Below are 72,089 nucleotides of genomic sequence, written 5' to 3'. Positions count from 1 at the left end.
AGTGGGTGGGGTTATATCCTTCCTGTTTGGCCCGGTCCGGGGGTATCATCGGATGGGGCCACAGTGTCTCCTGACCCCTCCTGTCTCAGCCTCCAGTATTTATGCTGCAGTAGTTTATGTGTCAGGGGGCTAGGGTCAGTTTGTTATATCTGGAGTACTTCTCCAGTCTTATCCGGTGTCCTGTGTGAATTTAAGTATGCTCTCTCCAATTCTCTCTTTCTTTCTCTCTCTCGTAGGACCTGAGCCCTAGGACCATGCCTCAGGACTACCTGGCATGATGACTCCTTTCTATGTTCAGTCCACCTGGCCGTGCTGCTGCTCCAGTTTCAACTATTCTGCCTGCGGCTATGGAATCCTGACCTGTTCGCCGGACGTGCTACCTGTCCCAGACCTATTATTTGACCATGCTGGTCATTTATGAACATTTGAACATCTTGGCCATGTTCTGTTATAATCTCCACCCGGCACAGCCAGAAGAGGACTGGCCACCCCTCATAGCCTGGTTCCTCTCTAGGTTTCTTCCTAGGTTTTGGCCTTTCTAGGGAGTTTTTCCTAGCCAACGTGCTTCAACACCTCCATTGCTTGCTGCCCTCCACTTTAGACTGGGTTTCTGTACAGCACTTTGAGATATCAGCTGATGTACGACGGGCTATATAAATACATTTGATTTGAATCGGACAGCCTTTTTCGGAGAAGAGTAAAACAAAAAGCATCTAAGCGGACCCTTGTGCCTTTAAAGATAATTGGGTCACTGAAACTCTCCCAATCTCACTAGCTGACACTGGAGGAGACGCAGAACCAAGGAGTTATTTATCTGGTACAGTAGAGTCCTTAGAGAGGGCGACTGTCCTCAGTCAAAAATCAAAAGTAGAAGGACAAGGAAGTAGGAGGTACTGATACACAACCTAAACATTTGCTCGAGCAAAATATGCCCGGCCAAATGAGTATGGATCAGAAGCAGAAAGACCATCAGGGTAGCTTGCTCAGGCAGCCCAAAGATCGACCTAGTCTTAAATCAAACACATGCTGAATACATTACTGTAATGTAACCTTTAATTTGGCAGAGATGGTCACGGGAAGACGCAACCTGACAATGTACCCAGCTAGCACATTTGGTTCTCATCCAAGCATATCTTGCACCAGTCCCATAAAGTGGTGGGAAGGTTGTGTGCTAAGTAACCATAGGACAACCAGCCTCTCATCAAGCTATAAGAAACATATGGTTCTAAGTACGGTATGTGATAGCTGGGTAGTGCATTCTAATTGAATGGTATGTGATTGAGTTTCACACGGGCAGGCAGCTACACTATTAATCTGTTACGAACTGCAGAAATAAATGGTGCTATGTTAACATCCTGGTGTTCGGAAAATTGTAGTAGAAAACCAGTGTAAGTCACTGCTGATCTAACTAGCATTTTCACTGCATTATAGCCTGGTGATCCCCACTGTGACTGTCCTTTCCTACACACATAATCAGAACTAATCAATCACTTCCTTTGTCCAGAGATAAAACGTTCCACGCCAACATACCACACGCTGACTAGAGTCTAACACATTAGTCATCATGGCCCACCTCAAGCGTTCTAAACAGATGAAATGGAAAGTATGACACGAAAACAAATGTTAAATACTGCAAACGCCAGCAGTTCTTCACCTTGCTGCATTTCTATAAGATTAACCCCCCGAGATTCAGTTTCACCCGAAACAAATGTCCAGGACTGTAGCATCCAAATTATTTATCTCATTCCATATCTGAGAAATCTTAAAATTGAGATGCATTTCAACTGAGGATTTGGCCCAATATCCTTTGAGTGGTGAGGGTATTCTCAAAAGCAATGAGGGTATTCTCTATAGCAATTAGGGTATTCTCTATAGCAATGAGGGTATTCTCTATAGCAATGAGGGTATTCTTTAGAGCAATGAGGGTATTCTCTATAGCAACAAGGGTATTCTCTATAGCAATGAGGGTATTCTCTATAGCAATGAGGGTATTCTCTATAGCAATGAGGGTATTCTCTATAGCAACGAGGGTATTCTCTATAGCAATGAGGGTATTCTCTATAGCAATGAGGGTATTCTCTATAGCAATGAGGGTATTCTCTATAGCAATGAGGGTATTCTCTATAGCAATGAGGGTATTCTCTATAGCAAACAGGGTATTATTCTGCTCTATACATATGGCAGCTTTCTTATTAATAGCGTGGAATAACATAGCCAAGTGGGAATATGTTAGTTATTTCAGTGCAACCAATTTCCGCAAATGTTTTGCTATTTTTGGCAATGTTTTTCTGTAAACAGTTCAGAGAAGTGTTCATCATTATAATATTCTAACTGGGGAAAAAAGTGACAAGCCCTTCAGAGGGCAACATGCATGTCTGGTCCACAAGTCTATACTGCCATCTGGGGGTTCATTCCATACAGCAAACTATACATTTGAAATGTTTTTGTCAGCTTTGTCATTCCATTGTAATGATGCTGAACCTCTCTGCAGTGACCCATGAACATCTACAAGCAATGTACAGAAGAGAGTTTGAAAACACATGGCAGTTTTGGGACAAGGGCATTCATCTTCCAGTATCAAATGTATTGAATACATGTAGCATAATTATCTCTTATCTGAATTACAAACCCATTACTTTAACCTTTCCTATTAATCATTTACTATAACAGCAAATTACAGAAACAATATTGAAAAAATATATATCCTGACACTGCAAAACAAAGCAATAGAAAATATGTATACCATTTTCAATAATGGTCTCAATCATTTGTACGTTTCAGGATGACATCACATAATCTGAAACTATATGACAGAAGAAAGAACATTGTTTTCTGGGATTTTATCAAATTGGTTGTCAATAGTAACTATTGTGAACAACACCATAAGACTGGAGCTCAGACTCGTTCTGAGACAATAACATTTAGGGAGCATTTTGGGGGAAGACCAAAACTTTGTAAGTGTAATGAGTGTAAGGACAGCAGTCTTTCCATTAGAAGGCCCTTACATCAAGTACAAACATTGCTTTGTGAAACTAGAAGCTCTGACACTTGATGAAATCCTCTCTATTGAGTTGAAATGCATTCATATCAATGTCACCAACTATAGTGAAACCTACGTTTACTCTACAGTACAAAGTAATCTGAAACACATCCAAAACAATAGGATTATGGGACTAAATGCTAAACTTTCGACTACTTTAATACACATAAGTGAATTTGTCCCAATACTTTTGGTCCCCTAAAATGGTGGGACTATGTACAAAAAGAGCTGTGAATTCTAAACCGTTCACCCGATATGGATGAACAAACCTGACAGTCTGCACTTCAAATCCACAGTTCTTGAGTACAGAGCCATAAGAACAAGGCATGTGTCGCTGTCCCAACATGTTTGGAGCTCACTGTACATGCCTAAATAGTATCATTGAGGACGTGTGACTTATAAAATATGGTTTCATTTAATTTGCTCTGCTTAACCTACCCTTTGGAATGCCTTCAAAAGCAACAGTAAATATGTTCAGTTATTAAGAGATATCTCAAAAATCATTCTCACGACAGCACATTGGTAGCAATGAGTGGCAAATATGAAAGCTAAGCAGGGCTGGGCTTCATTAAAACCCTGGATGGGAGACTAAATGGATAGCAGTAGATAGATCCACTCTCCAGATAGTAGATATAACATTGAGGATCTGACATTGTTTCAAAGGCACAAATTCAACATATTTTATACAAGGTTTGTCTATGTGGAAATGTGTGATGTAATTATACCACCAAAACAACAGTTCACCTTTTTTTAAATCCAATGCATTTTCCACGTAGATTCCATGTCACAATACACTGACAAATTTTGTTGAAATAACATTGATTCAACAAATTTCTACCCAGTGGAAAGCACACCGTGATCCAGACTGACTACATTGCAGACTTCTGCCTGCATATTTGAAAGATTACAAGTTGTGGCAGGTTTTAATGAGCGATCATCAACTGCACAGCTCAGGTTTATCTGTAGCAGATTTTTTTTTAAAGACCTGCAGAAGAAAAGAGGGCAGGATAACATATCACCAAGGATAACATACTACAAATGATAACATATCACCAAGGATAACATACTACAAATGATAACATATCACCAAGGATAACATACTACCAAGGATAACATATCACCAAGGATAACATACTACAAATGATAACATATCACCAAGGATAACATACTACCAAGGATAACATATCACCAAGGATAACATACTACAAATGATAACATATCACCAAGGATAACATACTACAAATGATACTATATCACCAAGGATAACATACTACCAAGGATAACATATCACCAAGGATAACATACTACAAATGATACCATATCACCAAGGATAACATACTACGAAGGATAACATTTCACCAAGGATAACATACTACCAAGGATAACATTTCACCAAGGATAACATACTACCAAGAATAACATACTACCAAGGATAACAAATCAAAATCAAATCAAATGTATTTATATAGCCCTTTGTACATCAGCTGATATCTCAAAGTGCTGTACAGAAACCCAGCCTAAAACCCCAAACAGCAAGCAATGCAGGTGTAGAAGCATAACATACTACCAAGGATAACATATAACCAAGAATTACATACTACAAATGATAACATGTCACCAAGGATAACATATGATAACATATCACCAAGGGTAACATATCACCAAGGGTAACATATCACCAAGGGTAACATATCACCAAGGGTAACATATCACCAATGATAACATATCACCAATAACATATCACCAAGGATAACATATCACCCAGGATAACATATCACCAATGATAACATATCACCAATAACATATCACCAATGATAACATATCACCAAGGATAACATATCACCAAGGGTAACATATCACCAAGGGTAACATATCACCAAGGGTAACATATCACCAATGATAACATATCACCAATAACATATCACCAAGGATAACATACTACAAATGATACTATATCACCAAGGATAACATACTACCAAGGATAACATATCACCAAGGATAACATACTACAAATGATACCATATCACCAAGGATAACATACTACGAAGGATAACATTTCACCAAGGATAACATACTACCAAGGATAACATTTCACCAAGGATAACATACTACCAAGAATAACATACTACCAAGGATAACAAATCAAAATCAAATCAAATGTATTTATATAGCCCTTCGTACATCAGCTGATATCTCAAAGTGCTGTACAGAAACCCAGCCTAAAATCCCAAACAGCAAGCAATGCAGGTGTAGAAGCATAACATACTACCAAGGATAACATATAACCAAGAATTACATACTACAAATGATAACATGTCACCAATGATAACATATCACCAAGGATAACATATCACCAAGGATAACATATCACCAAGGGTAACATATCATCAAGGGTAACATATCACCAAGGGTAACATATCACCAATGATAACATATCACCAATAACATATCACCAAGGATAACATATCACCCAGGATAACATATCACCAATGATAACATATCACCAATGATAACATATCACCAATAACATATCACCAATGATAACATATCACCAATAACATATCACCAATGATAACATATCACCATTGATAACGTATCACCCAGGATAACATATCAGCAAGGATAACATATCCCCAAGGATAACATATCCCCAATGATAACGTATCACCAAGGATAACATACCACCAAGGATAACACACTACCAAGGATAACAAATCAGCAAGGATAACATATCATCAAGGATAACATACCACCAAGGCCTATTTTTACATTCCTGCTAGGCTCCACAGTGTTGTCCCACCTACACGTCTTTAATGCACACCATGGTGGCTGGCGCGCATGTGTGTGTGTGGACACAGGGCTGTGGGTTGCAGTAGGCGTAAGGGCCTATTCTATTATCAGTCCAAGCATATGTGAAGTATAGGGAGACAGGCAGATGAGTTTCAGAGAATGTCTTGAAATGATGTAAATGTGACATGTCAATGGACCAGTGGAGAGTCAGATTTGCAAAATGGAGGGCAAGGTTGAGCTTTGTACACGTCTCTATGTGTGGAGTAAAAGTGGTCTAGAGTTGTATTTCCTTTGGTTGCACATGTTACATGCTGGTAGAAATGAGGTAAAATGGATTTAAGTTTTCCTGCATTAAAGTCCCCGGCCACTAGGAGTGCTGCCTCAGGATGAGCATTTTCTTGTATGCTTATGGCCTTATACAGCAAGTTGAGTGCAGACTTAGTGCCAGCATTGGTTTGTGGTAGACAGTCATGAAGAGGACAGGACAGTGCCTATTCCCCCTCAGCAGACTGAAAATATTTGGCATGGGTCCTCAGATCCTCAAAAAACATTTTTTTACAGCTGCACCACCGCCTGGTATGGCAACTGCTCAGCCTCTGACCGCAAGGCACTACAGAGGGTAGTGCGTACAGTCCAGTACATCATTGGGGCCAAGCTTCCTGCCATCCAGGACATCTATACCAGGCGGTGTCAGAGGAATTCCCTAAAAATTGCCAAAGACTCTAGCCATCCTAGTCATAGATTGTTCTCTCTGCTACCACACAGCAAGCGGTACCTGAGCGCCAAGTCTAGGTTCAAGATGTTTCTAAACAGCTTCTACCACCAAGCCATAACACTCCTGAACAGTTAATCAAATGGCTACCGAGAATATTTGCTTTGTTTCCCCCAAAAAAATGTTTACACTGCTGCTACTCTCTGTTTATTATCTATGCATTAGTCACTTTACCTCTACTTACATCTACATATTATCTCAATTACCTCTGTATATAGCCTTGGTACTGTTATTTTATTGTTGCTCTTTAATTTCTTTGGATTTTTAAACTTTTTGTTGTTGTTTATTTAGTAAATACTTTCTTAATAATCATTTTTCTTAAAACTGCATTGTTGGTTAAAGGCTTGTAAGTAAGCATTTCACTGTAAGGTCTACTACACCTGTTGTATTCGGCACATGTGACAAATATAATTTTATTTGAATGAATAGACAGCTACAAAAAATATAGATGAAAACTCTCTTGGTAAATAGTGTGGTCTACAGCTTATCATTTTTAAATGTGTTATTTAACTGTTATTTAACTAGGCAAGTCAGTTAAGAACAAATTCTTATTTACAATGACGGCCTACCCCGGCCAAACCCAGATGACGTTGGGCCAATTGTGTGCTGCCCTATAGTACTCCCAAACACGGGCGGATGTGATACAACCTGGATTCAAACCAGGGACTGTAGTGATGCCTCTTGCACTAGAGATGCAATGTGCCACTCGGGATCCCTTCATGAGACTTGGTGAGGTACTCCACCTCAGGCGAGCATAACCTTGAGACTTCTTTAATATTAGATTTTGTGCACCAGCTTTTAATTTGTATTTAATTGTTATTTCACCTTTATTTAACCAGGTAGGCAAGTTGAGAACACCTTTATTTAACCAGGTAGGCAAGTTGAGAACACCTTTATTTAACCAGGTAGGCAAGTTGAGAACACCTTTATTTAACCAGGTAGGCAAGTTGAGAACAAGTTCTCATTTACAATTGCGACCTGGCCAAGATAAAGCAAAGCAGTTCGACAGATACAACAACACAGAGTTACACATGGAGTAAAACAAACATACAGTCAATAATACAGTAGAAAAATAAGTCTATATACAACATGAGTGAAGGATGCTAAATTTCTTGAAAGGGGCATGCTTATTTAAGATGGTGAGAAAGGCATTTAAAAAAAAAATAACCAGGCGTCCTCTACTGATGGGATGAGGTCAATGTCCTTCCAGGATACCCCCGGCCAGGTCGATTAGAAAGGCCTGCTCGCTGAGTGTTTCAAGGAGCGTTTGACAGTGATGTCTGGAGGTCGTTTGACCGCTGACCCATTACGGATGCAGGCAATGAGGCAGTGATCGCAAAGATCTTGGTTGAATGACAAATAGACACAGACCTCCACCCCTTGTCTTACCGGAGGCAGTTTTTCTGTCTTGCCGATGCACGGAAAACCCAGCCAACTGTATAGTATTCATGTCATCATTCAGTCACAACTTAGTGAAACATAAGATATTACAGTTGTTAATGTCCCGTTGGTAGGATAATCTAGAACGGAGCTCATCCAGTTTATTCTCCAATGATTGCACCTTGGCCAATAGGATGGATAGTAGAGGCGGGTTACCCACTCATTCACCGAGGAATTCTCACAAGGCACCCAGATCAGCGTTCCCTGTATCGGCGGCGTCTCTTCATGCGAATGACGGGGATTTGGGCCTGGTCTTGTAGCAGCAGTAAATCCTTTGCGTCATTAAATAAAAAATTGTCCAGTCGAGGTGAGTAATCTCTGTTCTGATATCCAGAAGTTATTTTAGGTCATAAGAGACGGAGGCAGAAACATTATGTACAAAATAAGTTACAAACACGGAAAAAAAAACACAAAATAGCACAATTGGTTAAAACGGCAGCCATCTCCTCCGGCACCATTGTATTGACAGTGTGATTTGGTGCATGACGCAGCATGACGCAGCTGCGCTTCAGGCTCAGCTCACAGACGGATGGCCTGACATTCTCCTGTAGAATTCTGATACAGAGCAGAGATCATGGTTCCTTCTACCTGGGAAGCACCTGGATGATCTTCAAGACTCTTGGAAGAATGTTCTATGGACAGATAAGTCAAAAGTATAACTTCATAGATGACATGGGTCCCATTATGCCAGGCAAAACCCCAACACTGCATTCTGATAACATTCAGTATCCGAAATATGCAAAAATAGAGAAAATCAGAAAGGGGGCTGATACATTTTCACGGCACTGTATGTGTTGTGCAATACCTTTTGTTTCCCAGAATATAGCAGAGTGTCGTGAAACTTTCCTCTCCTCTCAAGTTTTTCAAAAACATTCAAAGGGTAACTGAGTTGAGATGGATACACATGAATAAGGACACTGAGATGGTTTTGAGAGTCGAAGGTTTGAGGAGTATGAACTGGAATATGCTGTCTGAATTACACGGTTCAGAAGCGCTGCATGGGCAGAACTCTTGATAAAAATGGCATTTTTAGGTAGTTCTTTTTTTGCGAGGAGATGAAAAATAACTGTGTAGAGGCTGAATTGTCTTTTCACTACTACATTTTTACTGTTGTGTTGGAAGAACAAGACTTTGTTCTTTATCAACGACACTAGTTTATCCTCGATCACTCGAACATGCCCATTTTCCTGAGCTCGCATAACGTTTTGTCAAAGTACGGTGACCCTTAAGGATCACAATACGCTGAGTCATAAGACATAAGTCTTTGGAGTTTTCTGAAAGCGAAACTAGAACAGTATTTCTGATGAACACAAAATGTTCACTAGAACTTATCTAGTCAGGTTGTTATCTTGATTCCGAGAGAGCATCTGCAGCCCACAGAGGACATTTACCTTTACCTAAACATACATTCTCAGAAGTTGTTTTGGCTTGTCTAGCTAAAGTTCTTAGAAACTATGTGCTATCCACCATTTTTTTTAAAATTTGAGTTCAACTAAAAAAATATGTAAATAAAAAAGCACAAATTATTTTTGGGGAAACAGGACAGCACCATGAAAGGTAATCCACCATCAGATAAAACTAAAAAAATGAGTTTATTGTTCATGTGCTGTATAACAAATGAAATGTAAGTGTTTACAAAACAATAGGGTGCATGACATAATCTAATGATGTTTTTACCAACAACAACTCTGACAAGAACAAATTCTACTGACAAACAAAAACGGGTTCATCCCAAAGTTAGTAATGTATCATTCTACTGTATAGTTTACAAAGCTGTTACAGGTCACAACACAGGGTCAGGTCAAAGGTCGCTGCTGCAGAGGAAACTTACAAGGAACTAAGGTAGTTCAGACATCATCCTTCTTGTGAAGCTGGTTGTTGGTAGCCTGGGAACCAGTCTGTTTCTTACTGTATTTGGAGGTAGCTTTTTTTTAATACTGAAACAGTCAGGTGGTAGTCAAGCTACATTTTGCTTTTATGTATAGGTAGAATTCAGGTGAAGATTACTGAATCAATCATCCTGCCAACATTTTTCCATGACTTAAGAGGAAACAATTTAGACGTTCTAATAATCTTACAATACAGTTTTTATGATGAGGGTGGATGAAGATGCTCATTAGGCCATTACTTAATGAATCTCACTTATGAAAATGGTCAAAGATTCGCATGCAATAAAGGATGTGTGTTCTTAACAAAAATACCTCCAATAAATTATACAAATGTATATTTTATACTCACATGTTGGTTAGTTCACTAAATATACAAATGCACACTATTTTCTCCTACTAGGGTAAGTCAACGCACAATACTCCAGTTGTTTAGTGCTTATCCTGGCTACTGTGTATGTGTCAATATCCTCTGGCTAGCTTCTCCTGACTAAATCATCATTGAATACTGTGCTTTAACCCTTTACACTTGTGGGTGTTGGGCTAAATTGAAATGTTTCTTAATGAAGAAATCTGAAATACATATGCATGGTACAGTACAATTGTAAGGGAACAGTTGGGAGGTTATGGGGGGAATTATCTGACCAAAAGGTAAGGACACAACAGTTCACAATACGGACACAATACTGAATGCAAACATCACACTGTTGATATTATGTGCATTTGACATTTACTGTACTTTTCACAGCAATCTGATAATATTCTGGATACATTCAGCAATATTATAAGAATATTTGTGGAAAATGTGGGGTAGGTGCAACACAAGACAAAAAATGACAGGGGTTTGAGTGACAGAACTAACTCCAAAGTGTGCCCAGTTCCTAAGTAATTTCAATGAACTTTAAAGAAGAGTCTTTAACTATAAGGTGCTGTTTTTGAGCTCTCCTAATGTAGCTGTGCTGTTGAGGAACTAGAGCAGGAACTAGAGCAAGCACACTTGTCGTTGTTTTGTTTGCCATCACACAATTACCGTTGTTCTTTATGCAATCCAGAAACGGTCCATTATAAATCACAATCTGTGTCAGCTTTTTATATTGCCAAGATGACTAAGTTATACAATAACGACTGTACATCAAACATACTTATTCGGTTCAGAACAACCCAGGGTATGACGGCCATGTCGCCATGTAGCTGAACATCAAACAGACTCATTCTGTTCAGAACAACCCAGGGTATGACGGCCATGTCGCCATGTAGCTGAACATCAAACAGACTCATTCGGTTCAGAACAATCAATCAATCAATCAAATTTATTTTATATAGCCCTTCGTACATCAGCTGATATCTCAAAGTGCTGTACAGAAACCCAGCCTAAAACCCCAAACAGCAAGCAATGCAGGTGAAGAAGCACCAGGGTATGACGGCCATGTCGTCTTGTAGCTGAACATCAAACAGACTCATTCTGTTCAGAACAACCCAGGGTATGACGGCCATGTCGCCTTGTAGCTTAACATCAAACAGACTCATTCTGTTCAGAACAACCCAGGGTATGACGGCCATGTCGCCTTGTAGCTGAACATCAAACATAGAGATCATAAACATTGACACTGTATATGACATGAGTTGTGAAATGGAAATGTGAAGTGCACATTTGAACTCAAAGGTGTTTGACTTGCTTTTCTGACATCAAATAGATATTTATTAGAATCCTCGAAGTCTCATCTTTCATAGTATATCCAGTCATCTTAATTTACAGCATTTCCCTTAGACAACATAACATTTGCAAAAGTTTCCCATTAGCAGGAGGGATGGGGGCAACTTCTTGTTGCATGTGGTGCTCAAGTTCAGATCAGCTGAGCCCATACAGAGCTGTGAAGCGCAGAGCCTGAGCTCTGATGTAATTTATAGCATGTTACTGTACAGGCACTGAGCTCTGATGTCATTTATAGCATGTTACTGTACAGGCACTGAGCTCTGATGTAATTTATAGCATGTTACTGTACAGGCACTGAGCTCTGATGTCATTTATAGCATGTTACTGTACAGGCACTGAGCTCTGATGTAATTTATAGCATGTTACTGTACAGGCACTGAGCTCTGATGTCATTTATAGCATGTTACTGTACAGGCACTGAGCTCTGATGTCATTTATAGCATGTTACTGTACAGGCACTGAGCTCTGATGTCATTTATAGCATGTTACTGTACAGGCACTGAGCTCTGATGTCATTTATAGCATGTTACTGTACAGGCACTGAGCTCTGATGTCATTTATAGCATGTTACTGTACAGGCACTGAGCTCTGATGTCATTTATAGCATGTTACTGTACAGGCACTGAGCTCTGATGTCATTTATAGCATGTTACTGTACAGGCACTGAGCTCTGATGTCATTTATAGCATGTTACTGTACAGGCACTGAGCTCTGATGTCATTTATAGCATGTTACTGTACAGGCACTGAGCTCTGATGTCATTTATAGCATGTTACTGTACAGGCACTGTATTCCAATTTAGGCGAAGTGGAAAATAATTTAAATGTACATTTTTTTGTGAACTGTCACTAACTATTGCATGAAAATGGATAACAGAATGTATGAATGTAACTGAAAGAAGAGGTAGTCATTTTAAACACCAATACAGTTAGTGAGACAGCTTAACTAGGTTCAATACTGAAAGATGAATTTGAGACAGAAACTTTTTTTTGTTAAACTGCTTGATCTAATGTGACATTAAGATAGTATCCCAGGGACTCATGTAATTGAATACATTACTGGAGCGTTTTATAAAGTAACATGTACATCACATCATAGTCATTCATGGGAGAATATGAGAAATTGAAAAAAAAATTGGATGGAGAATCTAAAAACATGACGATGCATTTTTGAATCAAGCAGTACTACATACAGTTGAAGTGGGAAGTTTACATACACCTTAGCCAAATACATTTCAACTCAGTTATTCACAATTCCTGACATTTAATCTGAGTAAAAATTCCCTGTTTTAGGTCAGTTAGGATTACCACTTTCTTTTAAGAATGTGAAATGTCAGAATAGTAGAGAGAATGATTTATTTCAGCTTTTATTTATTTCACCACAGAAGTTTACATACACTGAATTAAGATTTAGTAGCATTGCCTTTAAAATTGTTTAACTTTGGTCAAACGTTTCAGGGTAGCCTTCCACAAGCTTCCCACAATAAGTTGGGTGAATTTTGGCCCGTTCTTCCTGACAGAGCTGGTGGAACTGAGTCAGGTTTGTAGGCCTCCTTGCTCTCACGTGCTTTTGCGACCCAGCTTTAACTGATGTCTTGAGATGTTGCTTCAATATATCTACATCCCTTCCTCATAATGCCATCTATTTTGTGAAGTGCACCAGTCCCTCCTGCAGAAAAGCAACCCCACAACATGATGCTGCCACCCCCGTGCTTCACGGTTGGAATGGTGTTCCTCAGCTTGCAAGCCTCCCCTTTCTCCTCCAAACATAACAATGGTCATTATGGCCAAACAGTTCTATTTTTGTTTCATCAGACCGACCAGAGGACATTTCTCCAAAAAGTACGATCTTTGTCCCCATGTGCAGTTGCAAATCGTAGTCTGGCTTTTTTATGCCAGTTTTGGAGCAGTGGCTTCTTCCTTGCTGAGCGGCCTTTAGGGTTATGTCGATATAGGGCTCGTTTTACTGTGGATATAGATACTTTTGTACCGGCATAATTTTCTGGAAGTTGTTTAAAAGCACAGTCAACTTAGTGCATGTAAACTTCTGACCCACTGGAATTGTGATACAGTGAATTATAAGTGAAATAATCTGTCTGTAAACAATTGTTGGAAAAATTACTTGTGACATGCAAAACTATAGTTTGTTAACAAGAAATTTGTGGATTGGTTGAAAAACAAGTTTTAATGACTCCAACCTAAGTGTATGTAAACTTCTGACTTCTGACTGTATCTGTTCGAGGTCATCTTGAGGGGAACTAAGACTATGGCTAACGCTAGTCAACAGGAAATAGAACTACTGCACAGCGACCACGATCCCCACAACTGGGAAAACTAGACATTGACACTGGGTTTCTCAACAACACATTGTCGGTGTTGCTCTACTTATACACACTTGGTTTTGTACTAGTTAAAGTGAGAAGGTGGGATGTAAACCCTGTTATTACTGTTTTGTAGTTCAGATTTCCCTTCCGTTTAGTAAGACAGAGTACGTCAACGTCTCCATTTATATGGCCTCTGAGGCCCTTGTCATGAAAATCCCTACTTGTGCTTATTCTTGATGGCTATCATACACACCCGATGTTATCACAGAAAACTGTCTTGCAATAATATACAAATATGGTACTTTGTTGTCCCATAGGTTGTCATTCCATATGTTGTCGTCCAAATATTTTGCCACCCCATATGTTGTCGTCGTCCCATATGTTGGGGCGGCAGGAATCCTAGTGGTTAGAGCGTTGGACTAGTAACCGAAAGGTTGTAAGATCAAATCCCCGAGCTGACAAGGTACAAATCTGTCGTTCTGCCCCTGAACAAGGCAGTTAACCCACTGTTCCTAGGCCGTCATTGAACATAAGAATTTGTTCTTAACTGACTTGCCTAGTTAAATAAAGGTAAAAATGTAAATGTTGTTGTCGTCCCATATGTAAATTCCAAATGAAGGCTCTCAATGAATTGTAATAAATATTTAAGTTGGTGTCATAAATGAAAGCCTCTAAGTTTTTTTTAATCACCATTAGAACCTTGGATGAGTCAACCCATGGCAACACCATGGTGACACCATGGTAACACCATGATAACACCATGGTAACCCGGCACCTTGTCAAGATAAATTAGACTTTTCTGAGCCAAATCCTGGTTGACTCAAAGTCGGCGGAACTTCTAGTGTTGTCCTGGTAACTGACGTCCTTAATTTTACACAGCACATATGAAAATGACATCAACAACAAATAAACACTTTTCAGTGTCAGAATTCTGTATGTACAAATACATCTACAGACCCCTCGCCGTCAGTCTTGAAAGTAAGAAAGGAGAACGGTAGAGTAGGGAAGGGAGGGGGAATCAACACAGTCAGTGAAAATACAAAAACTGGGGTTCTACGAGTAGAGAAATAAAGGCTCTCTAGGTGCTTTGGCCATAAAGAAACTACATGTAAAATCCCTTATCTTGAGGCAACATTGGTTGTTAAGGCTCTAATGCAGCTGTGCTTGTTTAGTATTGCCCAACGACGACTGTGTTGTGAAAGAGGGATGCACAAAGAGGAAGAGGAGGAGGAGAAGAGGTGCTATCTGGAATCCTCTGGCTATGATTTGATGGTCTTCTTGTCAGAAAGGCTGAGAGCCCCTTGGGAGAAGTCAGCCCCGTTCCCATTTTCTGGAATGAGAGAGAAAATAAATAAATAGGAGTTAGTTCTCTCATGCTGAATCATGAGATATCCATGACAAAGAATCAACAAACTAATTCAGTATCTCAGTATCAAATGATGAATTGTGAATGAACAATAAGATAGCATCTCTAGGGGCAGACCTATGGTCAGAGTTTTGCACTTGACATTGCTATGGTGACTCGTGGGCGGCATCTTTCCCTCCCTGTTGCCGTGATGCCTCTTCAGCTCATTGGCTAGTTGTTTCCCCAGGGGTGTGTCTCCATTCGACTTTTGACCCTCCACCTGCAGGTTCAGTGGCCTCTCCCCTGCAGGAACACACAGCTAGGTAAGGATGAAGTTAGGATACAGACAGCTAGGTCAAATCAACATTTTATTTGTCACAAGCGCCGAATACAACAAGTGTAGACCTTACAGTGAAATGTTTACTTACAAGCCTTTAACCAACAATGCAGTTAAAAAAAATAGCTAAAAAAATAAAAAATAAACTAACAAATAATTAAAGAGCAGCAGTAAAATAACAATAGCGAGGCTATATGGTGTGTGGAGGGGGGGGGGAAAGCAAGTAGTCTGGGTTGCCATTTGATTAGCTGTTCAGGAATTCTTATGGCTTGGAGGTAGAAGCTGTTTAGAAGCTTCTTGGACCAAGACTTGGCGCTCCGGTACCCCTTGCCTTGCGGTAGCAGAAAGAACAGTCTACGACTGGGTTGGCTGGAGTCTTTGACTATTTTTTTTGTCTTTCTCTAACACCGCCTGGTATAGAGGTCCTGGATGGCAGGAAGCTTGGCCCCAGTGATGTACTGGGACGTACGCACTACCCGATGTAGTGCCTTACGGTCGGAGGCCGAGCAGTTGCCATATACCAGGCACTGATGCAAGCAGTTAGGATACTCTTGATGGTGCAGCTGTAGAACCTTTTGAGGATCTGAGGACCCATGCCAAATCTTTTCAGTCTCCGGATTGGGAATAGGTTTTGTCGTGCCCTTTTCATGACTGTCTTGGTGTGCATGGACCATGTTCGTTTGTTCGTGATTTGGAACCAAGGAACTTGAAGCTCTCAACCTGCACCTCCACTAAAGCCCCATTGATGAGAATGGGGGCGTGCTCGGTCCTCCTTTTCCTGTAGTCCACAATCATCTCCTTAGTCTTGATCACATTGAGGGAGAGGTTGTTGTCCTGGCACCACACAGCCAGGTCTCTGACCTCCTCCCTATATGCTGTCTCGTCGTTGTTGGTGATTAGGCCTACCACTGTTGTGAGACGTGCTTGGTCTTGCAGTCATGAGTGAACATGGAGTACAGGAGGGGAATGAGTACACACCCTTGAGGGGCCCCCGTGATAAGGATCAGCGTGGTGGATATGTTGTTACCTACCCTTACCACCTGGGGGAGGCCCATCGGAAGTCCAGGATCCAGATCCAGAGGGAGGTATTTAGCTTAGTGATGAGCTTTGAGGGTACTATGGTGTTGAATGCTGAGCTGTAGTCGTAGTCAATGAATAGCATTCTTACATAGGTGTTCCTTTTGTACAGGTGTGAAAGGGCAGTGTGGCATTCAAAAGAGATTGTATAATTTGTGGATCTGTTGGGGCGGTATGCAAATTGCAGTTGGTCTAGGGTTTCTGGGATAATTTGTTGATGTGAGCCATGACCAGGCTTTCAAAGCACTTCATGGCTACAGACTTGAGTGCTACGGGTCGGTAGTCATTTAGTCAGGTTACCTTAGTTTTCTTGGCCACAGGGACTATGGTGCTCTGCTTGAAACATGTTGGTATTACAGACTCAGTCAGGGACATGTTGAAAATGTCAGTGAAGACACTTGCCAGTTGGTCAGCCACATCCGACGAGCGTCAGAGCCGGTGTAGTATGATTCGAACTGTATTGTCCTGTATTGATGCTTTGCCTGTTTGATGGTTCGTCAGAGGGCATTGTGGGATTTCTTATAAGCTTCTGGGTTAGTGTCCCGCTCCTTGAAAGAGACACCTCTACCCTTTAGCTCAGTGCAGATGTTGCCTGTAATCCATGGCTTCTGGTTGGTTTATGTACGTACAGTCACTGTGGAGACGACGTCATCGATGCACTTATTGATGAAGTCAGTGACTAATGTGGTAAACTCCTCAATGCCATCGTAAGAATCCCGGAACATATTTCAGTCTGAAAAACTGTCCTGTAGCTTAGCATCTGCTTCATCTGACCTCTTTTTTTTAATTGACCGAGTCACTGGTGCTTCCTGCTTTAATTTTATGCATGTAAGCAGGAATCAGGAGGATAGAATTATGGGCAGATTTGCCAAATGGAGGGCGAGGGAAAGCTTTGTACACATCTCTGTGTGTGGAGTAAAGGTTGTCTAGAGTTGTTTTTTTCCCCCCCTCTGGTTGCACATTTAACATGCTGATAGATATGAGGTAAAACAGATTTAAGTTTCCCTGCATTAAAGTCCCCGGCCACTTCTGGGTGAGCGTTTTCCTGTTTGCTTATGGCGATATACAGCTCATTGAGTGAGGTCTTAGTTCCAGCCTCGATCTGTGGTGGTATGTAGACAGCTACGAAAAATACAGATGAAAAATCTCTAAGTAGATAGTGTGGTCTACAGCTTATCATGAGATATTACAGTTTTTAACGTCCCGTTGGTAGGATATACATTCATTTAGCTCTCCCAATTTATTTCTCCGCTGATTGTGCGTTGGCCAGTAGTACGGATGGCAAGGGCAGATTCGCCACTCATCAGCGGATCCTCACAAGGCACCTCGATCTCTTTCCGCTATATCTTCACTGTCTCTACTGCGTCTCTACTGCGAATGATGGGGATGGGGGCTTGTTCGGGTGTCTCGAGTAAATCCCTTTCGTCCAACTCATTAAAGTTAAATTCTTTGTCCAGTTCAAGGTGAGTAATCGCTGTTCTGATTTCCAGAAGCTCTTATTCAAATCATAAGAGCTGGTAGCAGAAACATTATGTACATTGGCTTGCATAACGACAAAGCTAGGATACAGACAAGATAGACTACCTCTGTTATTTAAAGGGATACTTTGTAATTTTGGCAATGAGGCTCTTTATCTACTTCCCCAGAGTCAGATTAAGTCGTGGATACCATATTATGTCTCTGTGTCCAGTATGAAGGGAGGTTAGGGCACTTTCGCGAGCAAATGCTAACCAGCATTAGCTCAATGACTGGAAGTCTATCGGTATCCGCTAGTCTATGAGTATTCGCCAGGCAGGAAAATTGTATCCACGAGATCATCTGACTCTAGGGAAGTACTGTAGATAAAGGGCCTCATTGACAAAATCCTGAAGTGTCCCTTGAACCTGCAACTAGGCATTGAGCTGTTATTTAACCTGCAACTAGGCATTGAGCTGTTATTTAACCTGCAACTAGGCATTGAGCTGTTATTTAACCTGTAATTAGACAGGGAGCTGTTATTTAACCTGTATTTAGACAGGTAGCTGTTATTTCACCTCAAACGGTTCTACAGCTGCAACATCGAGAGCATCCTGACCAGTTGCATCACTGCCTGGACTATTTGCATTGTGTACCCCCCCCCCCCAGCCCTCTTTTACGCTTCTGCTACTTTCTGTTTATCATATATGCACAGTCACTTTAACTATACCTACATGTACATACTACCTCAATAAGCCTGACTAACCGGTGTCTGTATGTAGCCTTGCTATTCTTTTTTCAAATGTCTTTTTACTGTTGTTTTATTTCTTTACCAATTTTTTTGGCACCATTGGTTAGAGCCTGTCAGTAAGCATTTCACTGTAAGGTCTACACTTGTTGTATTCGGCGCACGTGACAAATAAACTTTGATTTGATTTGATTTAGACAATGGCTGTAATTTAACCGGTACTGAGGCAGAGAGCTGTAATTTAACCTGTACTGTGGCAGAGAGCTGTAATTTAACCTGTACTGAGGCAGAGAGCTGTAATTTAACCTGTACTGAGGCAGAGAGCAGAGAGCTGTAATTGAACCTGTACTGAGGCAGAGAGCTGTAATTGAAACTGTAATGGACAGACTGCTCTTTAATTACTTGTTACTTTTATTTCCTATTCTTATTCCTATTTTTATTTTTTTAACTGCATAGTTGGTTAGGGGCTCGTAAGTAAGCATTTCACTGTAAGGTGAAATGTAAGGTCACTCACTGTAAGATGAATACACCTGTTGTATTCAGCGTACGTGACAAATAAACTTTTGATTTAATTTAATTGTGCAGGGAGTCCCTCTTCTCAACAGAAGACACATTTCTGATATAACAGAATGATAATAAAAGTACTGTAGTGTTGTTGTGTATGAAAAGTCACGCCACATTGCTGTCAATGCTGTTTATGAAGACCCAGAGGTAGAGCACAAAGGAAGATAATTCAGTCTGTGTACATGTGAGTGCATGTGTGTGTGTGTGTTTTATTGTGTTTAAGTGTGTGTGTTTAAGTGTGTGGTTACGCGCCGTGCGAGCATAAAAGGAAACAGAGGAAGCAGGTGAACGTGTTAACATTGCGGTGTCATGCTGTTGACTGTGTGAGGTTGAGTTTGTGAAAGTAGAGAGGACGTGTCATCCTCAGTGCTCACCACACACTCTTCGTTGTCTCAAACGACGCACGTTTTCCGGTCGAAACCGTTTCCGAAGAGTTTGTACATATATTATGATGATATTTTGTGGCGTTGTTTGTTTGTTTTGGACATCTTTGAGGGTTTTTTCCGGCTGTTCGAGCACACAAAATGTTTCCTGGATCCAAGCCGATGTTCAGAGCCGAAGTCTACGCCCCTTTGTGGGTGATTGATCAACAGTAGGGATTATTCAATAAAGTCTTTGTTGTCTTTCAATGAGAGACGATTTGTTTTCATGCACGTTTTAATTGACAAATACTGCACTAAACATCTCAGTTAGATGTAAAATTGTACGAATAAGATCTCCTTGGCAAAAATGTCAAAATTCATGACAGATTTCTTGAGATATCTTAGATTTAATTTGGACTATTTGGACAAACTCATAATGGACAAACAGTACTATTGCCACTCTGTTTTTCAAGCGAAGGTCTTTTCAAGCAAAGGTCTTTTAAGGGAGTATGCTAGCACACTTGTTTGTTTCGTACTAGCTGAGTTCGACTAGGCGCCAGCCAAACCGCAGCATTTTTATTGTCTCATGTGCGAAAAATGCTAATATCAGTCCCATGACTTGAATGGGACTTGTGCTACAAATGTTAAAACGTTTAGCATGTGGAAACAGTGTCAGGGAAACTACACCAAAGCATGGATTGCTGTCATACCTTGTCCACAGACTGCTTACAGGGTAAAGAAATCAATGTTTAATTTTGTAATTTGGGTGAATTATCCATTTAAGAGGGCTTCAGGGTAAATCAATAGCTGCCTCAAAGCAAACTTAAAAACAACTCAGAGCATTTATAACCTTTATATATACACGTCTGCTTTCTGAGGACCTAGATAGTTGGTGTGTATATATTGAGATGTAGGCTACATGTGCCATTTGTGTGGACCCCAGGAAGAGTAGCTGCTGCTTCACAACAGCTAATGGGGATGTAATAAAATACACACACACACACACACACACACACACACACACACACCTGGACCCATCCTGAAAGTCCCCAAAACCCCCCCCCAAAAAACAAATGACAGAGAAATGAAAGTGTGACTAGGAAATGAAACAAAGTCAGTGTATATTTAACCAGCAGAAATAGAAGGTTGGCGAACAGTGGTACCACTGACCCCATGTTAATGTTTTATTCTCCTTACTCCAACCCCAACCTAAACCGAACCCTGGTTCCTAAACTTAACCTCAACACCTAATTCATTCAACTTTACGTTTTCGTTCTGCCGGTCCAATATACACTTCCTAACATGAATGTGGAATGACTGACCTGGTGGTAGACTTGTGCTATCAGTGGAGACTCCGTTGACATGGTGACGGTGTTCTGGGTTAGTGTTGTAACTCAACCTGAAGGCCCCCAGAGGGACCTTCCACTCCAGGGCCTGCAGTCTGTCCTGGGCCTGCGCTTCTTGATGGATCTCCATCTGTCTGGTCAGCAGACGCTCCAGCTGCAGCTAACACACCCCCATGAACAGACCACATAGACACACACACACACACACACACACACACACACATGCGCGCGCGCACAGACAGATGCAGACACACACACAGATGGACAGACGGAGACACACACACACGGACAGACGCAGACACACACACACACACACACACACACAGATGGACAGAAGCAGACACACACACACAGACAGGCGCAGACACACACACAGACAGACAGACGCAGACACACACACACAGACGCAGACACACACACAGATGGACAGACGCAGAAACACACACACACACACACACACACACACACACACAGATGGACAGACGCAGACACACACACACAGATGGACAGACGCAGACACACACACACACAGATGGACAGACGCAGACACACACACACACACACACACACAGATGGACAGACGCAGACACACACACAGATGGACAGATGCAGACACGCACACAGATGGACACACACACACACACACACACACACACAGATGGACAGACGCAGACAAACACACAGATGGACAGATGCAGACACGCACACAGATGGACAGACACACACACACACACACACAGATGGACAGACACAGACAGATGGACAGATGCAGACACGCACACAGATGGACAGACACACACACACACACACACACACACAGATGGACAGACACAGACAGACACACACAGATAGAGGCATGCAGAGTTAGAGATAAACAAAAATAAACAAAATCTGTTCTCCTGTCTAGATACTGGTCGTTTATGCACATATCTCTTCTCCTGTCTAGATACTGGTCGTTTATGCACATATCTCTTCTCCTGTCTAGATACTGGTCGTTTATGCACGTATCTGTTCTCCTGTCTAGATACTGGTTGTTTATGCACATATCTCTTCTCCTGTCTAGATACTGGTCGTTTATGCACGTATCTGTTCTCCTGTCTAGATACTGGTCGTTTATGCACATATCTCTTCTCCTGTCTAGATACTGGTCGTTTATGCACGTATCTGTTCTCCTGTCTAGATACTGGTCGTTTATGCACGTCTCTGTTCTCCTGTCTAGATACTGGTCGTTTATGCACGTATCTGTTCTCCTGTCTAGATACTGGTCGTTTATGCACATATCTCTTCTCCTGTCTAGATACTGGTCGTTTATGCACGTATCTCTTCTCCTGTCTAGATACTGGTCGTTTATGCACGTATCTGCTCTCCTGTCTAGATACTGGTCGTTTATGCACGTATCTGTTCTCCTGTCTAGATACTGGTCGTTTATGCACGCATCTCTTCTCCTGTCTAGATACTGGTCGTTTATGCACGCATCTCTTCTCCTGTCTAGATACTGGTCGTTTATGCACGCATCTCTTCTCTTGTCTAGATACTGGTCGTTTATGCACGTCTCTGTTCTCCTGTCTAGATACTGGTCGTTTATGCACGTATCTGTTCTCCTGTCTAGATACTGGTCGTTTATGCACGTATCTGTTCTCCTGTCTAGATACTGGTCGTTTATGCACGTATCTGTTCTCCTGTCTAGATACTGGTCGTTTATGCACGTATCTGTTCTCCTGTCTAGATACTGGTCGTTTATGCACGTATCTGTTCTCCTGTCTAGATACTGGTCGTTTATGCACGTATCTGTTCTCCTGTCTAGATACTGGTCGTTTATGCACATATCTGTTCTCCTGTCTAGATACTGGTTGTTTATGCACATATCTGTTCTCCTGTCTAGACACCGGTTGTTTATGCACGTCTCTGTTCTCCTGTCTAGATACTGGTTGTTTATGCACGTCTCTGTTCTCCTGTCTAGATACTGGTCGTTTATGCACGTCTCTGTTCTCCTGTCTAGACACCGGTTGTTTATGCACGTCTCTGTTCTCCTGTCTAGATACTGGTCGTTTATGCACGTCTCTGTTCTCCTGTCTAGACACCGGTTGTTTATGCACGTCTCTGTTCTCCTGTCTAGACACCGGTTGTTTATGCACGTATCTGTTCTCCTGTCTAGATACTGGTCGTTTATGCACATATCTGTTCTCCTGTCTAGACACCGGTTGTTTATGCACGTATCTGTTCTCCTGTCTAGATACTGGTTGTTTATGCACGTATCTGTCAGCCATTTAATGCCTCGCCTGTCTCTCCGAAACGACAGAAAAGAAACCTGTAATTTCATGAGGGATTAGTAGGAGTTATTTTAAAATGGATACTTTGGGACATTGGCAATGAGGCCCTTCATCAAATCAAATTGTATTAGTTACATGCGTTGAATAAAACAAGTGTAGACCTTACAGTGACATGCTGACTTACAAGCCCTTAACCAACAGTGTAGACCTTACAGTGACATGCTGACTTACAAGCCCTTAACCAACAGTGTAGACCTTACAGTGACATGCTGACTTACAAGCCCTTAACCAACAGTGTAGACCTTACAGTAACATGCTGACTTACAAGCCCTTAACCAACAGTGTAGACCTTACAGTGACATGCTGACCTACAAGCCCTTAACCAACAGTGTAGACCTTACAGTGACATGCTGACCTACAAGCCCTTAACCAACAGTGTAGACCTTACAGTGACATGCTGACTTACAAGCCCTTAACCAACAGTGTAGACCTCACTGTAACATGCTGACTTACAAGCCCTTAACCAACAGTGTAGACCTTACTGTAACATGCTGACTTACAAGCCCTTAACCAACAGTGTAGACCTTACTGTAACATGCTGACTTACAAGCCCTTAACCAACAGTGTAGACCTTACAGTGAAATGCTGACTTACAAGCCCTTAACCAACAGTGTAGACCTTACAGTGAAATGCTGACCTACAAGCCCTTAACCAACAGTGTAGACCTTACTGTAACATGCTGACCTACAAGCCCTTAACCAACAGTGTAGACCTTACTGTAACATGCTGACTTACAAGCCCTTAACCAACAGTGTAGACCTTACAGTGAAATGCTGACCTACAAGCCCTTAACCAACAGTGTAGACCTTACTGTAACATGCTGACCTACAAGCCCTTAACCAACAGTGTAGACCTTACTGTGTAGACCTTACTGTAACATGCTGACTTACAAGCCAACAGTGTAGACCTTACAGTAACATGCTGACTTACAAGCCCTTAACCAACAGTGTAGACCTTACTGTAACATGCTGACTTACAAGCCCTTAACCAACAGTGTAGACCTTACTGTAACATGCTGACTTACAAGCCCTTAACCAACAGTGTAGACCTTACTGTGTAGACCTTACTGTAACATGCTGACTTACAAGCCAACAGTGTAGACCTTACAGTGAAATGCTGACCTACAAGCCCTTAACCAACAGTGTAGACCTTACTGTAACATGCTGACTTACAAGCCCTTAACCAACAGTGTAGACCTTACTGTAACATGCTGACCTACAAGCCCTTAACCAACAGTGTAGACCTTACAGTGACATGCTGACTTACAAGCCCTTAACCAACAGTGTAGACCTTACAGTGACATGCTGACTTACAAGCCCTTAACCAACAGTGTAGACCTTACTGTAACATGCTGACTTACAAGCCCTTAACCAACAGTGTAGACCTTACTGTAACATGCTGACCTACAAGCCCTTAACCAACAGTGTAGACCTTACTGTAACATGCTGACTTACAAGCCCTTAACCAACAGTGTAGACCTTACAGTGAAATGCTGACCTACAAGCCCTTAACCAACAGTGTAGACCTTACAGTGACATGCTGACTTACAAGCCCTTAACCAACAGTGTAGACCTTACTGTAACATGCTGACCTACAAGCCCTTAACCAACAGTGTAGACCTTACAGTGACATGCTGACTTACAAGCCCTTAACCAACAGTGTAGACCTTACAGTGACATGCTGACTTACAAGCCCTTAACCAACAGTGTAGACCTTACAGTGACATGCTGACTTACAAGCCCTTAACCAACAGTGTAGACCTTACTGTAACATGCTGACTTACAAGCCCTTAACCAACAGTGTAGACCTTACAGTGAAATGCTGACCTACAAGCCCTTAACCAACAGTGTAGACCTTACAGTGACATGCTGACTTACAAGCCCTTAACCAACAGTGTAGACCTTACTGTAACATGCTGACTTACAAGCCCTTAACCAACAGTGTAGACCTTACTGTAACATGCTGACCTACAAGCCCTTAACCAACAGTGTAGACCTTACTGTAACATGCTGACTTACAAGCCCTTAACCAACAGTGTAGACCTTACAGTGAAATGCTGACCTACAAGCCCTTAACCAACAGTGTAGACCTTACAGTGACATGCTGACTTACAAGCCCTTAACCAACAGTGTAGACCTTACTGTAACATGCTGACCTACAAGCCCTTAACCAACAGTGTAGACCTTACAGTGACATGCTGACTTACAAGCCCTTAACCAACAGTGTAGACCTTACAGTGACATGCTGACTTACAAGCCCTTAACCAACAGTGTAGACCTTACAGTGACATGCTGACTTACAAGCCCTTAACCAACAGTGTAGACCTTACAGTGACATGCTGACTTACAAGCCCTTAACCAACAGTGTAGACCTTACAGTGACATGCTGACTTACAAGCCCTTAACCAACAGTGTAGACCTTACAGTGACATGCTGACTTACAAGCCCTTAACCAACAGTGTAGACCTTACTGTAACATGCTGACCTACAAGCCCTTAACCAACAGTGTAGACCTTACTGTAACATGCTGACCTACAAGCCCTTAACCAACAGTGTAGACCTTACAGTGACATGCTGACTTACAAGCCCTTAACCAACAGTGTAGACCTTACAGTGACATGCTGACTTACAAGCCCTTAACCAACAGTGTAGACCTTACAGTGACATGCTGACTTACAAGCCCTTAACCAACAGTGTAGACCTTACAGTGACATGCTGACTTACAAGCCCTTAACCAACAGTGTAGACCTTACAGTGACATGCTGACTTACAAGCCCTTAACCAACAGTGTAGACCTTACAGTGACATGCTGACTTACAAGCCCTTAACCAACAGTGTAGACCTTACAGTGACATGCTGACTTACAAGCCCTTAACCAACAGTGTAGACCTTACAGTGACATGCTGACTTACAAGCCCTTAACCAACAGTGTAGACCTTACAGTGACATGCTGACTTACAAGCCCTTAACCAACAGTGTAGACCTTACTGTAACATGCTGACCTACAAGCCCTTAACCAACAGTGTAGACCTTACTGTAACATGCTGACCTACAAGCCCTTAACCAACAGTGTAGACCTTACAGTGACATGCTGACTTACAAGCCCTTAACCAACAGTGTAGACCTTACTGTAACATGCTGACCTACAAGCCCTTAACCAACAGTGTAGACCTTACTGTAACATGCTGACTTACAAGCCCTTAACCAACAGTGTAGACCTTACTGTAACATGCTGACCTACAAGCCCTTAACCAACAGTGTAGACCTTACAGTGACATGCTGACTTACAAGCCCTTAACCAACAGTGTAGACCTTACAGTGACATGCTGACTTACAAGCCCTTAACCAACAGTGTAGACCTTACTGTAACATGCTGACTTACAAGCCCTTAACCAACAGTGTAGACCTTACTGTAACATGCTGACCTACAAGCCCTTAACCAACAGTGTAGACCTTACTGTAACATGCTGACTTACAAGCCCTTAACCAACAGTGTAGACCTTACAGTGAAATGCTGACCTACAAGCCCTTAACCAACAGTGTAGACCTTACAGTGACATGCTGACTTACAAGCCCTTAACCAACAGTGTAGACCTTACTGTAACATGCTGACCTACAAGCCCTTAACCAACAGTGTAGACCTTACAGTGACATGCTGACTTACAAGCCCTTAACCAACAGTGTAGACCTTACAGTGACATGCTGACTTACAAGCCCTTAACCAACAGTGTAGACCTTACAGTGACATGCTGACTTACAAGCCCTTAACCAACAGTGTAGACCTTACTGTAACATGCTGACTTACAAGCCCTTAACCAACAGTGTAGACCTTACAGTGAAATGCTGACCTACAAGCCCTTAACCAACAGTGTAGACCTTACAGTGACATGCTGACTTACAAGCCCTTAACCAACAGTGTAGACCTTACTGTAACATGCTGACTTACAAGCCCTTAACCAACAGTGTAGACCTTACTGTAACATGCTGACCTACAAGCCCTTAACCAACAGTGTAGACCTTACTGTAACATGCTGACTTACAAGCCCTTAACCAACAGTGTAGACCTTACAGTGAAATGCTGACCTACAAGCCCTTAACCAACAGTGTAGACCTTACAGTGACATGCTGACTTACAAGCCCTTAACCAACAGTGTAGACCTTACTGTAACATGCTGACCTACAAGCCCTTAACCAACAGTGTAGACCTTACAGTGACATGCTGACTTACAAGCCCTTAACCAACAGTGTAGACCTTACAGTGACATGCTGACTTACAAGCCCTTAACCAACAGTGTAGACCTTACAGTGACATGCTGACTTACAAGCCCTTAACCAACAGTGTAGACCTTACAGTGACATGCTGACTTACAAGCCCTTAACCAACAGTGTAGACCTTACAGTGACATGCTGACTTACAAGCCCTTAACCAACAGTGTAGACCTTACAGTGACATGCTGACTTACAAGCCCTTAACCAACAGTGTAGACCTTACTGTAACATGCTGACCTACAAGCCCTTAACCAACAGTGTAGACCTTACTGTAACATGCTGACCTACAAGCCCTTAACCAACAGTGTAGACCTTACAGTGACATGCTGACTTACAAGCCCTTAACCAACAGTGTAGACCTTACAGTGACATGCTGACTTACAAGCCCTTAACCAACAGTGTAGACCTTACAGTGACATGCTGACTTACAAGCCCTTAACCAACAGTGTAGACCTTACAGTGACATGCTGACTTACAAGCCCTTAACCAACAGTGTAGACCTTACAGTGACATGCTGACTTACAAGCCCTTAACCAACAGTGTAGACCTTACAGTGACATGCTGACTTACAAGCCCTTAACCAACAGTGTAGACCTTACAGTGACATGCTGACTTACAAGCCCTTAACCAACAGTGTAGACCTTACAGTGACATGCTGACTTACAAGCCCTTAACCAACAGTGTAGACCTTACAGTGACATGCTGACTTACAAGCCCTTAACCAACAGTGTAGACCTTACTGTAACATGCTGACCTACAAGCCCTTAACCAACAGTGTAGACCTTACTGTAACATGCTGACCTACAAGCCCTTAACCAACAGTGTAGACCTTACAGTGACATGCTGACTTACAAGCCCTTAACCAACAGTGTAGACCTTACTGTAACATGCTGACCTACAAGCCCTTAACCAACAGTGTAGACCTTACTGTAACATGCTGACTTACAAGCCCTTAACCAACAGTGTAGACCTTACTGTAACATGCTGACCTACAAGCCCTTAACCAACAGTGTAGACCTTACTGTAACATGCTGACTTACAAGCCCTTAACCAACAGTGTAGACCTTACTGTAACATGCTGACCTACAAGCCCTTAACCAACAGTGTAGACCTTACTGTAACATGCTGACCTACAAGCCCTTAACCAACAGTGTAGACCTTACAGTGAAATGCTGACCTACAAGCCCTTAACCAACAGTGTAGACCTTACAGTGAAATGCTGACTTACAAGCCCTTAACCAACAGTGCAGTTCAAGAAGAGTTTAGAAAATATTTACCAAATAAACAAAAAATTAATAAAACGTAACACAAAAACATAACAATAACGAGGCTATATACAGGTGGTACCGTTACCTCTTGTCACGCCCTGGTCTTAGTATTTTGTGTTTTCTTTATTAATTTGGTCAGGCCAGGGTGTGACATGGGTTTTGTATGTGGTGTGTTTTGTCTTGGGGTTTTTGTTAGGTATTGGGTTTGTATTATAGTAGGGGTTTCTAGCATAGTCTATAGCTGTCTGGAGTGGTTCTCAATCAGAGGCAGGTGTTTATCGTTGTCTCTGATTGGGAACCATATTTAGGCAGCCATATTCTTTGAGTGTTTGGTGGGTGATTGTTCCTGTCTCTGTGTTTGTTGTCACCAGATAGGCTGTTTAGGTTTTCTCGTTACGTTTATTGTTTTTGTTAGTTTATTCATGTATAGTGTCTTTATAAATTAAAGAACCATGAATAGAAACCACGCTGCATTTTGGTCCGCCTCTCTTTTACTGCAAGAAAACCGTTACACCTCTTCAGTGTGCGGGGGTACAGGTTAGTCGAAGTAATCTATACATGTAAGTACGGGTAAAGTGACTATGCATAGATAATAAACAGGTTAGTTGAGGTAATTGAGGTCATATGTACATGTAGGTAGGGGTAAAGTGACTATGCATAGATAATAAACAGGTTAGTTGAGGTCATATGTACATGTAGGTAGGGGTAAAGTGACTAGGCATAGATAATAAACAGTTAGTTGAGGTAATTGAGGTCATATGTACATGTAGGTAGGGGTAAAGTGACTATGCATAGATAATAAACAGGTTAGTTGAGGTAATTGAGGTCATATGTACATGTAGGTAGGGGTAAAGTGACTATGCATAGATAATAAACAGGTTAGTTGAGGTAATTGAGGTCATATGTACATGTAGGTAGGGGTAAAGTGACTATGCATAGATAATAAACAGTTAGTTGAGGTAATTGAGGTCATATGTACATGTAGGTAGGGGTAAAGTGACTATGCATAGATAATAAACAGGTTAGTTGAGGTAATTGAGGTCATATGTACATGTAGGTAGGGGTAAAGTGACTATGCATAGATAATAAACAGGTTAGTTGAGGTAATTGAGGTCATATGTACATGTAGGTAGGGGTAAAGTGACTATGCATAGATAATAAACAGGTTAGTTGAGGTAATTGAGGTCATATGTACATGTAGGTAGGGGTAAAGTGACTATGCATAGATAATAAACAGGTTAGTTGAGGTAATTGAGGTCATATGTACATGTAGGTAGGGGTAAAGTGACTAGGCATAGATAATAAACAGGTTAGTTGAGGTAATTGAGGTCATATGTACATGTAGGTAGGGGTAAAGTGACTAGGCATAGATAATAAACAGGTTAGTTGAGGTAATTGAGGTCATATGTACATGTAGGTAGGGGTAAAGTGACTATGCATAGATAATAAACAGGTTAGTTGAGGTAATTGAGGTCAGATGTACATGTAGGTAGGGGTAAAGTGACTATGCATAGATAATAAACAGGTTAGTTGAGGTAATTGAGGTCATATGTACATGTAGGTAGGGGTAAAGTGACTATGCATAGATAATAAACAGGTTAGTTGAGGTAATTGAGGTCATATGTACATGTAGGTAGGGGTAAAGTGACTATGCATAGATAATAAACAGGTTAGTTGATGTAATTGAGGTCATATGTACATGTAGGTAGGGGTAAAGTGACTATGCATAGATAATAAACAGGTTAGTTGAGGTAATTGAGGTCATATGTACATGTAGGTAGGGGTAAAGTGACTATGCATAGATAATAAATAGGTTAGTTGAGGTAATTGAGGTCATATGTACATGTAGGTAGGGGTAAAGTGACTATGCATAGATGATAAACAGGTTAGTTGAGGTAATTGAGGTCATATGTACATGTAGGTAGGGGTAAAGTGACTATGCATAGATAATAAACAGGTTAGTTGAGGTAATTGAGGTCATATGTACATGTAGGTAGGGGTAAAGTGACTATGCATAGATAATAAACAGGTTAGTTGAGGTAATTGAGGTCATATGTACATGTAGGTAGGGGTAAAGTGACTATGCATAGATAATAAACAGTTAGTTGAGGTAATTGAGGTCATATGTACATGTAGGTAGGGGTAAAGTGACTATGCATAGATAATAAACAGGTTAGTTGAGGTAATTGAGGTAATGTGTACATGTAGGTAGAGGTAAAGTGACTAGGCATAGATAATAAACAGTTAGTTGAGGTAATTGAGGTCATATGTACATGTAGGTAGGGGTAAAGTGACTATGCATAGATAAACAGCGAGTTGCAGCAGTGTAAAAACAAAAGGTGTAAATAGTGTGAGTGGCCATTTAACAATTATTCAATCTACCTCCCCAGTCAGATGAACTTGTGGATACCATTTTTTTTGTCTCGGTGTTCAGTAGGAAGGAGGTTAGACGTAGTTTCGTGAGCCAATGCTAACTAGCATTAGTGTAATGACTGGAAGCATATACCCATAGACTTCCAGTCTTTGCTCTAATGCTAGTTAGCAATTGACCATGACTAGTTAGCAACTTCATTCAAACTTCACACATAAAAATGGTGTCCACGAGTTAATCTGACTGGGGAAGTAGATAAAGGGCTTCACTGCCAAAATCCTGAAGTATCTGTTTAAGCACAGTGGATGATGTCTTAACAGATGTGGAGGAAGGCATGGACGAGTGACTGCTTTCATGATTCCGTTTTTTTCCTCTCAACTAGAAACAAGATAAGCTGAGAGGAAACAAAACAGCTTGTCAATAACTTTGCTGATTATATGCAGTCGTTTCCTCACTTCATTTCTTCTCATTTACCCAGCTCATCAGCCATCCATCCAGTTACCCAGCTCATCAGCCAACCATCCATCCAGTTACCCAGCTCATCAGCCATCCATCCAGTTACCCAGCTCATCAGCCATCCATCCATCCAGTTACCCAGCTCATCAGCCAACCATCCATCCAGTTACCCAGCTCATCAGCCATCCATCCAGTTACCCAGCTCATCAGCCATCCATCCAGTTACCCAGCTCATCAGCCATCCATCCATCCAGTTATCCAGCTCATCAGCCAGCCATGCATCCAGCTCATCAGCCAGCCATCCATCCATCCAGTTACCCAGCTCATCAGCCAGCCATCCATCCAGTTACCCAGCTCATCAGCCATCCATCCATCCAGTTACCCAGCTCATCAGCCAGCCATCCATCCAGTTATCCTGCTCATCAGCCATCCATCCAGTTATCCAGCTCATCAGCCAGCCATGCATCCAGTTATCCAGTCACACAGTCAGCCAGCCAGCAAGCCAGTCAGTCAGTCAAACAGTCAGTCAGTCAGCGAGTCAGCCAGCCAGTCAGTTCATCCATCACTCCGTCAGACAGCCAGTCAGTCAGCCAGCCAGTCAGCCAGCCAGCCAGCCAGTTCATCCATCAGTCCGTCAGACAGCCAGTCAGTCAGTCCATCCATCAGACAGCCAGTCAGCCAGCCAGTCAGTTCATCCATCAGTCCGTCAGACAGCCAGTCAAGTCAGACAGCCAGTCAGTCCATCCATCCATCAGACAGCCAGTCAGTCAGTCCGTCAGTGGTAGTGTCGTCACCTGGATGCAGCGCCCCATAGTCTCCTCTCCTTTAGACTTGGCTGTGGCCAGCTGCTCTCTCAGGGCCTCCCTTCTCATGTAGATTGACTGCAGGGCTTCCTGGAGGTCGAAGAAGCCCTCCTGACACAATAAAGAGACAAGAGTCACATTGAGGAACATTGAGACCACAGTCCTGATGAGCCCCTTTTTTCTACTCTAGGGTAGAGTGGGGTAAGTTGAGACACCCTTGTTTCTAGGAAACCATACACAACATGTATCATTTGACCACATTTGACCAATTCACAGAGGGAAGAAAACAACATGCAAAGTGGTAAGAAAGTTAGATCCAAGTTGAATGAATGTATTGTCTAAGACTTACTGATGCTTGTATCTAATCCAAAGTTGATCACTTTAAGATTGTTCTTTACATCAGTTGGGTTCTCTGCTAGCTTCAATATGAGGTCCTAACAGAACTAGACAATCATTTGTGCCAGGTGTGATATTCCTCCTAAATAGCTCGGGCTAATGTTCCTATCGACTCAGTAAAGCCAGCAGGCTAATGTTCCTATCGACTCAGTAAGGCCAGCAGGCTAATGTTCCTACCGTCCCAGTAAGGCCAGCAGCCTAATGTTCCTATCCACTCAGTAAGACCAGCAGGCTAATGTTCCTATCGACTCAGTAAAGCCAGCAGGCTGGTATGTAACTTATGACAGTTGTATTGTCAATTTTGTTTTGTATTCAAACGCCACTTTAAACGTGTACATGACACTGCAACAACATTTCCCCATGGGGACAATAAAGTCAGTAAGTAAACCTACCACCTGAGGTGGATCCTTCCTGCTGTACTGGGGTTAGTGAAGGTTGGACGAGGAGGGTTAACGCATGTCTGCTGGTCGATCAACCCTGAGCTAACCCTACCTTATGATGTGTCACTCCTTTACAGAACCCACAGAAGGTGTCCAGTCAGACTGTGTGTGTGTGTGTCTGTGTGTGTGTGTGTGTGAGAGAGAGGGAGAGACAGAAGGAGAGTTAAAGACCATATGACGGTGTGAGTATGTGTGCAGACAACTCAACTGTGCAAGTGTGTGGGTGATTCACAGAGCGCCCACGTGGTGATGTCATCAGGCATATGGGTAGGCGCGACTGCACTCATTTGGGCATTTCTGTTGTTAAGAGTCCACATGGGCGTGTGCCTGGCCCTTAATGGGAGGGTGGCAGCAGTGTGTATGTGTGGTAAGGAGAGGACTGAAACAGCAGCAGGAAGGCAGGTGGGTGGGGATTCATTTTAGAACTCTGTCGGTCGTTAACTCCTTTGTTGTGGTAAATATGTGAAACTTCTCAAGAAGGACACACAGTCATGTACAGTCAAAAGAAAACCACCAGGTCGTGAGAACAATTGGCCCTTCAGCAAGAGAAAAGTACCTCAAAATGAAAACAACTCCAAAAGTTGTTTTAAGGAAAATGTGTTTAATGTATGTAACAAACTGGGTCTTCAGTAGACTCCAATAAGTTACAGAAAACATATTGTCTATGAAAAGAATCCACTCCAAAACATTCATTCATTCATTCTGTTCCCTGTGCGCCGAAGATGTGGATGTCGATTAAGGCACCCCCCCCCCCCCCCCGAAGACACATTTCAGTTAATTGCATTTAGTTGTACAACTGATTAGGTATTCCCCCTTTCCCTTCAAACAAATAACTCTGTATATGTGTTCTACAAAGTTCTGCAATGTGACTGCCCCAAAGGATTGAGAAACAGGAGGAAAGAGATGGGGGAGTGTGTCTGCTACCTAGCTGGTCCCACCCTGGCCCACCCCTGTACTGTGGAGGCGTGGAGTTTGATCACTCAGAGGTTTGGACCGCCATCAAACGAACCACTGGAGAGAGATGAATGAACAGCTGCCACAATCTCACACAGCTCACTACACAAAGCCACTCTTTACTCAACAGCTCAGAACAATTCAGAGGAGTTTCTGGGGAAACTCTTTACTCAACAGCTGCACTACACTGTGAGGAATGGAAATAGAGGCATTGACACACTGACAGACAAGGCCCTACTACGCAGCGTCTGACGCACTTCTAAAGACAAGGAGGGGATGCAAGGAGGTGTGTCAGTCGCTCAATGTGGATTCTTAGGGCGTGACTTAAGGTGCGGAGGAGGTGACCTGATTCGACAGAGAAAGTTTTTATTGCAGTGAACTTTGAGTGCTCACTTACATTATGACACCCAGTAGTCTTGAGGGACACGCCCCCTCTCATTCAAGCCACGCCCACACAGCCAAGCTGGCTGACAGGCAGCTAAGTAAACATTAAGGCGCTGAACACACCCAGCCAGAACCATGCACTGTCTGTCTGTCTGTCTGTCTGTCTGTCTGTCTGTCTGTCTGTCTGTCTGTCTGTCTGTCTGTCTGTCTGTCTGTCTGTCTGTCTGTGGGAATCAGATTGTTAATGGATTAACCCTTTTTAATATACTTAACACACAAGTTGTTGAAGTTGAAACTGAAGATATAGGAATGAGCTTTAAATTTATATATAGACAAACGTGGTGCTCATCAGAACATGCGGTGTGAGAGGAAAGAGATGAGCTCACCTCTGTTTTGATCATCTTGTGAGAAGGATCATCTCTGTCACAACATCGAGACCTACAGGAGATTGAGAGAGAGAGAGAGAGAGAGACCAGAGAGTGTTTTAGGGGGAGACCAGAAAGAAAGAGAGAGAGACCAGAGAGGGAGAGACAGAAACCAGAAAGAAAGAAAGAAAGAAAGAAAGAAAGAAAGAAAGGAGAGAGACAGAAACCAGAAAGAAAGAAAAGAAAGAAAGAAAGAACGAGAGAGACCAGAACGAGGGAGACCAGAACGAGAGAGACCAGAACGAGAGAGACCAGAACGAGAGAGACCAGAACGAGAGAGAGAGAGGGAGAGAGAGAAACCAGAGAGAGAAAGGGAGAGACAGAAACCAGAAAGAAAGAAAGAGACCAGAGAGAGAGAAACCAGAGAGAGAAAGGGAGAGACAGAAACCAGAAAGAAAGAAAGAGACCAGAGAGAGAGAGAGACCAGAGAGAGAGAGGGAGAGACCAGAGAGAGAGAGGGAGAGACCAGAGAGAGAGGAACATTTTAAATAGCATAAACCTTCAAATAGTGAACAGGATAACATTATATTGATCTATAATACCTAAAGGATCTGTTAATCCCTAAAGGATCTGTTAATCCCTAAAGGATCTGTTAATCCCTAAAGGATCTGTTAGTCCCTAAAGGATATGTTAGTCCCTAAAGGATATGTTAGTCCCTAAAGGATATGTTAGTCCCTAAAGGATCTATAATCCCTAAAGGATCTGTTAATCCCTAAAGGATCTGTTAATCCCTAAAGGATCTGTTAATCCCTAAAGGATCTGTTAGTCCCTAAAGGATCTATAATCCCTAAAGGATCTATAATCCCTAAAGGAGCTATAATCCCTAAAGGAAAAAAGGTACATATGAAAATTCCTGTAAAATATTGTCAAATGCTGATTTATTTATTTTTAATTTATGGTGCAACACCAATGACGCAATACCGGCAAGGTGGAAAAATGTGCCCGTTCCGCCCTTGAGCAAGGCAGTTAACCCCCAACAACAACTGCTCCCCAGACGCCCATGACGTGGACATCAATTAATGCAGCACCCCGCACCTCTCTGATTCAGAGGGGTTGGGTTAAATGCAGGAAGACACATTTCAGTTGAATGCATTCAGTTGAAGAACTGACTAGGTATCCCCCTTTCCCTTTCTTGCCATAAAGCCCACTTCAAAAACAAATGTACAGATTTCACTATACAAACATACAAACATGCCCATTTAATCCGATTAACCGAAATGTTAGTTATTTTTTGTTTAACAACTAATTGACCAATGTTGGTTAAATTATTAGAATTCCATTTTATTTGAACAATTTTGCAAGCTCAATGCACATAATGCTCAACTTTTCTAGAGATAAATCGGACCAAGCCCGAACTGTGCAATGTAGTAGGGAGTTGTAGTTTCCAACAGGTCAATAGTCTATATACATACTGTAGTTTAGTGCAGAAAATGTGGCAATTAACTACAATGACTAGTGATGCACTGATGACATTTTTGGCCAATACTGATATCCGATATTTTCCTTGACCCCCCCCAAAAAAAACAATACCGATAACCGATATTCAAAATTTTAGCTGCCTTTTAAGCTTTCTAGTATAGATAAATAGTTAACACACACACATGGACACAGCGGTCTAAGGCACTGCATCTCAGTGCAAGAGGCGTCACTACAGTCCCTGGTTCGAATCCTGGCTCGATCACATCCGGCAGTGATTGGGAGTCCCTTAGGGCAGTGCACAATTGGCCCAGCTTCGTCCGGGTTTGGCCGTTATTGTAAATAAGAATTTGTTCTTAACTGACTTACCTAGTTAAATATTAGGGTTATTTTAGATGATGACACCTAGCTAGATAGTTAGCTAGCTAACTATAGCTACTGAAACAGATTATGTTGTTATGCTATGTTTTAGGGGAAGAACATTGTTTGCGTCCATGAGCTAGCTAGCTTTTTTTTTTTTATAACCAGCACTGTAGGTGCGCGAGACAACTTTACTTGCATCATAGCATATGTATTGATGAGTTGTTGTAACATATGAAATACAAGTGATAGATATCACACTATGTAAAAACTGTACAAACGCGTTAAATGATGTGACATGCAGTCATATTCAGGTCCTGATTGAGTGGTAACCACGACGACGGAAAATTCCACCCAGCGCCGTGTGTCTTTCTCACTTCTTAGTGTTATTTGACATGTATCGTTTTTGACATGCAAAAACCACAACGGCGTTCCATAGCAAAGACCCCAACGGCGTTCCATAGCAAAAACCACAACGACGTTCCATAGCAAAAACCCAAACGGCGTTCCATAGCAAAGACCCAAATGGCGTTCCATAGCAAAGACCCAAACGGCGTTCCATAGCAAAGACCCAAACGGCGTTCCATAGCAAAGACCCCAACGGCGTCCCATAGCAAAGACCCAAACGGCGTTCCATAGCAAAGACCCAAACGGCGTTCCATAGCAAAGACCCCAACGGCGTTCCATAGCAACGACCCAAACGGCGTTCCATAGCAAAAACCACAACGACGTTCCATAGCAAAAACCCAAATGGCGTTCCATAGCAAAAACCCAAACGGCGTTCCATAGCAAAGACCCAAACGGCGTTCCATAGCAAAAACCCAAACGGCGTTCCATAGCAAAGACCCAAACGGCGTCCCATAGCAAAGACCCAAACGGCGTCCCATAGCAAAGACCCAAACGGCGTTCCATAGCAAAGACCCAAACGGCGTTCCATAGCAAAGACCCAAACGGCGTTCCATAGCAAAGACCCAAACGGCGTTCCATAGCAAAAACCCAAACGGCGTTCCATAGCAAAGACCCAAACGGCGTTCCATAGCAAAGACCCCAACGGCGTCCCATAGCAAAAACCCCAACGGCGTTCCATAGCAAAGACCCAAACGGCGTTCCATAGCAAAGACCCAAACGGCGTTCCATAGCAAAGACCCAAACGGCGTTCCATAGCAAAAACCACAACGACGTTCCATAGCAAAGACCCCAACGGCGTTCCATAGCAAAGACCCCAACGGCGTCCCATAGCAAAGACCCAAACGGCGTTCCATAGCAAAGACCCAAACAGCGTTCCATAGCAACGACCCAGACGGCGTTCCATAGCAAAGACCCAAACGGCGTTCCATAGCAAAAACCACAACGACGTTCCATAGCAAAAACCCAAACGGCGTTCCATAGCAAAGACCCAAACGGCGTTCCATAGCAACGACCCAGACGGCGTTCCATAGCAAAGACCCAAACGGCGTTCCATAGCAAAAACCACAACGACGTTCCATAGCAAAAACCCAAACGGCGTTCCATAGCAAAGACCCAAACGGCGTTCCATAGCAAAGACCCAAACGGCGTTCCATAGCAAAGACCCAAACGGCGTTCCATAGCAAAGACCCAAACGGCGTTCCATAGCAAAGACCCCAACGGCGTCCCATAGCAAAGACCCAAACGGCGTTCCATAGCAAAGACCCCAACGGCGTCCCATAGCAAAGACCCAAACGGCGTTCCATAGCAAAGACCCAAACGGCGTTCCATAGCAAAGACCCAAACGGCGTTCCATAGCAAAGACCCAAACGGCGTTCCATAGCAAAGACCCAAACGGCGTTCCTTAGCAACGACCCAAATGGCGTTCCATAGCAAAGACCCAAACGGCGTTCCATAGCAAAGACCCCAACGGCGTCCCATAGCAAAGACCCAAACGGCGTTCCATAGCAAAGACCCAAACGGCGTTCCATAGCAAAGACCCCAACGGCGTCCCATAGCAAAGACCCAAACGGCGTTCCATAGCAAAGACCCCAACGGCGTCCCATAGCAAAGACCCAAACGGCGTTCCATAGCAACGACCCAAACAGCGTTCCATAGCAAAGACCCCAACGGCGTCCCATAGCAAAGACCCAAACGGCGTTCCATAGCAAAGACCCAAACGGCGTTCCATAGCAAAGACCCAAACGGCGTTCCATAGCAAAACCACAACGACGTTCCATAGCAAAGACCCAAACAGCGTTCCTTAGCAACGACCCAAACGGCGTTCCATAGCAAAGACCCAAACGGCGTTCCATAGCAAAGACCCCAACGGCGTCCCATAGCAAAGACCCAAACGGCGTTCCATAGCAAAGACCCAAACGGCGTTCCATAGCAACGACCCAAACAGCGTTCCATAGCAAAGACCCCAACGGCGTCCCATAGCAAAGACCCAAACGGCGTTCCATAGCAAAGACCCAAACGGCGTTCCATAGCAAAGACCCAAACGGCGTTCCATAGCAAAACCACAACGACGTTCCATAGCAAAGACCCAAACAGCGTTCCTTAGCAACGACCCAAACGGCGTTCCTTAGCAAAGACCCAAACGGCGTTCCATAGAAATCCTGGTTGAGAATGAAACAATTGAACAAATGAACAACGAAACAGCACAGCAAGTAAGTGACATAAATAGGTTTTGATTATGTTTTACTGGTAATGGGGACATATGTGAATGCCATCAAAATAACTTTTTGGTGTGTGTAACCTTTTATTTAATCTTATTTGATTAAATGGTGGTCGGACCCATCTATGTGAATTTAGCCACAATAAGGATTAGTCACAATAGTGGAATTTGCGGTTAGCCTTCAAAATAAAAGTATGACATAATTATACTATTTGTATTAATTTGCGTCACTGTCAATGACATACTTTTATTTTGAAGGCAAACCAGAAATTCCACTATTGTGCCTAATTCTTATTGTGGCTAGCTTCACAACACATAACCCAGTCCGGTTGAGCCTCACTAGCCAGATGACCTTAGCTTTGGGCAACAGGGTTAAGTAGTTGGCTAGCTATTTACTTTCATGAACTGAAGTTCAATTTCAATAGGCGAACAACAAGTAGCAACCTAGCTAATATTTACTCACAAGGATTCCTAAATCATTGCTAAGAATAATGAAAATGACTGCAGTTTCTACTGGTCATTGTTTTCAGGCTGGTTGTATTGGTGCTAGCTAGGTACCAAGCTAAAGCTAGCTACCCAAGAAGTTGTGGTCGAACAAATTATGCTTTATTACCAACGCGGTATTGTAAACACATCGTTCGTGGCCGGTGTTTGCAGACTTTTTTGGGGGGGGCGGGTGTTTGCACCGCTTTGACAGTGCTACTCTTTTTTTGACGCACAAAGACCCAAACAGCGTTCCATAGTATGTATTTCGTGAAGCTAATAGCAGTGACGCTATTACTGTTCAACTCCGGTAGGGCAACATCTGAATAATAGCACACTTGGTAGTGTTAACCGGTGCTCGACCAGTCGGCGAAAGACAACATCACCCACGACAGTGAACGGCTGATTGTCAAGGGCAATGAATTCCATTATCTTGGCTTTAATGGATTTCGCCTTTGAGTTGTCTCACTGAAATGTTCTTGCTCTTTCAAATGACTGCTCGACTTGTTGACTGCTCGATCCACACAGCAGACATTGTGGGCTAGGTTAGGAATGCTGTGTTGCACGTGTAGCGCAACATTTTACGCGGCGTCATTACGTCACATTATAGGTATGCATGGCAGCTTTGACATCGGTTTATAACATCGGAGTTAAACTAGACGTCGGGCCAATACCGATGTTGGCATTTTTAGCTAATATCGTCCGATTCTGATATGTTCACCGATATACCGTGCATCCCTAACAATGACCATAATCCATTGCGCGCCTACTTGTCCAGTCTGTGTTTCTTTTACACCTGCTACATTAAGTTAGTGTGGGGAAGACGGAGAGAGAGAGAGGGAGAATAATGTGCAATCGAGAGGGATAGAGAGCAGTTGCTTTGCGAGGTATCTCTAACTGAAAATACATGATCTAATTGATTGACAGTTGGTATTCAGCAGTCATAATAGTATGCCTTATTTACTTTGAAGAACTACATAGTGATTTTGTCAGACAGCATAGACAGCAGCTCTATGGAGATGATATGTTGACTTGGAATGAAAATAATAAAAGTAATCAAATGTAATATACACAACTGAAATATTTTATTAAAGTAATTGTGAAAAGCCCTGTACATAGCCTCACTGTTGTTATTTTACCGTGTTACTTTATTTTATTATTATATATTTTTTTTAACGGAGTTTATTTAGTAAATATTTTCTTAACTCTTATTTTTCTTAACTGCATTGTTGGTTAAGGGCTTCACAGTACCTGTTGTATTCGGCGCATGTGACAAACATTTTATTTGTATAAATGATGGTTAATAAGTGATAAGCACTAATGGATAGTCACTACAATCTATTAATCGATTTATTCTGTTTTACCACAGCATTTAACCCACATTAATGCATAGTGCATTAAATGTTATGAAAAAACAAATGTAAAATCAGTGATTATTTTTTAATAATTGAAATAATAATAATAATTTTAATAATTGAAACATTCAGGTTACATCAACTAAGCCAAAAGGATGGTGGAAGCGGGGACAATGTCCGTCCCATAAAAATAATTATTTATGAATCAGCATGCAACAACGTCACGACGCGAAGAAGTGAGAAAGACACAGGCGTTGGGTGGAATTTTCCGTCGTCGTGGTTGCCAGCCAGGAAGCACCTGCATGTCTGATTTAAAACCTCTGTCATCAAGAAGGAGTAAAGAAGGAGTGGCTGGCACAAACAAGCTGGCAACTTCCAAGATGGAACATGAGATTTTTTACTCAAATAACTCATGTGGTATTTTCTACTTCAACTTTATTCTCAAGGACCAGCCATGAGAAGGTAATGTTGTCAAATAAAAGTATTTGATCAGGGATTGATCAGCTATGAAATTAGAATATAGAATTATCAAATAACATTACTCACAATTTCTAATCCTCTTTTCTATATATAAATATATATACACACTGCTCAAAAAAATAAAGGGAACACTAAAATAACACATCCTAGATCTGAATTAATGAAATATTCTTATTAAATACTTTTTACAGTTGAAGTCGGAAGTTTACATACAGCTTAGCCAAATACATTTAAACTCTGTTTTGCAGAATTCCTGACATTTAGTCCCAGTAAAAATTCCCTGTTTTAGGTCAGTTAGGATCACCACTTTTAAGAATGTGAAATGTCAGAATAATAGTAGAGAGAATGATTTATTTCAACTTGTATTTCTTTCATCACATTACCAGTGGGTCAGAAGTTTACATACACTCAATGAGTATTTGGTAGCATTGCCTTTAAATTGTTCAATTGGGTGAATTTTGTCCCATTCCTCCTGACTGAGCTGGTGTAACCGAGTCAGGTTTTTAGGCCTCCCTGCTCGCACACGCTTTTTCAGTACTGCCCACAAATTTTCTATAGGATTGAGGTCAGGGCTTTGTGATGGCCACTCTAATACCTTGACTTTGTTGTCCTTAAGCCATTTTGCCACAACTTTGGAAGTATGTTTGGGCTCATTGTTAATCTGGAAGACCCATTTGCGACCAAGCTTTAACTTCCTGAATGATGTCTTGAGATGTTGCTTATGTTGCAATATATCCACATACTTTTCCTCCCTCATTATACCATCTATTTTGTGAAGTGCACCAGTCCCTCCTGCAGAAAAGCACCCCCACAACATGATGATGCCACCCCCATGCTTCACAGTTGGGATGGTGTTCTTGGGCTTGCAAGCCTCCCCCTTTCCCCTCCAAACATAACGATGGTCATTATGGCCATACAGCTCTATTTTTGTTTCATCAGACCAGAGGAGATTTCTCCAAAAACTACGGTCTTTGTCCCCATGTGCAGTTGCAAACTGTAGTCTGGCTTTTTTATGGCGGTTTTGGGGCAGTGGCTTCTTCCTTGCTGAATGGCCTTTCAGTTTATGTCGATATAGGATTTGTTTTACTGTGGATATAGATACTTTTGTACCTGTTTCCTCCAGCATCTTCACAAGGTCCTTTGCTGTTGTTCTGGGAATGAGTTGCACGTTTCGCACCAAAGTACGTTCATCTCTAGGGGACAGAGCGCGTCTCCTTCCTGAGCGGTATGACGGCTGCGTGGTGCCATGGTGTTTATACTTGCGTAATATTGTTTGTACAGATGAACGTGGTACCTTCATGCATTTGGAAATTGCTCCCAAGGATTAACCAGACTTGTGGAGGTCTACTATTTTTTTTCTGAGGTCTTGGCTGATTTCTTTTGATTTTCCCATGATGTCAAGCAAAGAGGCACTAAGTTCGAAGGTAGGCCTTGAAATATATCCACAGGTACACCTCCAATTGACTCAAATTAGCCTATCAGAAGCTTCTGAAGCCATCACATAATTTTCTGGAATTTTCCAAGCTGTTTAAAGGCACAGTCAACATAATGTTTGTAAACTTCTGACCCACTGGAATTGTGATACAGTGAATTAGAAGTGAAATAATCTGTCTGTAAACAATTGTTGGAAAAATTACTTGTGTCATGCACAAAGTAGATGTCCTAACCGACTTGCCAAAACTATAGTTTGTTAACAAGAAATTTGTGGAGTGGTTGATAAACAAGTTTTAATGACTCCAACCTAAGTGTAAGTAAACTTCCAACTTCAACTGTATATATATATATATATATATATATATATATATATATATATATATATATATAACTGTGACTGTTTGAGGTTGTGGACAGGTGTCTTTTATACTGATAACAAGTTCAAACAGGTGCCATTAATACAGGTAACGAGTGGAGGACAGAGGAGCCTCTAAAAGAAGAAGTTACAGGTCTGTGAGAGCCAGAAATCGTGCTTGTTTGTAGGTGACCAAATGCTTATTTTCCACCATAATTTGCAAATAAATTCATAAAAAATCAGACAATGTGATTTTCTGGATTTTTTTTCTAATTTTGTCTGTCATAGTTGAAGTGTACCTATGATGAAAATTACAGGCCTCTCATCTTTTTAAGTGGGAGAACTTGCACAATTGGTGGCTGACTAAATACTTTTTTGCCCCACTGTATGTATGTATGTATGTATGTATGTATGTATGTATGTATGTATGTATGTATGTATATATATATATATATATATATACACAGTGCCTTGCGAAAGTATTCGGCCCCCTTAAACTTTGCGACCTTTTGCCACATTTCAGGCTTCAAACAAAGATATAAAACTGTATTTTTTTGTGAAGAATCAACAACAAGTGGGACACAATCATGAAGTGGAACGACATTTATTGGATATTTCAAACTTTTTTAACAAATCAAAAACTGAAAAATTGGGCGTGCAAAATTATTCAGCCCCCTTAAGTTAATAATTTGTAGCGCCACCTTTTGCTGCGATTACAGCTGTAAGTCGCTTGGGGTATGTCTCTATCAGTTTTGCACATCGAGAGACTGAATTTTTTTCCCATTCCTCCTTGCAAAACAGCTCGAGCTCAGTGAGGTTGGATGGAGAGCATTTGTGAACAGCAGTTTTCAGTTCTTTCCACAGATTCTCGATTGGATTCAGGTCTGGACTTTGACTTGGCCATTCTAACACCTGGATATGTTTATTTTTGAACCATTCCATTGTAGATTTTGCTTTATGTTTTGGATCATTGTCTTGTTGGAAGACAAATCTCCGTCCCAGTCTCAGGTCTTTTGCAGACTCCATCAGGTTTTCTTCCAGAATGGTCCTGTATTTGGCTCCATCCATCTTCCCATCAATTTTAACCATCTTCCCTGTCCCTGCTGAAGAAAAGCAGGCCCAAACCATGATGCTGCCACCACCATGTTTGACAGTGGGGATGGTGTGTTCAGCTGTGTTGCTTTTACGCCAAACATAATGTTTTGCATTGTTGCCAAAAAGTTCAATTTTGGTTTCATCTGACCAGAGCACCTTCTTCCACATGTTTGGTGTGTCTCCCAGGTGGCTTGTGGCAAACATTAAACGACACTTTTTATGGATATCTTTAAGAAATGGCTTTCTTCTTGCCACTCTTCCATAAAGGCCAGATTTGTGCAATATACGACTGATTGTTGTCCTATGGACAGAGTCTCCCACCTCAGCTGTAGATCTCTGCAGTTCATCCAGAGTGATCATGGGCCTCTTGGCTGCATCTCTGATCAGTCTTCTCCTTGTATGAGCTGAAAGTTTAGAGGGACGGCCAGGTCTTGGTAGATTTGCAGTGGTCTGATACTCCTTCCATTTCAATATTATCACTTGCACAGTGCTCCTTGGGATGTTTAAAGCTTGGGAAATCTTTTTGTATCCAAATCCGGCTTTAAACTTCTTTACAACAGTATCTCGGACCTGCCTGGTGTGTTCCTTGTTCTTCATGATGCTCTCTGCGCTTTTAACGGACCTCTATATATATATTTTCTTTTTCTTTTTCTTTTTATGACCCATTAGGAGGATTACCTTCATCCTCCTGATGCTTGGACTGCTTATGAAATCACACTACTTTCAGTGTGTGTGTGTGTGTGTGTGTGTGTGTGCGCGCACGTGTGTGTGTTCTCACTTGCTAGTCCTGTAGGTGTACTTGTAGGTGACCTCGCGAGAGACCTGTCTAGCCAGACCAAACAACTCTTCTCTCCTGGTCAGCAGGGAGACCTCCTTCATACACAACTGAGCTGCTGCCTCATTCACTGTCAGCTAGACACAGAGAAGGGGGAGGAGGAGAGGAGAGGAGGGTAAGAAGAGGAGTTGGAGGGTCATTGTTATAACGAGTTCTCAATTTCGGGAAAGTTGAATAACAACAATCAAGTTCCCAAATATCTGAAAATTTTACTTTTTTGCACACTGATGCCACACACAGACAAACAGACACAAACAGACACATGCACAAACACCCTCTTTCCCCATCTACCTCGTGAAGCGTGAAGTGCTTGCCATCCTTCCTCTTGGAGTCAAAGCGTCCGTAGATTGCGCTGTACTTGCGTATCTCTTCTTCCCTCCTCGGGTCCTCCTCCTCCATGTCCAGGATGTGGCAGATCACCTTGGACAGCTTCTTGTTGCCCCGCAGCCCCTCCTTCACCTCGGACGGGTCGCTCCGGGGCAGCGCCTGGGCCAGCCGCTCCACGCACTCTGCCAGCGACCTCAACGCTGCGGCATCTAGTACCTCCTCGCCGCGGGGGGACGGCGGCGAGGGAGAACCCAGACCCAGGGTCAACTCAGCAGGGGACAGGCTTCGCTCGCTCTCCGCTCCCCCTCCCCCGCCGCGAGAGGACAAGGAGCCCCAGAAACGAGGTTCGCTGCCAATCTGCACTGGAGACCCAGTGGCCGAACATCCTCGTCCCTCGCCCCCCACCCCTGACGCCCCCACACATTCCGCCGCCAGTAGAGTGGGCACTGTGACGTGGGCGCTAGCCTTAGAATTACCGTTAGCTTCCAGCTTGTAGACGGGGATGCTGCAGACAGGGAGAGAGGCCAGGGGCTGGTTGAACATGGCCGGGTTGGTGACCCAGTCTCGCAGGGCCTTCTGGAGCCTCCTAACATGGAGGGGCTTGCTGGCCATGCCCACCAGGGCCATGATCTCCAGGAACTCCTCCTCGGCCGCCTCACACAGCTGCTGCACGTCGTCGCCACCCTGCTGGATGAAGGCCCCGTAGTAAGACAGCAGGTTGGCCCTCTGGAGGATCCTGTAGAGCTGGAGCTCCCCAAGGGTCCTGGGTAACACCGCCGCCATCCCTGACAGAACACACTGACAACTTAGTTTCAATGCTGCCAACATAACTGACAGAACACACACACACACACACACAGTATTGCCATATACTTTAACAGTCATAAAAATGATGACATAACATGAGATGTCAAGTCTGAGAAGGGATAGTCTTAACACTGTGAAAACCACTATGAAATTATAAAACCAGCCACATGCACATAATACAAATAAATTGTTCATATTCAAACCCCAGAAATAAAGTCAATTTCAGCCGTGAAAGACCTGAACAATAAATAAATCATAAATAATCTATGAATATAAAAAAACACAGCAAAAAAATACCAGATATATACACTTCTAATGTCCTGTAGATTAGAGGGATAGAGAACATGAAGCAGTAGAGCATGCAGACACAGAGAGGCAGCTCTGAACCCAACCCAGCATGCAACACTCCTGGAGACCAGGGAGAGTTACACATCATACATACTCTTCAGCACACGTAGTTGCTCGCTCTCTCTTTAGATCCGTTAGGCATTGTAGATCAAGATAATGTTATCCTGTTCACTATTGGAAGGTTTATGCACTTTAAAACATTTTCCTCTCTCTCTCTCACAGCTTTGTGGTAGTAACCTGTTGCACCGATGTTAAGGCCGAGGTATGTATAGTTTTTTTGTGTGCTCTAGGGCAACGGTATCTAGTTGGAATTTGTATTTGTGGTCCTGGCAACTTTTTTGGAACACCATTATTTTTGACTTACTGAAATATACTGTCAGGGCCCAGGTCTGACATAATCTGTGCAGAAGATCTAATTGCTACTGTAGGCCCTCCTTGGTTGGGGACAGAAGCACCAGATCATCAGCAAAGAGTAGACATTTGACTTCAGATTCTAGTAGTCTCTCTCTCAGCATGGAGTCAACCATTGTGTGTGTATGTATTGTATGTGTGAATTCCTCCCCCACTCCCTGTCCCCAGTACAGTTTATAGCTAGCTACCCAACAGAGCCAGTGAGAAGAGTGACAGGGAGTAGGGAGTGAAATGGAGCAACAAGGCAGGTTGCTGTCTATCACAGTGGCCCATTTACATGACATTGCACTGCATCTGCGCACAAAAAGTGGGTTGTGCACTGAGAATTTCACACACACACACACAAACTTCAGCCAATCCCAATGTGCAATTATAAATCAACTCAATCCCAGTTTTCATACCCCTTGACTTATTCCACATTTTGCAGCATGTTACAGCCTGAATTCAAAATTGATAATCAAAGTGAAAATGTGTTTTAGAAGGTTTTACAAATGTATTGGAAATGAACTGGAGAAATATCAAATTTACATAAGTATTCACACCCCTGAGTCAATACATTTTAAAATCACCGTTAGCAGTGATCACAGCTGTGAGTCTTTATGGGTAAGTCTCTAAGAGCTTTGCATACCTGGATTGTACAATATTTGCACTTTTAAACTTTTTTTGAATTCTTCAAGCTCTTTCAAGTTGGTTGTTGATCATTGCTAGACAGCCATTTTCAAGTCTAGCCATAGATTTTCAAGCTGATTTAAGTCAGAATTGTAACTAGGCCACTCAGGAACATTCAATGTTGTCTTGGAAAGCAAATCCAGTGTATTTTTGGCCTTGTGTTTAAGGTTATTGTCCAAAGGTGAATTTGTCTCCCAGTGTCTGTTGGAAAGCAGACAGAACCAGGTTTTCCTCTAGGATTTTGCCTGTGCATAGCACTATTCTGTTGCGATGTATCCCAAAAAACTCCCTAGTCCTTGCCAATGACAAGCATACCCATAACATAATGCAGCTACCACCATGCTTGAAAATATGGTGAGTGGTACTCAATGATGTGTTGTGTTGGATTGACCACAAACATAACACTTTGTATTCAGGACAAAAAGTAAATTTTAAAGTTAATTGCCACATTTTTTGCAGTTTTAGTTTAGTGCCTTATTGCAAACAGGATGCATGTTTTAGAATAATTGTATTATGTACAGGCTTCCTTCTTTTCACTCTATCAATTAGGTTAGTATTGTGGAGTAACTACAATGTTGTCGATCCATCCTCAGTTTTCTCCTATCACAGCCATTACACACCATTGTGAAATCCCTGAGTGGTTTCCTTCCTCTCTGGCAACTGAGATAGGAAAGATGCCTGTATCTTAGTGACAAATCAAAACAAATAAATCTAGCTAGCTTTCAGCTGACTGTTGTTAGCGAGAGAGGCAAGCTGCTGGACTTTGGACAAGCAACCTAACATTAGCTAACGTTAGCTAGCTAGCTGGCTACCTACAGTTGAAGTCGGAAGTTTACATACACTTAGGTTGGAGTCATTAAAACTAATTTTCAACCACTCCACAAATGTCTTGTTAACAAACTATAGTTTTGGCAAGTCAGTTAAGACATATACTTTGTGCATGACACAAGTAATTTTTCCAACAATTGTTTACAGACAGATTATTTCACTTATAACTCACTGTATCACAATTCCAGTGGGTCAGAAGTTTACATGCACTAAGTTGACTGTGCTTTTAAACAGCTTGGAAAAGTCCAGAAAATGATGTCATGGCTTTAGAAGCTTCTGATAGGCTAATTGACAATTTAAGTCAATTGGAGATGTACCTGTGGATGTGTTTCAAGGCCTACCTTCAAACTCAGTGCCTCTTTGCTTGACATCATGGGGAAAAAAAATAATCAAACCTCAGAAGAAAACAAATTGTAGACCTCCACAAGTATGGTTCATTTATGTGAACAGTTTATAAATGCCTGAAGGTACCACGTTCATCTGTACAAACAATAGTACAAAAGTATAAACACCATGGCACCACGGAGCAGTCATACCGCTCAGGAAGGAGACGCGTTCTCTCTCCTAGAGATTACTACAGACGGACTCCAATGAAGTTGTAGAAGCATCTCAAGGATGCTCAATGGAAACAGGATGCACCTGAGCAAAGGGTCTGAATACTTATGTAAATAAGGTATTTCCGTTTTATATTTTTAATACATTCGCAAAAAATTCTAAAAACCTGTTTTTCCTCTGTCAATTTGGGGTATTGTGTGTAGATTGATGTAAAATGGACTAAATGAAGAAAAAAAATGCACAATAAGGCTGCAACATAACAACAACATGTGGAAAAAGTAACCAATGCTGCAGAAAGTATTCACACTCCTTAAAATTGATCACATTGATATTTTGTGTCACTGATCTAGAAACAATACCCCATAATTTTAAAGTGGAATTTTGTTTGTAGAATATTTTTTAATTAATAAAGCATTAAAAGCTGAAATGTGTTGAGTCAGTAAGTATTCAACCCTTTGTGATGGCAAGCCTAAATAAGTTCAGGAGTAGAAATATGCGTAACAAGTCGCATAATAAGTTGCATGGACTCATTCCATGTTCAATAAAAGTTGTTAACGTGATTTTTGAATGAGTACCCAATCTCAGACATATAATTATCTGTAAGGTCCCTCCTCAATCGAGTAGTGAATTTCAAGCACAGATTCAACAACAAAGACCAGGGAGGTTTTTCAATGCCTCGCAAAGGGCACTGATTGGTAGATGGGTAAAAAAAAGAAAAAAAAGATGCTGAATATCCCTAGTTATTAATTACACTCTGGATGGTGTATCAATACACCCAGTCACTACAAAGATACAGACGTCTTTCCTAACTCAGTTGCCGGAGAGGAAGGAAACTGCTCAGAGATTTCACCATTGGCCTCATAGTGATTTTAAAACAGTTGCAGAGTTTAATAGTTGAGATATGAGAAAACTGAAAATTTAGTTACTCCACAACACTAACCTAAATGACAGAGTGTACAGTTCAACGAGGCACTTAAAGCTGCAATATGTCACTTTTTGGGCGACCAGACCAAATTCACATACAAATGCAAGTTATAGAACTCAAATTCTCATTGAAAGCAAGTCTAAGAAGTGGTAGATATGTTCTATTTCTATGCTTTCCGTTTTTAAAATTTCATTTTTGTGTCTTTTACTTTCAGTTTTCTACTCAAAACAACTGAAAAAATAATAATTTGGGGTATGAAAACTACATATTTCACGGTTTAAATGGTACAATGATTCTTTACGCTTGTTTGTTTGTCACAAAATTAAGCAAACTATTATAATTTCAGGAAGCAAGAAATGGTGGAGTGATTTCCGCATGGTGCATCTTTAAGTAATACTGCAAAAAATGTGGCAAAGAAATGTACTTTTTCTATTAGATATTTCTGTATTTATGTTTTCACTTGGTCATTATTGGGTACTGTGTTTAGATGGGTGAGATGAAAAAAGTTTTTTATCCATTTAGAATGCATGCTGTAACAACAAAATGTGGAATAAGGGGTATGAATACTTTCTGAAGGCACTGTAGCTAGCTATTTACAGTATCCTAGGTTAGTTCACATAGGCTTCTTATGACTGTCAATCTGGTGCAAGCAACTGTGTTGTTGCCGAGCAACCGACCCAGTGTTAGAACTCTGCGCTTCGCAGCATATTGTTGGTTCTTAATTGACAGAAATGAGCATGTGAGAGCAACATATTATACATTTAATCAAAACTGTTGCCCCATAAACGTTTTCAGTCCGACAAGGTGGCAAGTTTGATGATCACTTTATAGATGCTGTAGTCTCGTTCTTATCCAATGCCTAGATATTGAGCTCGGTCGGGCCAAGACCTTGTCTTTTTTTTCCTAATGCCGGACGGCTCATGACAAGAGGCAGGGAGTGTGTTGGGTACCTCCAATCAAGTTTATTTTTGAAGTTTCATCGACATTGGTGTCATATTGGATGGTAGGGGGATTTGAATGATATCATGGTAGGGGGATTTGAATGATATCATGGTAGGGGGATTTGAATGATATCATGGTAGGGGGATTTGAATGATATCATGGTAGGGGGATTTGAATGATATCATGGTAGGGAGATTTGAATGTAGCATTGAGATTCAAACATCCGTACTAAATAGTCGTGACGAACTGCTCTGTGGCTGAGTCTCACTGCTCTGCCCACTGCTCTGTGGCTGAGTCCCACTGCTCTGTGGCTGAGTCCCACTGCTCTGTGGCTGAGTCCCACTGCTCTGCCCACTGCTCTTCCCACTGCTCTGTGGCTGAGTCCCACTGCTCTGTGGCTGAGTCCCACTGCTCTGTGGCTGAGGCCCACTGCTCTGTGGCTGAGTCCCACTGCTCTGCCCACTGCTCTTCCCACTGCTCTGTGGCTGAGGCCCACTACACTGTGGCTGAGGCCCAGTACTCCTAAATGGAGTCAGTTGACATCTCAATTAAAGATCAATTACAATTTGACAGGGCAAGAAGGCTAGAGGAGGATGAGTGCAGCTAGCATGGTGGTAATGTCAGTATCTCTCTGTTAACTTCTTTCTCTCAGTCACTTACTATTCCACATATCCTCTCTCTCTCTCCTCACACTCCTCTCCCCCACCTCCCTCTCTCCCCGTCTCTCCTTCTCGTCCCTGCCTCTCCTCGCCCCTGCCTCTCCCTCCTTCCTCTTCTCTCCCTCCTTCCTCTTCTCTCCCTGTCTGTGAGACACCCTGATCCAGACAGACAGGTGCTGCATGGGCTTCCTTTTCCCCCCGTCCAAAGTCAGACACCGTGGAACAAGCTTTACACCTTGCTTAACTACACACAGCCTAACCCAGCACACTAGAGCGACACACACACCTAGCCTACCTACACACACCCTTACCCAGGACACTACAGAGACAGCTGTGCACATACCCTGTGCTGGAGCGGGCAGGTAGCCTAGTGGGCCAGTAACCGCACGGTTGCTAGATCGAATCCCTGAGCTGCCAAGGTAAAAATCTGTCGTTCTGCCCTTGAACAAGGCAGTTAACCTTGTACCGTACAACTTCCTAGGCCGTCATTGTAAATAAGAATTTGTTTTTAACTAACTTTCCTAGTTAAACAAAGGTTTAAAAAAATACCGTAAAACTTCAATTCAACTCAACTCAAATAGCCGCCTGTCACTTTCCATAGCCAGGCACCAGCATACATTTCAGCAATGTGTTATTGTCTGTTCACACTGCTATGCTTTATCTTGGCCAGGTCGCAGTTGTAAATGACAACATGTTCTCAATTAGCCTACCTGGTTAAATAAAGGTGAAATAAAAATAATAAACACCTGGTCTAAATGAATTGTTTACAAGATTACCATGAATTGTTTTTGAGGTTTAACATTTGATTTGAACAAATTATGGCAATCCTCCTCTATTATTGGCAGTAAGAAACTGCTAGCCATTGGCTGGTAACAGCTGAGAACCGCTAGGTAACCGGCAAGCACAAAAACAATCAACCATTTCGGGAGAATAGAGCCCTAGAAATCATCTGATCACCTTCTAGTGGCGTAAGTAAGAACTGACGAAAATGCACAGTCAAAAGAGGAGAATAATAAATTATTCTGTCAAGGAAAGTATTTTTTTATAGAGGCATACGAAGACAAAAGAAACATGACATTGTGTGAACACATTAATGCAGGAAATTAAGAAATTGATTAAAATTCTGGAAGTGAATGCTGGAATTAAACAATTAACTATGCAAATTAGCAAAACCTGTATGCATTAAGGAAATCGACGCCTGTCTCTAATTAGCGGCTGTTGTGTTCAGTGATTAAAGCATATAAACGCCTGGGCTATGAATTTAAGTTTTACAGTAAACGTCCTCTAACTTTCTCAAAATGGGGGGTATTTGTAAATGATGCTGGAAAATAAGCATTTGGTCACCTACAAACAAGGAAGATTTCTGGCTCTCACAGACCTGTAACTTCTTCTTTAAGAGGCTCCTCTGTCCTCCACTCGTTACCTGTATTAATGGCACCTGTTTGAACTTGTTATCAGTATAAAAGACACCTGTCCACAACCTCAAACAGTCACACTCCAAACTCCACTATGGCCAAGACCAAAGAGCTGTCAAAGGACACCAGAAACAAAATTGTAGACCTGCACCAGGCTGTGAAGACTGAATCTGCAATAGGTAAGCAGCTTGGTTTGAAGAAATCAACTGTGGGAGCAATTATTAGGAAATGGAAGACATACAAGACCACTGATAATCTCCCTCGATCTGGGGCTCCATGCGAGATCTCAAACCGTGGGGTCAAAATGATCACAAGAACGGTGAGCAAAAATCCCAGAACCACACGGGGGGACCTAGTGAATGACCTGCAGAGAGCTGGGACCAAAGTAACAAAGCCTACCATCAGTAACATACTACGCTGCCAGGGCCTCAAATCCTGCAGTGCCAGACGTGTCCCCCTGCTTAAGCCAGTACATGTCCAGGCCCGTCTGAAGTTTGCTAGAGAGCATTTGGATGATCCAGAAGAAGATTGGGAGAATTTCATTTGGTCAGATGAAACCAAAATATAACATTTTGGTTAAAAACTCAACTCGTCGTGTTTGGAGGACAAAGAATGCTGAGTTGCATCCAAAGAACACCATACCTACTGTGAAGCATGGGGGTGGAAACAACATGCTTTGGGGCTGTTTTTCTGCAAAGGGACCAGGACGACTGATCTGTGTAAAGGAAATAATGAATGGGGCCATGTATCTTGAGATTTTCAGTGAAAACCTCCTTCCATCAGCAAGGGCATTGAAGATGAAACGTGGCTGGGTATTTCAGCATGACAATGATCCCAAACACACCGCCCGGGCAATGAAGGAGTGACTTCGTAAGAAGCATTTCAAGGTCCTGGAGTGGCCTAGCCAGTCTCCAGATCTCAACCCCATAGAAAATCTTTGGAGGGAGTTGAAAGTCCATGTTGCCCAGCAACAGCCCCAAAACATCACTGCTCTAGAGGAGATCTGCATGGAGGAATGGGCCAAAATACCAGCAACAGTGTGTGAAAACCTTGTGAAGACTTACAGAAAACGTTTGACCTCTGTCTTTGCCAACAAAGGGTGTATAACAAAGTATTGAGATAAACTTTTGTTATTGACCAAATACTTATTTTCCACCATAATTTGCAAATACATTCATTAAAAATCCTACAATGTGATTTTCTGGATTTTTTTCCCTCATTTTGTCTGTCATAGTTGAAGTGTACCTATGATGAAAATTACAGGCCTCTCTCATCTTTTTAAGTGGGAGAACTTGCACAATTGGTGGCTGACTAAATACTTTTTTGCCCCACTGTAACTGTATATATATATATATATATATATATATATATATGTTTTCTTTTTATGACCCATTAGGAGGCTTACCTTTATACACATTGAAAGTATTTCCATTCATCCTCCTGATGCTTGGACTGCTTACGAAATCACACTACTTTCAGTGTGTGTGTGTGTGTGTGTGTGTGTGTGTGTGTGTGTGTGTGTGTGTGTGTGTGTGTGTGTGTTCTCACTTGCTAGTCCTGTAGGTGTACTTGTAGGTGACCTCGCGAGAGACCTGTCTAGCCAGACCAAACAACTCTTCCCTCCTGGTCAGCAGGGAGAACTTGTACAATTGGTGGCTGACTAAATACTTTTTTGCCCCACTGTATATATATATATATATATATTTTTTTTTTGTTGTATATTTTACTTTCAATGATCCTTGTTTAACACTAAGACACGATTTATGCATTTCATCTCTTGACTTTTTTTAACCACTTCAGCAGGAATTGTTGAGCGCAGTGCTCATTCCACTAACACTAACTGGAGGTCAAGCTGCAAGCATTGTACTGTAGCTTGATGCATTTGCCTCTGTCAAGAGTGGCGGCATGATCTGGCTAACGGTGAGAATGGGTGGTCTCGTCATTGAACGTCAATTTGCCTGACAGTTTTGATATCCATTCATCATGATCCATTACATGTCCTAGCATAGCAAATAGTTTGATATTAATATAGAAATGTGCTTTTCCTTCTTCAAACATGCATACAACAGTGTGTAAACGTATGGTAAAGTTCAGTTGAAAGGAAATATTATGAAAATTGAGTAAATTAAACACAATTTTCCTTGTAATTGTTTTTACACACAAATATTTGTTTAAAAATTATGCATTTATCTTATGTTGAATTCATTTTAAATGTTTTAGGTTGGTTTTGCTAAGTGACACACAGTAAAGTAGTAATAATTATAATCACTAAAGATGACAACATAAAACTAAAGTCAAAATAATTGTATTTTCAAGTATAGTTTACTAACCACCTGAATCATTTTTTTTTACAGTACATAGTGGGGTCATATTAGTTTGTAACCCAAATGGTTCAGTCACTCCAGATGTTTTCCTGGTAAGACTGATTTCCTGGATATCTCCTAGTCTGTCAAACAGTGCTGTAGCTCTGCCACTTTCCACTGCAGATGCTGAAGGCCGACAAGGCGGATGTGGTGGATTGAGATGCAGCCCATGCAGCAACAACAAAAAAAAAACGGATCTCTCTCGTTTAAACTGGCGGATTTTGATGGGGATTTTTTAAAATGATAATTAGGTTGACGCACAGGTGCATCAATAGACTTCAGCTGTGTGTGTTTTTGTTGTTGTTGTAATTTTCGGTTTTAGTAATGACAACAAAATCACTTTAATTAACTGTACTCAGATATATTAAGTCCAACAGGTTTCTTCATATTCCTCAAATGTTTTGAGTAGTGACAACACATTGGGGTAGTGTAGACGCCCACCGGTTGTGTCCCTGCGCCCGGGAATAATGGGTTTGAGTTTCCCACTCATAGACTAGCCTAAAAACTCCGTCCCGCTTCCACTGTCATTGTTGCCCAAATGCACAGCAGTTCACAACTCTACTCTCCGCATACAAAAGTCCTACAAAACGTATCAATTAGTTTGTGTGCCAACAGAATGAATGACGCTTACAGGACGTGCACTTCATCAACAATAGGTACGCTTATCAACAATTAGTCGTATCACTCCCAGTCCCTTCTTTGTGATATTGGTCATGCCATTTCATGTCTACAACATTATTTAGCCTATTAAAGTCCAACCAAGATCGTCTATGGATGCGTCTTAAGTTTGCGCCCTGCTAGAAAAGGAAAGAAAACATCTATAGCCTACCTGCAGAACTCTTCACGCCGCTCATCCAACCTCTCGTTCCGTTCTTCACTTCTCCGTTCTCTCACGGCGAGAAAACAAATTCTGAGTACGTGAAATAGAGGTTTATAATAAAGGACCTGTTAACTATACGTTCCACCCAACTCCCCTACTGTTGGGCTGCTCCTCCCTCGCTACATCTCTCGCTCCCACGCGACTGCGTGACGCAGATCCCCACGTGTGTGTCTGGGGGGCGTGGGAGCCGCTGTGTGGAATACCAAGCATCCTATCACACCAGGCAGCGACCGCGGTCAGAGGGATGGTAGAGGTTTGACTTCATTTTTGAAAAGCCAATTGTAGCATACTGAAAATAGGTCTACGCCCAAATGTCAATTAACACTGTCAACCAAATAAGCAGCGGTTCCCCAAGCATTGTGTAGCCTATTTTACTGTCTTTGGGACAACCTCTCCACTATGTTTTTGTTGCGATTCAAGTATGTTCCATTGCCACCTTCTTTTCACTTATTTTTTTTCTGTCCCACGGTAAGAGAACAGTAAAAACAACAACATTATGCTAACAACTCCTGTGCTTGGTTACATAAAGTGCTATCAAGATGCTGTAAAAAAAAATAGACAGGGGACATTTACATTACACTGAACTCTGAACCATTCTGATAATAGACGGTGTCCAATGATAAAGCGAGAGATATCTGAGAAAGATGGAAGGAGAGAGGAGAAAGAGAGAAAGAGAAAGAGAGAGAGAGAAGACAGGGAAAGAGAGAGAAAAAGATCAAGAGAGGAGTAATTTAGGTGAGGTGGAGGTAGAGGGGGAGAGGTGGAGGAAGAGAGACAGAGAGATAGGAGGAGAGAGATGATTAGAGAGGTTAAGAGAGAGGTGGAGGAAGAGAGACAGAGAGATAGGAGGAGAGAGATAGAGAGAGAGGTGAAGGGAGAGAGAGAGAGGAGTAGAGAGGTTAAGAGAGAGGTGGATGGAGAGAATCAGAGATAGGTGGAGAGAGATAAAGGGAGAGAGGTGGAGAGAGATAAAGGGAGAGAGGTGGAGGGAGAGAGATAAAGGGAGATAGCTGGAGGGAGAGAAAGGGCAGCGGAAAGGGACTGGTGCTGGCGGACTGAGAGGAGGAAGAGAGATGAACTACAGGAGATGGAGAAAGAGTGACAGAGCTGGAGAGGACAGGATGAGGTCCCACATGCAGCAGGCACTACAGGATATTTACACTCCCACACTGAGTGATTCAGCTAGCAGGCAAGCAGCCTCTCCAAACACACACACACACACAGTCTTGTACAGCTAACCTTCTGGGAACACACAATTCACTCCCATTCAAAATCATATTTTCTCTAACCCCTAACCCTAGCTCCTAACCCTAAACCTAACCCTAGCTCCTAACCATAAACCTATCTCCTAACCCTGACCCTGAACGTAATTCTAACCCTAAAACTAATTCTAACCTTAACCCTAAACCCCCTAGAAATAGCATTTGACCTTGTGGGGACTAACAGAATATCCCCATTTGGTCCAATTTTTGTTCTTCTACTATTCTCGTGGTCCTCACAAACATAGTTAAACGCGTCCACTCACACGTGCACACACACACACACACACACACACACACACACACACACACACACACACTACTTCACTAGCAGACACCAGGGATGGGCTCTCCCTCATCCTCTCTCTTTACCTTTCATATATCTTCTTCTTCATCTCTTCCTCTCCCTACCTCTCAATTCAATTTCAATATAAGGGCTTTATTGGCATGGGAAACATATGTTAACATTGCCAAAGCAAGTGAAGTAGATAATAAACAACAGTTAAATAAAAATACAAATTAACAGTAAACATTGCACTCACGGACGTTCGAAAGAATAAAGACATTTCAATTGTCTTATTATGTCTATATTACAGTGTTGTAATGATGTGCAAATAGTTAAAGTACAAAAGGGAAAATAAATAAACATAAATATGGGTTGTATTTACAATGGTGTTTGTTATTCACTGGTTGCCCTTTTCTAGTGGCAACAGGTCACAAATCTTGCTGCTGTGATGGAACACTGTGGTATTTCCCCCAGTAGATATGGGAGTTTATCAAAACTGGGTTTGTTTCCGAATTCTTTGTGGGTCAGTGCAATCTGAAGGAAATATGTGTCTCTAATATGGTCATACATTTGGCAGGAGGTTAGGAAGTGCAGCTCAGTTTCCATCTCATTTTGTGGGCAGTGTGAACATAGCTTGTCTTCTCTTGAGAGCCAGGTCTGCCTATGGCAGCCTTTCTCATGAGCAAGAGTCTGTAGTCAAAGCTTTCTTTAAGTTTGGGTCAGGTATTCACTGTCTACTCTCTGTTTAGGGACAAAAAGCATTCTAGTTTTCTCTGAGTTTAAAAAAATATATTTCCAATGTGTCAAGTAATTATCTTTTTATTTTCCCGTGATTTGGTTGGGTCTAATTGTGTTGCTGTCCTGTTTGTGAACAGAGCCCCAGGACGAGCTTGTGTAACAGTATAACTTTAGACCGTCCCCTCGCCCATACCCAGGCGTGAACCAGGGACCCTCTGCACACATCAACAACAGTCACCCACGAAGCATCGTTACCCATCACTCCACAAAAGCCACGGCTCTTGCAGAGCAAGGGGAACCACTACTTCAAGGTCTCAGAACAAGTGACGTCACCGATTGAAACGCTATTTAGCGCGCACCACCGCTAACTAAGCTAGCCGTTTCACATCCGTTACACTTGCTTAGGGGGCTCTTCTACAGGTTCATTTCTCTTTAGGTGATGGCTTTGTTATGGAAGGTTTGGGGATTGCTTCCTTTTAGGTGGTTGTAGAATTTAGCGTCTCTTTTCTGGACTTTGATAATTAGCAGGTATCGGCCTAATTCTGCTCTGCATGCATTATTTGGTGTTTTAAGTTGCACACGGGGGATATTTTTGCTGAATCTCAATTTGTTTTTTGTCCCATTTTGTGAATTCTCGGTTGGTGAGTGGACCCAAAATCTCACAACCATAAAGGGCAATGGGTTCTATAACTGATTCAAGTATTTTTTAGACAGATTCTAATTGGTATGTCAAATTTTACGTTCCTCTTGGTGGCATAGAAGGTAGCCCTATGCTCTAGCCCTTGTGTGGTCTTAACCCTTCTGTTGTGTTCGTTTCATGTTAATTAATTCTGTGTTCCCGGTCCAAAACGACCGCCCCATTAAGCTGATTATAAATCCATAATAATACATATATTATCACCTAATGTTGTGTTAGATCTTTTTATCAACTTAAGTTCTTGTGAACATTACACGTTTTGAACTTCTATTTGCTATTGATGGCCTGTAGGCCTCATTGACCAGAGTTCATACAACTCGTTTTTGAGTAAAAAAAAGCATTTTTTTGACGATAACAAATACTCAGATGAAACATATTGTGCTATTTATCACAAACTACTTTGTGTCAATGTTTAACAAGGAATTTATCCTCCTCACCAGTCTCATGATCAAAGATATGATCAAGAGCCTCACATACAGTATATCGTTAGGTCATTGTGCTGCCACAGAATGAATTGTGAGCAAGGCCTCAAAAATGCTTTATATACCAGAGCTGCGAGAAAAGTTCTATGTATTATTGAAATAATGTCATGATTGTTTGTGAGAATGCCAACAGGTGTGGATCCCGTGGGGATTCTATTGGGGAAAGGATCCCATGGAGGTTGCCATGGAAGCCAAGAAGGGGAGTGAGGTGCATGTGTGTGTGTGTGTGTGTGTGTGTGTGTGTGTGTGTGTGTTTGTGCTCAAACACACATGTATGTGGGGGTCTGGGAGAGGAAGTGTGTCTATCTGATGAATGGGCATGTGCCTGAACTCAATTTTATACACTAATTGTAGTCTCACCCATTAATTTCTAATGACCGGTCATTTTTGACTGGGAACACCACAGATGTACAAAAGTAAAAAAAATCATCAAAATGTATTTGTCACGCTGGTATGAAGAGATTCGAGAGACAGGCGCAGGAATGTCTAATAGTTTTTTTAAAATTATGCCCCAAATTACGGTGTGCCATCACCGGATTCCTGCCGCTCTGGATCATTACACCGGATCATTGCAGCTAGCTAGCTGCAAACGAGTGGCTACTGTTGGCTAACGCCTCTGTCCCGAAGCAAGCACCAGTTAGCCTTGAGCTAGCCTCGAGCTAGGCCCATATACCAGCTAATTCTAGGGCTACAATACCTCTTTTGCCAATTGGCCTGGACCCTTTATTGTCGACACGGAGCCCCGCCGATCCATCACGACTGGAATGCCAACGTGATCGCCCGATGTGGTCTCAACAGGCTATTCTGTTACGATATCGCCAAAGAACCATCTGCTAGCCCTGGCCCGCTAGCTTTCTGAACGCTGTGTCCCCTGCTCGCCTAGCGTCGTTGTGACTACCGAACGCCCCCCTGACTCACCTATTGCTGCTCTTTTGAACCTATGATCACTTGGCTACACAGCTGATGCCCCCTGGACTGTTTCAATAACACAGCATGTCATTTTGTTTATCTGTCGGCCCCAGCCTCGAACTCAGGTCCTGTATGTACCTAACTGACCTGCTCTGCCCATTCAACGTCACTTACCCTTTGTTGTCTCACCTCTCCTGATCAACACCTGTGATTGCTTTATGCCTTTCAATAATATCAATATGCCTTGTCTACTGCTGTCGAGGCTAGTTCTTATTGTTTTATTTCACTGTAGAGCCCTCAGTCCCGCTCAAGATGCCTAAGATAGCTCTTTTGTCCCACCCCACAGACATGCATAGACCTCAGCTGGCTTAACTGGTACCTCCAAAGACAAAACTCTCTCATCGTCACACAATGCCTAGCTTTACCTCCACTGTACTCACATCCTGCCATACCCTTGTCTGTACATTACGCCCTGAATCTATTCTACCACGCCCAGAAATCTGCTCCTTTTATTTTCTGTTCCCAATGCACTTGACGACCAGTTCTTATAGCCTTTAGCCGTACACTTATCCTACTGTTCCTATCCGTCTGTTCCTCTGGTGATGTAGAGGTTAACCCAGGCCCTGTAGCCCCCAGTTCCACTACTCTTCCCCAGATGCTTTCATTTGTTGACTTCTGTAACTGTAAAAGCCTTGGTTTCATGCATGTTAACATCAGAAGCCTCCTCCCTAAATTTGTTTTATTCACTGCTTTAGCACACTCCGCCAACCCTGATGTCCTTGCCGTGTCTGAATCCTGGTTTAGGAAGGCCACCAAAAATTCTGAAATTTTCATCCCCAACTACAACATTTTCCACCAAGATAGAACTGCTCAAGGGATGGAGTTGCAATCGACTGCAGAGATAGTCTGCAGTGTTCTGTCACGCTATACAGGTCTGTGCCCAAACAGTTTGAGCTGCTACTTTTAAAAATCAACCTTTCCAGAAATAAGTCTCTCACTGTTGTCGCTTGTTATGGACCCCCCTCAGCCCCCAGCTGTGCCCTGGACACCATATGTGAATTAATTTCCCCCCATTTATCTTCAGAGTTAGTACTCTTAGGTGACCTAAACTGGGATATGCTTAACACCCCGGCCCTCCTACAATCTAAACTAGATGCTCTCAATCTCACACAAATTATCAAGGAACCTACCAAGTACAACCCTAAATCCATTAACATGGGCACCCTCATAGATATCATCCTGATCAACCTGCCCTCTAAATACACCTCTGCTGTCTTCAACCAGGATCTCAGCCATCACTGCCTCATTGCCTGCATCCATAATGGGACCGCTGTCAAACGACCACCCCTCATCACTGTCAAACGCTTTCTAAAACACTTCTGCGAGCAGGCCTTTCTAATCAACTTGGCCAGAGTATCCTGGAAAGATATTGACCTCATTCCATCAGTAGAGGAGGCCTGGTTATTTTTTAAAAGTGCTTCAATAAGCATACCCCATTCAAACAATTTAGAACTAAGAACAGATATAGCCCTTTGTTCACTCCAGACTTGAATGCCCTTGACCAGAACAAAAACATCCTGTGGCGTATAGCATTAGCATCAAATAGCCCCCGCGATATGCAACTTTTCAGGGAAGTTAGGAATCAGTATACACAGGCAGTTAGGAAAGCAAAGGCTAGCTTTTTCAAACAGAAATTCGCATCCTGTAGCACAAACTCCAAAAGGTTCTGGGACACTGTAAAGTCCATGGAGAACAAGAGCACCTCCTCCCAGCTACTCACTGCACTGAGGCTAGGAAACACTGTTATCGCTGATAAGTCTATGATAATCGAGAATATCAATAAGAATTTTTCTAAGGCTGGCCATGCTGTCCACCTGGCTACGCCAACCACGGGCAACAGCTCTGCACCCCCCACAGCAACTTGCCCAAGCCTCCCTCACTTCTCCTTCACCCAAATCTAGCTGATGTTCTGAAAGAACTGCAAAATCTGGACCCCTACAAATCAGCTAGGCTAGACAATCTGGACCCTTTCTTTCTAAAATAATCAACCGCAATTGTTGCAAGCCCTATTACTAGCCTGTTCAACCTCTCTTTCGTATCGTCTGAGATCCCTAAAGATTGGAAAGCTGCCGCGGTCATCCCCCTCTTCAAAGGGGGAGACACACTAGACCCAAACTGTTACAGACCTATATCTATCCCACCATGCATTTCTAAAGTCTTCAAAAGCCAAGTTAACAAACAGATCACCGACCATTTCGAATCCCACTGTAACTTCTCTGCTATGCAATCTGGATTCCGAGCTGGTCATGGGTGCACCTCAGCCACACTCAAGGTCCTAAACGTTATCATAACCGCCATCGATAAAAGACAGTACTGTGCAGCCGTCTTCATCAACCTGGCCAAGGCTTTAGAATCTTTCAATCATCGTATTCTATTCGGCAGACTCAACAGCCTTGGCTTCTCAAATTATTGCCTCGCCTGGTTCACCAACTACTTCTCAGATAGAGTTCAGTGTGTCAAATTGGAGATGCCTGTAACCGGACCTCTGGCACTCTCTATTGGGGTGCCACAGGGTTAAATTCTCGGGCCGACTCTTGTCTCTGTATACATCAATGATGTCACTCTTGCTGCTGGTGATTCTCCGATCCACCTCTACGCAGAAGACATCATTCTGTATACTTCTGGCCCTTCTTTGGACACTGTGTTAACTAACCTCCAGACGAGCTTCAATGCCATACAACACTCCTTCCATGGTCTCCAACTGCTCTTAAACGAAAGTAAAACTAAATGCATGCTCTTCAACCGATCGCTGCCCACAACTGCCTGCCCGCCCAGCATCACTACTCTGGACGGTTCTGACTTAGAATATGTGGACAACTACAAATACCTAGGTGTTTGGTTAGACTGTAAACTCTCCTTCCAAACTCACATTAAGCATTTCCAATCTAAAATGATATCTACAACCTGCTTCCTATTTCGCAAACAAAGCCTCCTTCACTTATGCTGCTAAACATTCCCTCGTAAAACTGACCATCCTACCAATCCTTGACTTTGGCTTGTCATTTACAAAATAGCCTCCAACACTCTACTTAGCAAATTGGATGTAGTCTATCACAGTGCCATCAATTTTGTCACCAAAGCCCCATATACTACCCACCACTGCGACCTGCATGCTCTTGTTCACTGGCCCTTGCTTCATATCTGTCGCCAAACCCACTGGCTCCAGGTCATCTATAGGTCTTTGCTAGGTAAAGACCAGCCTTATCTCAGCTCACTCGTCATCATAGCAACACCCACCCGTAGCACAAGCTCCAGCAGGTATATTTCACTGGTCATCCCCAAAGTCAACTCCACCTTTGGCTGCAGTTCTCTGCTGCCAATGACTGGATAATTGCAAAAATCACTGAAGCTGGAGACATATCTCCCTCACTAACTTTAAGCATCAGCTGTCAGAGCAGCTTACCGATCATTGCACCTGTACACAGCCCATTTGTTAAAACCTCTTTGGGCTACCTCACCTCACCCAGTGAAATTGCAGAGAGTGAAATTCAAAACACAAAAATCACACACACACACACACACACACACACACACAATGAGAAATTGAGATTATGTGTGCAACTGATTGATCTCAGACAAAACTAAAACCTCCTTGTGCATGTGCAGCATCTCCCCTCCATTTCCCCCCCCCCCCCCACACACACACACACGACAAAATAAAATACAAATAAAAATGTCTTGAAAGCATTGTTTACTAATGGGGAATGCTGTCAGAGGCTGAAGCCCTGAGTGCAGGTCTGATTTATTCAGATATCCAGGAAGAACAAGAGAACGATGATTTAGAAGAGAAGGAGGTATCTGAAGAAGAAGATGGGGAAGAATACAACCCAGAGCATGACGCATCATCTTCAGATGAAGAGGAAATCCCCATCTGAAAGAGAGACATTTTTGTCACCATATGACAACCAGGTCATAAGGATGACCCCAGGGCCCACAAGACATGCAGTTGCCTATGCCCAGGACATCGCCTCAAATATTCTACATGTCCATCACACCAGCCATCAAAAAATCATCCTGGAGATGACAAATTTGGAGAGTTTCCGTAAATATGGACAACTGGAAAAGGATGGATGAGATTGACCTGCATGCCTACATAGGGCTGCTAATCTTAGCAGGTGTGTATAGGTCCCGAGGCGAGGCTACATGTAGTCTCTGGGATACAGAGAGTGGAAGGGCGATTTTCCGTGCCACAATGCTGCTGAAAGTCTTTCACACTTTCTCAAGAATGCTACAATTTGATAACCGCGAGTCAAGACCTGCAAGTCAAGACTTGCAACCGTGAGTCATGACCCCCAACCACCACTCAAGTTTCTGACCTCCCAAAGAGGAACAAGAATGTGGTCCTCTTGAACACACTGCACAACATGGCTGAGATCAGTAATTATGAGGACAGGAAGCCAGCCATCATCCTGGACTACAACCATAACAAAGGAGGCATGGACAACCTGGACAAGGTGATTGGAAATTACAGCTGCAGGAGGATGACTGCCCGCTGGCCCCTGGTCATCTTCCATAACATCAATGATGTGTCCTCATACAATGCCTTCGTGATATGGAACAAGATCAACCCTACCTGGATGTCTGATAAGCGGAACAAGAGGAGGGTGTTCCTGAAGCAGCTGGGAAAGACACTTGTAACCCCACACATTCAGGGAAGAGAGCACGTCCCCGCACAGCAGCCTCTGCAGCGCTTGTGAAAGCTGTTCAGGGGGGCTGAATCTTGTCCTGATCCACCCGAGGCTGCAGCTGGGGCAGGCAAGAGGAGGAGATGCCAATTCTGCCCCCAAAGAAGGACTGTAAAATAAATAGTATGTGCTGCACATGTGAGAAATACATCTGCAAAGTCCATGCACACATATTTGCATACTGTCCTACATGTGCTAATTAGAGTTGATTGATTTATGTTCTTCACGTTTTTGTTTTGTATCCATTATCTTATTTTATTATTTTTGTATTGTTTTTGTTTGTACACCTTGTGGTTGGGGCAAAGGTTCAAAAACTGGGAGAAGACCAGTATTTTGTAGTTTAATTCCCCAACTGACTGGGGAAGCGGGTTAGGAAACATCTCTCATCCACTCACCACTATCTCCGTGTTGGCGTCGTGTTTGCTGAAGCGGAAGAGGATGACGTGGGCAGAGATGCCCACCACACAGAAGAGACAGCTCTGCGGGCACCAGCTGACCTTCTGAATGGTGTAAGGGTCCTCCTCTACCAGCTCGACCTTCACCCGCATTGGGGTACAGTATATAAGAATATATCACTATGTTGCCAACAAAGTTCAAGACGACTGTTGTTGTTTCCCTTCAATAAAATGCATTCAAAACTACTTTCTGCACATTTCTGCTACTTTCTCAGGCTATACAAGTGCTATGTCTTGCTAAGAAAATCATGTTTACACCTATGCAGTACCTTTAGCAATAATAATAATAACCTCTACTTTAGTAAAGAAAACAATAATGACAGGTGTGTTGTATTAAAAACGAGTGGTGTCCACTTATTAAATGCAGTCTTTTTTAATGAATGCCATGTTGTTTCTTCATGCAAAATAGATTTGGGGTTTAAAATTCAGTTAAGCTGATTATTTTATGGGTTTAGTAAAGGCGGGTAATTTTTTACTTTTTACCCTTAGGTCAAAGTATACAGAATGTTAAGCCTACACAAGGGCTAGGGTAACAGTGTCCAGATGAAATTTGTATTTGTTGTCCCGGCGACTGGACCTTTTTTGGAACACCATTGTTTTTGTCTTACTGAGATTTAATGTCAGGGCACAGGTCTGACAGAATCTGTGCAGAAGATCTATGTGCTGCTGCTGTAGGCACTCCATGGTTGGTGACAGAAGCACCAGGTCATCAGTGAACAGTAGACATTTAATTTAAATTCTAGTAGGGTGAGGACGGGTGCTGCAGTTATCTTCCTCTCCCTACCCCTCTCTCCCTTCAGTTATCTTCCCTCCCTCCCTCCCCCTTCAATTCTCTTCCTCTCGCACACTCTCTCCCTCTCTCTCCCTTCAGTTCCCTCCCTCCCTCCCTCTCTCTCCCTTCAGTTCCCTCCCTCCCTCCCTCTCTCTCCTTTCAGTTCCCTCCCTCCCTCCCTCTCTCTCCCTTCAGTTCCCTCCCTCCCTCCCTCTCTCTCCCTTCAGTTCCCTCCCTCCCTCCCTCTCTCTCCCTTCAGTTCCCTCCCTCCCTCCCTCTCTCTCCCTTCAGTTCCCTCCCTCCCTCCCTCTCTCTCCCTTCAGTTCCCTCCCTCCCTCCCTCTCTCTCCCTTCAGTTCCCTCCCTCCCTCCCTCTCTCTCCCTTCAGTTCCCTCCCTCCCTCCCTCTCTCTCCCTTCAGTTCCCTCCCTCCCTCCCTCTCTCTCCCTTCAGTTCCCTCCCTCCCTCCCTCTCTCTCCCTTCAGTTCCCTCCCTCCCTCCCCCTCTCTCCCTTCAGTTCCCTCCCTCCCTCCCTCTCTCTCCCTTCAGTAATTTTCCTCTTCCTACCTCTCTTCTTCTCTCCTTCAATACATCCCTCCCTCCATTCTCTCTCTCCTTCTCTCTCCCCTTCTCCCCATGTACATGAGGCATTATTTCCCACAACCACTGATAGACAGAAGGACTCAGTGTTGATTGATAATCAGATCCTGTCAGAAGAAACAGCATACATAACCTGTTGCATCAGAGTCACCTGTCAGTCATTGGGATATGTTTCCAAAACCAGTTGCATCACAGTCCACTGATATTAGAGTCACATGTCAGTCATTGGGATATGTGTCCATAAATTCTTTGTCTGTCCCAAATGTATCATCATCAAGTAGAGATTCTCCGACTGCTAGCTCAGCTGCAGAAAAAACAAGATGTACTTTCTAAGTGCTTTGATGCATCTCAGGCACACAGAATTTCAGTTCTTAATGCCTCCTACAGACAAGGGGTCGATGAGGTGGGCGGTACTGACCTGCTCCAATCCACTGGACAGATGGTGGCTCAACTCCACAGCCAGTGGGAGACTGGACGCTGGCAAGGCGTAGGAGGTAGGGTGGGAAGCAGTCTGGTCGGCCTCCATATATCATAGAAGATCAGATTCAGCTATTAAAACCTGTTTGGGATAAGGAGTAGCATTTTCACGTTCGGATGAAAAGCGTGCCCTGAGTAAACTGCCTGCTACTCAGACCCAGAAGCTAATATATGGATAGAAAACACTCTGAAGTTTCTGAAACTGTTTGAATGATGTCTGTGAGTATAACAGAACTCATATGGCAGGGAAATCTGAGGTTTGAAGTTTTTCAACTCATTGCCTTTCCAAGACACAGTGTAAATGGGGTCATATTGCACTTCCTAAGGCTTCCACTAGATGTCAACAGTCTTTAGAACCTTGTTTCAGGCTTCTACTATGAAGGGGGGAGCGAATAAGAGCTGTTTGACTAATGGGTCTGGCAGAAGGCCATGAACTAAATCATATGCGTGGCCGTGAGAGCGAGCTGCGTTCCTTTTCATTTCTAAAGACAAAGCAATTGTCTGGTTGGAATATTATTGAAGATGTATGATAAAAACATCCTGAAGATTGATTCTATACATCGTTTGACATGTTTCTACGAACTGTAATATAACTTTTTGGACTTTTCGTCTGAACCTTCGCCTGGACTTGTCTGCGCCTGGTGAATTTCAATTGGCGAACTAAAGGCGCTAACAAAAAGGAGGTATTTGGATATAAATGATGGACTTTATCGAACAAAACAAACATTTATTGTGGAACTGGGATTCCTGGGAGTGCATTCTGATGAAGATCATCAAAGGTAAGTGAATATTTATAACGCTATTTCTGACTTTTACTGACTCCATAACATGGCTTGTTTTTGTGTCTGAGCGCTGTACTCAGATTATTGCATGGTGTGCTTTTTCCGTAAAGCTTTTTTGAAATCTGACACAGCGGTTGCATTAACTTCTTGGTGACAGGGGGCAGTATTTTCACGTCCGGATGAAATGCATGCCCAAATTCAACTGCCTGCTACTCATCCCCAGAAGATAAGATATGCATATCATGTGTGATTTCATGAAAGTTAGATTTTCATAGTAATTTATTTGAATTTGGCGTTTGCATTTTCACTGGCTTTTGGCCAGAGAGGTTAACATCAGAGAACATTCATATTCTGAAAAACCTTCATATCTCTGAAACACACTTAGATCATTCCTTTGATGATTCAATGCAGGAGCTATATATGGTTATAGAATATACAGGAAAGATAGAAATGCGAATGTGGGAGGTGTTGTCATGCATGTCCAGAGTAGGGCTGTTGCGGTGACCGTATTACAGCCACACCGGCGGTCACGAGTCATGAAGGCAGTCAAAATCCATGTGACCGTTTAGTCACGGCAATTAGGCTCTCCAAGCTCTGATGCTGCTGCTGGTCATTAGTAGCATACCAAATTTGCTAACTACCTGCACCCTATTGTCCCTCTAATCACTCTGACATCATTGCAAATGAAAAATCTAACCAAACATTCCATGAGCTCATGTTGCACAACATATCTATAGGCTATACAATTGCGGTAGAAAACAGAGTGATGGCCTCTACTAAAAAGAGGAGGATCCCATCAGCTTTCTATGGGCTAGGCCTACTCTATTTATTTCTCAACTTTCCTAATATTAACAAATTGATTATATGAACCACGGGGAAAGCGTCCTCCATTCGCTATTTAAGTGTATAGATTACATGTATTTTTTCCCGCTGCCCCTGTTTCGAGACAGGTGCATGATAATGGTCCATTCTAAATCAAAACAAATTTCCCACATATATTATTTAGTAAATGTACAGACAAGATTAAATCAAGAATAGTCTGATGGGTGACAGTATTAGCCAATCACTTGTGATTTATATATTATCACTTGTGAATGATACCCAGCATAAGAAACAATGTCTTTTTTTGCAACTTTTTCAAATCATAGTCCCACATCATGTAGCCTAGCCCATAGGCCTATATGTTTTGATAAGGTTTGTATCTAAAGTTGCCAAATAACTTAAATTAACTTAAAAGGGTGTAGAGCCTAACTGGCATACTGTATATACAGTGGGGAGAAAAAGTATTTGATACACTGCCGATTTTACAGGTTTTCCTACTTACAAAGCATGTAGAGGTCTGTCATTTTTATCATAGGTACACTTCAACTGTGAGAGACGGAATCTAAAACAAAACTCCAGAAAATCACATTGTATGATTTTTATGTAATTAATTAGCATTTTGGCATGCATATTATTAATATTAGCTCTCAAGTAGTGATACAAGTAGTGATACTCCACTTTCAGCCAGGAGAGATTGACATGCATATTATTAATATTAGCTCTCTGTGTGCCAGCCGTGCTGCCCTGTTCTGAGCCAATTCCAAGTCCTTTTTTGTGGCTGCAATCTTATACGTTTTCAGTCAACCTACCAGGTTATTTGTAAACAGATCAGGAACCAGAACGCGTCTATTGATGACATGTTTACTAATGTTGCAGAAATCTGCTCTAAAGCAGTATTCCCACCCATCCGATGTAGTGATCATAATATAATGGTCATGTCTAGAAAAACCAAAGTTGCAAAGATTGAACCTATAATTGTGTATTAATGAACAATCATACAAAAGGTTTTCCAATGATTCCTATGTCGAAGATATTTGTTCCTCTGATGTGTGTTATGAGGAACATCTTGATGCTGTACTTGAAGAATTTATGAAACTGCTTCTTCCGGTTGCTGATAGGCTTGCGCCCATCAAGAAACTGACTGTTAGAACTGTCAAATCCCTATGGATAGATGATGAATTGAAAAAAACGTATAGATGAGAGGGATGAGGCTAAGAGAATAGCAAATAAGTCTGACAACACAGCAGACTGGCAAACATACAGTAAATTGAAAAATCGCGACTAAACTAAACAAAAAGAAGAATTAACTATACTATGGGGAACAAAGATAAATGTAGATATAAAGAATGCTAGTAAAAAAGCTCTGGAGTCTGTTAAATGAAATTCTAGGCTAGAAAAGCTAACTCTCCATCCTTCATTGAGGCTTGTTCATATCAAAACCCTTTGATATTGCCAACCACTTTAACAAGCAAACTTAGGCCTGACATGCAAAACTAACTTAGGCCTGACATGCAAAACTAACTTAGGCCTGACATGCAAAACTAACTTAGGCCTGACATGCAAAACAAACTTAGGCCTGACATGCAAACAGCAAATGCTGAGCCTTCATATTCATGCGTAATGGACCAAATAATGGAAGACATACAATGTAGTTTTGAGTTCCACAAAGTGGGAGTGGAAGAGGTGAAAAGATTTGTTGCTGTCTATAAATAAGGACAAACCACCTGGTACTGACAACCTGGATGGTAAATTGCTGAGGTTGGTAGCGAAATACATTGTGACTCCTGTTTGCCACATCTTCAATTTAAGCCTAGAAGACGGTGTGCCCTGAGACTTGAAGGGAGTCAAAGGTCATTCCACTAGCCAAGAATAGCAGAGTACCCTTTAATGTTCAAACTGCCAAACAATCAACCTGTTGAAAGTGCTTAGCAAACTTTTGGAAAAAATGGTGTTTGATCAAATAAAGTTATTTAGTGATGAAGTCAATCTCTCCTCCACTTTCCGCCGGGAGAGATTGACATGCATATTATTAATATTAGCTCTCTGTGTAGATCCAAGGGCCTGCAATGCTGCCCGGTTCTGAGCCAATTGCAAGTCTTTTTTTTGTGGCACATGACCAAACGACTGAACAGTAGTCAAGGTGCGACAAAACTAGGGCCTGTAGGACCTGCGGCATCATGCTGTGGGGGGATGTTTTTCAGCAGC

General features: G+C 42.3%; 1 protein-coding gene across 1 annotated transcript; it reads right to left on the bottom strand.

The window, feature by feature from the left end:
- Window positions 1-12,995: 12,995 nt before the first annotated feature.
- On the bottom strand, window positions 12,996-57,108 carry LOC110504820 (NGFI-A-binding protein 1). The gene is made up of 8 exons (XM_036975235.2): window positions 56,812-57,108; window positions 46,025-46,845; window positions 45,677-45,810; window positions 35,256-35,307; window positions 32,687-32,806; window positions 21,176-21,359; window positions 15,449-15,613; window positions 12,996-15,295 (listed from the first exon to the last, which is right to left on the bottom strand). Exons 1-8 carry the CDS (start codon window positions 56,834-56,836, stop codon window positions 15,225-15,227), a joined length of 1,572 nt encoding a protein of 523 aa, XP_036831130.2. The 5' UTR covers window positions 56,837-57,108; the 3' UTR covers window positions 12,996-15,224.
- Window positions 57,109-72,089: the final 14,981 nt, after the last annotated feature.

This window comes from Oncorhynchus mykiss, chromosome 3 (assembly GCF_057628025.1).
Source record: "Oncorhynchus mykiss isolate SJ-2025 chromosome 3, ASM5762802v1, whole genome shotgun sequence".
Classification (NCBI taxonomy): domain Eukaryota; kingdom Metazoa; phylum Chordata; class Actinopteri; order Salmoniformes; family Salmonidae; genus Oncorhynchus; species Oncorhynchus mykiss.
Note: the sequence above shows the minus strand (reverse complement) of the source record. Positions and strands in the feature narration are given on the sequence as shown.

Bases quoted from the DNA above. Each gene is read 5' to 3' on its own strand.
- LOC110504820 (XM_036975235.2), bottom strand. From the start codon at position 56,836: ATGAGCGGCGTGAAGAGTTCTGCAG. The intron at 45,811-46,024 runs GTAGATGGGGAA...CTCTGTGTCTAG, and splicing joins AGCACTTCACGCTTCACGAG to CTGACAGTGAATGAGGCAGC. The intron at 32,807-35,255 runs GTGAGCTCATCT...TTATTGTGTCAG, and splicing joins ACAAGATGATCAAAACAGAG to GAGGGCTTCTTCGACCTCCA.